Source organism: Chelmon rostratus, chromosome 13, assembly GCF_017976325.1.
Source record: "Chelmon rostratus isolate fCheRos1 chromosome 13, fCheRos1.pri, whole genome shotgun sequence".
NCBI lineage: Eukaryota > Metazoa > Chordata > Actinopteri > Chaetodontiformes > Chaetodontidae > Chelmon > Chelmon rostratus.
Window position 1 is genome coordinate 11,347,157 of NC_055670.1, and position 54,933 is coordinate 11,402,089.

General features: G+C 43.7%; 5 protein-coding genes across 15 annotated transcripts; 2 read left to right on the forward strand and 3 right to left on the reverse strand.

Annotated features, from left to right (window-relative positions):
* Positions 1-770: 770 nt before the first annotated feature.
* On the forward strand, positions 771-29,273 carry gpm6bb (glycoprotein M6Bb). Of its 5 annotated transcripts, none has more exons than XM_041950287.1 (7): positions 771-901; positions 22,158-22,344; positions 23,110-23,266; positions 23,401-23,569; positions 24,356-24,429; positions 24,526-24,591; positions 26,971-27,370. In XM_041950287.1, the coding sequence occupies exons 1-7, from the start codon at positions 898-900 to the stop codon at positions 27,118-27,120; spliced, it is 807 nt and encodes a 268-aa protein (XP_041806221.1). In that variant the 5' UTR covers positions 771-897; the 3' UTR covers positions 27,121-27,370. The 5 variants fall into 5 exon arrangements, with proteins under 5 accessions (XP_041806221.1, XP_041806220.1, XP_041806223.1 ...); XM_041950286.1 differs by lacking the exon at positions 771-901 and adding an exon at positions 13,852-13,974 and having other exon boundaries at positions 26,971-29,273; XM_041950289.1 differs by lacking the exons at positions 771-901; positions 26,971-27,370 and adding exons at positions 13,852-13,974; positions 25,013-25,529.
* A 127-nt stretch (positions 29,274-29,400) lies between these two features.
* Positions 29,401-38,082, reverse strand: ofd1 (OFD1 centriole and centriolar satellite protein). 3 transcript variants are annotated; one of them, XM_041950604.1, is made up of 23 exons: positions 37,943-38,082; positions 37,714-37,835; positions 37,423-37,626; positions 37,248-37,316; positions 37,123-37,144; positions 36,922-37,029; positions 36,699-36,835; positions 36,344-36,517; positions 36,116-36,222; positions 35,881-36,000; positions 35,058-35,131; positions 34,881-34,972; positions 34,474-34,663; positions 33,556-33,686; positions 33,271-33,382; positions 32,065-32,772; positions 31,654-31,810; positions 31,456-31,547; positions 30,621-30,749; positions 30,293-30,456; positions 30,024-30,209; positions 29,870-29,940; positions 29,401-29,566 (listed from the first exon to the last, which is right to left on the reverse strand). In XM_041950604.1, the coding sequence occupies exons 2-23, from the start codon at positions 37,807-37,809 to the stop codon at positions 29,521-29,523; spliced, it is 3,189 nt and encodes a 1,062-aa protein (XP_041806538.1). In that variant the 5' UTR covers positions 37,810-37,835; positions 37,943-38,082; the 3' UTR covers positions 29,401-29,520. The 3 variants fall into 3 exon arrangements, with proteins under 3 accessions (XP_041806538.1, XP_041806539.1, XP_041806537.1); XM_041950605.1 differs by having other exon boundaries at positions 32,065-32,619; positions 36,922-37,032; XM_041950603.1 differs by having other exon boundaries at positions 36,922-37,032.
* A 177-nt stretch (positions 38,083-38,259) lies between these two features.
* Positions 38,260-40,000, forward strand: trappc2 (trafficking protein particle complex subunit 2). 2 transcript variants are annotated; one of them, XM_041951030.1, is made up of 5 exons: positions 38,260-38,333; positions 38,594-38,720; positions 38,817-38,961; positions 39,575-39,660; positions 39,761-40,000. In XM_041951030.1, the coding sequence occupies exons 2-5, from the start codon at positions 38,628-38,630 to the stop codon at positions 39,857-39,859; spliced, it is 423 nt and encodes a 140-aa protein (XP_041806964.1). In that variant the 5' UTR covers positions 38,260-38,333; positions 38,594-38,627; the 3' UTR covers positions 39,860-40,000. The 2 variants fall into 2 exon arrangements, with proteins under 2 accessions (XP_041806964.1, XP_041806965.1); XM_041951031.1 differs by lacking the exon at positions 38,260-38,333 and adding an exon at positions 38,365-38,490.
* A 47-nt stretch (positions 40,001-40,047) lies between these two features.
* Positions 40,048-42,883, reverse strand: rab9a (RAB9A, member RAS oncogene family). Of its 3 annotated transcripts, none has more exons than XM_041951029.1 (3): positions 42,755-42,883; positions 42,122-42,241; positions 40,048-41,992 (listed from the first exon to the last, which is right to left on the reverse strand). In XM_041951029.1, exon 3 carries the CDS (start codon positions 41,955-41,957, stop codon positions 41,349-41,351), a length of 609 nt encoding a protein of 202 aa, XP_041806963.1. In that variant the 5' UTR covers positions 41,958-41,992; positions 42,122-42,241; positions 42,755-42,883; the 3' UTR covers positions 40,048-41,348. The 3 variants fall into 3 exon arrangements, with proteins under 3 accessions (XP_041806963.1, XP_041806961.1, XP_041806962.1); XM_041951027.1 differs by having other exon boundaries at positions 42,631-42,800; XM_041951028.1 differs by having other exon boundaries at positions 42,122-42,281; positions 42,631-42,800.
* Positions 42,884-43,788: 905 nt separating this feature from the next.
* egfl6 (EGF-like-domain, multiple 6) lies at positions 43,789-52,049 on the reverse strand. Of its 2 annotated transcripts, XM_041951223.1 has the most exons (13): positions 51,814-52,049; positions 50,430-50,536; positions 50,018-50,110; positions 49,680-49,799; positions 49,434-49,553; positions 47,965-48,099; positions 47,759-47,881; positions 47,244-47,306; positions 46,607-46,855; positions 45,214-45,288; positions 45,023-45,118; positions 44,671-44,933; positions 43,789-44,393 (listed from the first exon to the last, which is right to left on the reverse strand). In XM_041951223.1, exons 1-13 carry the CDS (start codon positions 51,885-51,887, stop codon positions 44,286-44,288), a joined length of 1,626 nt encoding a protein of 541 aa, XP_041807157.1. In that variant the 5' UTR covers positions 51,888-52,049; the 3' UTR covers positions 43,789-44,285. The 2 variants fall into 2 exon arrangements, with proteins under 2 accessions (XP_041807157.1, XP_041807158.1); XM_041951224.1 differs by lacking the exon at positions 47,244-47,306.
* Between the last annotated feature and the right edge of the window lie 2,884 nt (positions 52,050-54,933).

The window sequence follows — 54,933 nt, forward strand, 5'->3', positions numbered from 1 at the left end:
AAATAAACCCCCTCATCTTTAAAGACCCCCAGAAGGTCATTTAACAATCACCACCTTCCTGGAGGCACATCCAGAACTCTTGAACAATCTTCCAACCGTCCCAATGAAAAGATATTCCAAGATTTTCAACCCATTTCCCAAGATGCAACTGCATATGGCATTTTTTTGTGTTGTGCAAAGCAAGCAAGGACATTATACTGGATTAGAGAATATATTTGCAATTTGACAGACAATTTGTTTTTTTTTTATCATCCAGGTGGTTGAAAGAGTGTTTGAGGGTTCAGAAAAAATACATTCAGCCTACTTACAGCCTCTTTTCACAGATAAGTGGTCATTTATTTTTCTGATAACCAAATGATTAGCTAGACTTGGCGGTGGTCTCTGACCCGTGATAACGCCTCACCTTATCTGTCTGACACTGCTGACCTTATCATATCGCTTTACCCCAAACACTGACAGGCGAACAGCAGCCCAGACAAACCTCGCTGCATCTGCATCTTTTCACTGTATTTGATCCTGATAGTGCTCACGATAATCCAGGCGTATCTCCTCTGCTGACTGCAGGACTTTGTGCGCAGGATTGCAGGAATGCTTCAGGACAGAGCGGCTGATGATGAGCTGAGTGACCAGTGAAACTTCATGATGAGGGCTGAGGAGGTTAGGAAAGAGGAGGAGGAGGAGGAGGAGGGGGGGAGGAGGAGGGGAGCAGAGCTCTGTCCACCCATCAGTAATCCCCTCTGTGGTGACGTCACTCGGGCTGTCTCCAAAGGGACGCGGCGCTGAGTGTTGGAGCAGCCAGGCGGCCAGTGCGCATCCCAGGACGCAACACCAGTGTAGCCGGGGCTCAACTTTCAGCCGATCGCTTCACTTCGGACGCTTTGGAAAAAACTTACAAAAATGGGTAAGTGCTGTTATGTTTTGGTTTTTGCTCCAGCGGCTGATAGCGGGATCCGAGTATCGCTTTCCCTCAACGTGACAGCACGCTTTGTTACTGTCGCTCCAACTTTTGGGGCGCGTCGATTGTTCCAAACTGAAGCGACTCCAGCTCCGGCTGCTTGTGCTGCAGTTTTACCTGACCCGGTTTCACGAGAACCGGTATTAGAGCAGCCTGCTGAAGCAACTTGAGGAAAGCGATTAGAGAGATTAAGTCTATCGGGGCTCCTGCAGTCAACTGTGCGAGTCTGCGGAGGTGTTAAATCCAGATCAGCTCTGCCTCCACTGTCTCTCTTACTCCTGCTTTCAACAGGGCCTGAACTGAACCATTTGATCCAAACCCTCCATTATCAGCCTTTATTGGTCATTATTGGTGATCATGTTGCAATGCTGTCATGCTGGGAGGTTGTTGCAGTGGTATCTGCACAGTGCTTTGCTGGTAAAGAGTGACTAAAAGTGACTGGAAAAAGCTAACAGGCAACATGTTGCATTAGTCAGATGCTCCATCGCTGATCCCACATTCTGCGTGTGCTGTGCCAGAGCTTGTGATTGCAGTCTGAAGGGCTGAGCTGAGAGTGTCCCATCTTTAAATCAGCCCCAAGTGTTGGCCGTCTGTGCTCCTAACCTGCCTGGGAGGAGTGAGGCCCCCTCGTGCTTGTGGATGTTTAACTTCTTGCAAACTTTAAAGCTTTGAAATAGTGATAACCTGTGGAGCAGATGGGATAGTCTGACAGGAACAACACCCATCTTTAACTCCAAACTGCTCTCGCACTGCACTGGATGAGGCATTTGACAGCAAAGCAGCACAGAACAGATCCAGCAGTTGTAATTCTGTCATTCGGCTGCCGGAGTCCCGCGTCGGTTTCGGGGGCAGCATTTATTGGCTTGTGCTGTTTGCCGTGGTGCAGCTGAGGCCAGGGGAGAACACTGTGTGCGAATGTGTATCAATGCTCATTAATTCGCTCTGAAGCTCCTCACAGAGGCGTCTTTGTGCTCCTAATTTGGAGCTGCCCCTTTGTGCAACTTCAGTGGCTCTTAATGTAGAGAGAGAAGGCTGAATCGCAAGTTTCGGCGCGCATACCCTGTGAACTAATTCCCCACAGACCCTCATTCACTGTCTCATAGAGGATATTGCTCTGCGTGGCAGTCGACCTTTGTGCATTGTCCACTTGCAAAAGCTCCCATTTTACATTCAAAGATTCATCCGTGGCCCTTTCAGGAGAAATAGTAGAGCCTGTTGTCGTGAGCATGAGGGGATTCATTTGTAGACTTAGTTGCTGTAAAGGTCACCTTTTGTTGTGACAGGGGAGCGGATATCACACTGCTGTGCTGTGATTTGCTGGGTTTCATGTGAAAAAGCTCTGAAAGCAGAGAAGCGGGCGAACTGTTTCCACGAGGCCCTTCGTCCTAAACTAAACAGGCCGCCTTGACGCTGATTGCGTGCGGAGCTGCGAAGTGAAGATGTCATTCAGAGGTTATATAACAAGAGTCTGATTTGATTTTTACAGCGACCTTCACCTCGCAGAGGGGCCGTGTGTTTTTCAGAGAGGTCCTCCTCTGTCCTTGCGGTGATCAGTTTAACAGCGCGTTGGCCTGTGTGAAGGATGTGGGAGGATAACTTGGCGTCAGTCCGCCGAGCTCAATTCAGAGGAAGAGAGCGAGTCATATTCCACAAACGTCTGTTTAGGTTCTTGGTGTTAGTCCTGTGACAATTACCCACCCAGCAGTATTTGGCTGCCATGAGGCCTCCTTGATGACTACACAGTGCAGAACAATGTGCTTTCAGTTCTACTTCGTTGAGAGTTGTCCTTTCGTGCATGTGATGATCATACTCATTTTAGCAAGAGCAGCCTGACACGGCACTGCGTGGAAAGTTCAACACACCAAAACGAATCAGAAGCAAAGCTCGTCTTCACAGATACAAAGTTTTAAGCCGTCTCATGACAGGAGATTCAACTGCTCAAATATAGCAAATTATGAGCCGGGTGTCTGTTCCTCTTGGATCCTGATCTCAAAAAAAAAATAATAATAATAATAAAAGGATTGTTTTTCCTCATGGAAACTTGTGAACCTTCCAGCCGGAGCGTTCTGTATTCAGCGTGGTGGTCTTGTGGAAAAGGCCACCGAGGCTGGATGCAGACCAGATCCAACTGTTACATCATTGTTTTGAGTGATTCAAGAAGAAGTCGAGAGCTCATCCCAGCCGACAGTGCAGAACGCCTCTGTCACTGAACATCTCACCGTGAACAAGCAGAAGTCTAAACCTGCTTATAGTCAAGACTTGATGATAAAATCCTCACAGGAGCTGGGGCGGCCTCCTTCGTAATGACTTTTGCATGTGTGTCTGTGAGGTGTCGCCCGTCTTGCTCTCTCCAACGTTGTGCATTCCTCCTCCGTCCGAACGCGGATGTCTGGAAAGTGTCCGATTATTTAGCCCGCACATCAGCAGCGGTCACCGCGGCGGGCACATGCGGCGGACTGCGTGCGCTGTGACCCTGCATCCTGAGTCCGAGGAGAGGAAATACCCGTGGCTGCGAATGCTGCGCCAGCGGAGGTGTCGGAATCAACAAGTTGTCAGCTGATGGAGAGCAATAACAGAGAGTCAGATATCCGCCCCCCCCCCCGCTGCTTTTGGGTTGACTCGTGGTGATAGTGTCCTCCTTGGAGGCGAGCTGTAGGTCATGCTGGCTGCGCACGGCTGCAAGAATGAGTCACTGCAGAGGTGGTCAAAGAGCGACACTGAACTTTGCCTTTTTGTGTTTGTTTGTTCGAATCAAAGCATTCTCCTGTTAACTCCAGAAAGATGCCTCCCGTGTGGTTCAGTCTAAATAAAGTACGCGCTAACCCATTTACGACTGAGCCCACATTCTTATGTCGCCATCAATAATTCCCAAATTGCTTTTCGTCTTCGTTCTGCAATCGTTAATTATGCTGAATATCCTCCATAATGAGGTAGCTGCTGTCATAGTTACATGATTTCTGGGCTTCTTTCCATTTGGCAGAAGATATGACAGAGCATCTTTGGTAATTATACAGCAGATGAGGTCCCTGCCGTACTTTTTGCAACTGTGCAGCTCTAAAAAAGAGAGACCCCTTTCACGTAGTTCAATCAAGACTTCATTTATCTTCTGCTGCCCTTCCTGCTCCACTTTGTTTCCTCTGAAATCTCCCTCATCTCCCTCTCTCTGGGTCTCCTTCCCTCCCTCATCTCCACTGCTTTTTGTTTCTCTCCAGTGCTGCAGGTCTGCCAGAGCAGTCATGTTAATTTGTTGAGCTTAATAACTCCTCCGAAAACAAAGCGGGCCATTGAGTATTGTGACATGAAATGACAGGAATAGAAGTTCCTGAGTGGGGATGCTTGTTCAAGCATGTGCCTCGGCCGTCACTTTTACTAAAAGCCTATTCACAGCTGAACAGAAGGGATGCAAGTGGGTGCGTGGGTGACTCTGTGTGTGTGTGTGTGTGCAAGTTCACCCTTGTTACAGAGATGTCACAGTCACACTGCCACATGGTCGAAGCAGGATTGCATTTGCATATCTGAAAATACCCCATATGTGAAAGACCACAGGCTTTCAGATATGCACAGGCAGCTGAAGCCTGGCGTTTTATGAAATATGCCAATGATACAATCTGGCCTTTATCCTATCTGCAAGACTTCAGAAAAACACCCACGATTTTCAAGGTTAAACTGCCAAATACATGCATAATGAGTCCCTCACACCCCAGTTTTACAATATGTTGGCATCCGTGCATGTACATAAAGTGCAGAGGTGATATTTGCCAGCGGAGCAGCAATCTGTATCAGTGTTTTGTTCACAGTCTGATGATTGTTCCAGAAGGCCTCTGGGAAATAAAAGGTTGGTGAAAGCAAAGAGCCCCTGCAGCTGATGAACATGCACTCACTCATTCAACAGGCATTCAGCCCCGCTGCAGGATTTGCTGCTATGTACAGTAAACCACGTCACAGCGCTCTGTGTGTCCACGTTTGCTACGGCACCAGAGACACCGCATACGCCTCGATTCACTCCCTCCAGATCACATGAGCGGGGGACATTGATTAAATCTTCGATTATGTTTGCCCCGCAATGACCTATTTTCTCTCGCCTGTCTTGCGTAAGCAAGTAAATAGATCATAATGCAGTCACTGAACGGTGTGATGACACAGAATCATTCCTGTGGCAGAGGGGCCTATGCTACATGTAGCTGACGCCGCTGCTCTGTGATGGCCAGGATCTGGGCCAGAGGGTTAAGAGCCATGAGGTGACCACTAGGGTGAAACGCTGAAGCCAGCTGTATGAGTTGCACTCTAAAGTCGAGCTCAGCCTCCTCATTGAGGTCAGTCCAACGACATAACTGGGGTACCAATGTAGACGCCTTGCAATCTAAGGAGCCGATCCATTACTCAAACTGGACTTCATGGATCGCACTTCATGTCTCACTGGTACTGGAAGCAACACCTCCACCAGTGCAGCCCATTGCATTGATTTAACATGGAGCTGTTTCCAGTCTGAACCCCTGCTTAAGGCCTCCGTACATGTGGAAGTGCAACTCCTTCAAAAAACCGTTGGATGTAGGTGCCTCAGCTTATTGTGCTCAGAAAGCCAAGTAGTATTTGCTGCTTGCTAGTCCTACCTCAGCTTCAGGCTTCCTCCCCTTTGCTCAAACATGAAATCTTTGGCCTGATTAACTGAAAAGTCATAAATCCGGGCTTCAAAGTCATTCTTCAGAAACCTGTTGGAGCTGTGAAAGATGCCATGTTTATATCCACACTCTGTAATCAGTGACGAGGAGGAGGTGTCCGCTAAGATGTTTGGTTCTTTCAACGTATTCCCTCTTCCTGCTTTTGGAAGAAAGCCCTCAAGTGCAAGTATTGTTTCGAAAGTTTCAAAAATGTTGTCATTTAATGATTCCGGCACTCGACGTGAGCGCAGTAGAGATGTGAGAGTGGTTGGGTGAAAATGAGAGGAAATAATAGGGCCTCCAGCTCATTTCCCCGTAAGATCGTCTGTGAGGAGCGAGAGCAGAATGCATTAGTCTGCTTTTCAACGGTGGGAGCCTGCAGGATTGAGCTGTTGGCTGCGTGCCCGCCGAGTGTATTCAACCCTCCACAGATAGGTCTTTGTCCTCGCGCGCTTTTACGCAGCTGCTAAACAACCGTAAGACAAAAGCATCTGGGGTACCCCTGCACACCAATGAGAAATGTTCACCATATGAAGAGCCGTGCCAGACAGCCTGAGACCATTTGGCCGCGGCCAAATGTTACGCTTGGGATGAATTAGGCAGGAATTTAAATGAACACCCTTGCAACCCCTTATGACTTTTTCTTCGCCTCTGTGTTGAGGATTATGAGTAAAATCCGAGATACTCAGATGTTTTTGTGATAAAATAAATGTTGAAAGACTTTCTTTCTTCGTCTTTCTTCATCTTCTGCTTATCTAAGATGTTGCAGGAAATGCACATGACTGCTCTTCGCTCGTGTTGCTGTGATGTGGCGACGCATGTGACACAGTGAAACCAGAGTGAGAGGCCACTGGACACACACACACACACACACACACTCACTCTCTCATGCCAGGAATCACTTTCCTGCCCAAGAAAAAAAAAGGTTTCCAAGGGAGAGTTTTCATTGTCTGCTTATTATTCTCCAGAGAAAGGCTTGATCGGCAGGAAGAGGCACTTCTGCCAAGCAGATGAAAATCTGCAATAGCTGAGCTTCAATAAAGCGACAGCTGCAGGAAACCCAATAGCTGAGGGAGAGTGTTTGGGGAGGCTGTTTGCTTCACAGACTGAATGTTTGGGGGTTTCAGAGGATGGATTTCAATTTGACGAAATTGTTGAATGCTGTATTTTGAAAGAAATTAAACATTATTCAACTTGGAATACTTTGAACCCACACAACTGAGTCATTCAGTGCAGCGTGATGCTTTTACCATTTGTACACTTTTTTTTAAGGCTTCAGTGTCACTTGCTGTAGGTTCACGTCAGAGTAAAAGTAGAAAAACACCAGCACACGGCAGCTTCAGGGGAGAGAGGAAATCCCAGATGTTTCTGTCTGAAAAACAGCTTGACCCCCATAACCACACGCCGACCAGAGGAGAGATCAGTTCGCAGTGTTAATATTACAGCTACGCCACCGAGAGGCCTCGCAAGTCATCCTAGCTTTTGACCTCTGCTCTATGGGAAAACAGCACTGTAACAGTAGAGCGGCCACAGCTGAAAGTGGAAAAGCGATGTCGCGAAGGAACGGAGCATGTGGAATGTACGGAAAGTGTGTGAAAGCTTGTAGGTGTGTGCATGATGCGTCTTATGTTTGTAAGTTGGCCCATGGCGTGTGAGGTGGAGGGTGTTTACCTTGTGTTTGCTGCTGCTGGGCAGGTTTAGGATATATGCTGTACTTATTTTAATTTCTAGCTGTGAAAATAGAAGCGTTTGACTCCAAGAAAAAGATTTAAAGAAACATAACTCTCTTTTAATGTGTGGTCGTGTGTGCAGTGTGCATCAGGCGTTTCCGTCTACGGAGACACCCACTTCATTTGAACGACGGCGTGTGCACAGAACACATTCCTGAGAGTGTAAATGTTTAGACGCTGATAATGATGTAGCGACTGCATCACATCAGTTGGTGCCATAAATGGGTTCTTCTTTGCAGAGTAGATGCTTTCCTAATGTCCACTATGATGGACAAAATGTCATTAGGGCCTCTGCTGTTGGAAAACTGCCTGCCAGCACTCAGAGCAATAAAGTAATGGATTGGATGGCTCTCGCAGAGGTCAGCCGGGGAGGTTCACTTCCACCATTCTCTTGTGATGAACTGTTTTTTTCCCACTTATTGTTAAGCACTTAGTCCACGTCTACGTCCGAGGACAAGTGCGTCTCTGCAGGGGTGGAAGTGTCAGGTTCAGGCTACGGCGCCGTCCTTCCAGGATCCAGCCGCAGGACGCGGGCCTTTGAGACACGAGAGGAGGGGGGACAATGGCGTTAAAGTGATCTCTGCATCATCTGCTCTGTTGTCATAGTGCTGACGATGAATCCTGACACGGTGGGGTCTGACTGGCTGGTCCGTTCGGGAGTTAAAAGGAGGAGTTTTCTTCTCCTTCTAATGAGGGTTTTGGGGGAGGGGGTTGGAAAGGGTAAAGTCTTGGGTCAGGGGTGAGAGGTTGGCAGCATGAGGCAGGGGACAATAGGACCGGCGGGAGCGACGCAGAGAAAGAAATCCCAGCAGCTGGGCTAGACGCAGAGGAGGGTGAGGCTGTTCATGGGAAGCAACCCCAAGATTAGCTGGAGGGTCTCGTCTGATGTCTCTGAGCTTCATTATGCCTCTTTTGTGTGTGTGTGTGGGTGTGTGTGTGTGTGTGTGTTCGCATGCTTATACCCTGTGCAACAAGTAGGAAAGTGAGAGACTGTCTCCATCTAATTTGCCGTCCCAGCAGCTGAAGTGTGAGAACGTTTGAGCTGTGGAGATCTTCAGTGTAAGAATGAGGCATCAAATTGTTCTCACACAGTTTCACGGTCTCCTGCTTGATTTTCCTGTCTCATGTTTTCATGTCCATGTCAAATACCGACCGCTGTCCGGTCACTCAAAAAGGCATCAAAAAGCAACGCCTATCCTCGCAGTGATAGTTTAAAGGATTAACACCACTAAGGGAAGCCCCCGTGAGATTTATTTGTCCTCCCAGCGCAGCTTAATGGACCATCATACGTTTCAGATATCTTAGGGAGGTGCTCAGGGTCAAACTGACTGCAGGGCGGCTGCAGTTTGCAGTTAATGTGTGCAGATAGAAAGAGAGAGACAGATTAAATCGTATCAAAAGGACATCTGCACCTCAGGGGGCCATGATGACATGAAGGAGCTGGAGAGTCGCTATGATCAATATTTTAAAGTTAAGAGCAGCTTATATGACTGCTCGTACGGGAATGGCAGAAAATTAACACCCGACTTTGCAGTTCTGCTTTATAGCCTTTAGCCCCTAAACAGCCAGATGTTCCCCTCAGCTGTTTGTGGAGTCCAAAGCGGAATGAATGAATGTTTGACTTGCATTCATCAGGTGGCCAGAAACAGGACTATGCTAATATGGCAATGCTAATATTGCTCCGTATTTGCCACATGTGCAAATATGCAACTTTTTGCAAACACGTTCGCCTTGTGATCTCCTGGCGCTCGACTGCTCCAGAGGAACTTCTGAACAATCTGTGTTGTCCCATTTTGAGAAAATTCTTCTTACAGACAGACTCTTCTGGGCTAGCTGGGTATTTGCATGACCCTCCACTTTTTTTGGCAAAGCGTAAATATAATATACATATATTGAAAAGACAAGGGGTTATTATGTAGTATTATTCTAACAGGATAATGGAGAGGTGTTTGCTTGCAGGAGCTCTTGGCTGGCTCATTGGCTCCATAATGTAAGTGTGGTGGACCCAAAAGCCTCTTCCAGACCAGAATCATTAAAGTATGTAATGCACTCTGAAAGGAAAACAAACAATTATGCAAAGACCTTTACTTTTCGGTAAAAATGGCAGATGCTCCTGGCCTGTATGGGGGGTTGTGGGGTTCAGCTACAATAAACGCCTCCTCTCCCTCCCTCTCTCTCTCTGTTACTCTCTCTTTCACGCTCTTCCAGGTTTGTGTTTCTGTTTCCTGGCACTGATTTGCTCTTTTGACTCCAGACTGAAATTATGAAATTCTTCGTCTTAGTCGGTTTTGATATTGCGTTGGTTTTCTGTCCAGGCCAAGCCATGGTGGCAGTTTCCAAGGTACTATAAGCGAGCAAGCCTGGGTAATACGAAGCATCTGTGTCTCTCACTCTCCCTGCAACCACAGTGGCTGAGGAGGTGCCAGAGAGTCAGGGCTGTGAAGTCATTTTTAGAGGAAAGCCACGGCTGCCAGGCATCCCCGAGCGAGCATCGCTCCATTTCCAGACCTGACACGACAGTAACACAAACATGTAATTAGAGAAGTGCTGAGTCAGATACCATGGGCATTGTTTTGGTCAAACACTTGTAATTACACTGGAGAGAAAAACAGCCTGGAAAATGTACAATGGAAGAAACGCCAACACAAAGTATGTCTGTATTAGAAATGGGTGAAGTCGAATAGTTGGATTTCTGCTGTCGTGCTGCAGGAATTTAAGTGTTCTTCACGCTGAAGAATCCAGGAACAATGTGTTGGTCCCTGCGATGGTCTCTTGCACCACAAACGGATGCAGCGGTTGGTCCACCTTGATTAAAACAGAAACATCCAGGCCACTTGGAACAGTATTACGGTTTAAAGGCCTTTATTGTTATTTTAATCTTCAGTGTACTCAAACAATTGAGTGTGTTGGAGTTTCCTCTTGTGATTTTCACAACCATGAACACAATGATGCTGGAAAAAAGGAGTTTTCTTCATTTAAAGCTTTTTGACCAAGCCAAAAAAAAGTACCAGGCTCATTAGAAGTCGGCCCATTGTGGTTTTTCCTCTTTACTGTCCACATATTCTGCTATAATGAATGAAGACAGTTAGCGTATTCATTTTTTCCATTCCAGACAGAGTGCTTTTTTTTTTTTTTTAGCGAATAGGAATGCAGCTCAAAGGCTCATGCTGGTTGGATCAGTTTGCTTGATCATTATATGGAAATAATAACTGTTCTTAAAGGATGAGTTGGAGGCATTTTGACTGTTATGATAAATCATATGATGCATTGTTCAGCAAATGTCATGCAGAATTTGTAGTGCTTTTGTTATTCTGCAGACCCGCGGAGGGAAATGGGTCAGCAACCAAGTGAATGGATCTGTGTAATGGGTTTGTAGTGCGGTGCTTTTGTAAACCAATCAATGACTTGGATTCAGCACGCCAAACATGAAAGCAGACACATAGAGCAGACTGACCTATGAAGATGTCCTGCATTTAAATCTAGGTCGGTGATGCCACCGAAGCACATAGGAATGATTCACTCACTGCAACAAATCCCCAAAACAGAATTTACAGGAATCTCGGCCTCACTGTCAAATACAAATAAGCCAGTGGGTTTTTCCGTGAGTGCAGCAAAATATTCAGGGTTATTTGAACCATCGGTTTGCTTTCTTGTTTTAGCTTTTTTTCTTCTTTTCAACAGACTTTGGCCTTCACAATCAGTCTTACCTCATATGAGCCTCTCCAAACGCCCATTTGGCTTCATCTGTCCTCCCCTGCTCTGGCATGGTGAGCCTTCTCAGGCCGTTGTTATTGCCTCTAAGTGGTTCTCGGGCCTGGGCACAGACCCTCATCCCTGAGAACCCCTTCCTCAGTGTGAATCGAGCAGGGTGCAGGTCTTCACGGGTGACCGAACACTGAGGGGCATTCAGGGCCCCCGGTCTCACAGCGTGAAAGGTTGACCCACAATGAAGCCTCCTCCATTTGTATGGGCTTCATCGTCATTCAGATTGTGTCCTCCTCAAGTATGGGAGTGTCGGTGTCTCAGCGCTGGAGTTTAGCATGCAGCACTCAGGCTTTGCCTCCTACGTTCACATGATTATTCCCACAGCCTCTCAACCTGTTGCAGTATTTCTTTTTTAATCACCCAACTCTGCAGCTTTACACGGCATTTAAGTTTTTTTAGTTCATTGTTGTGTTTTAAGGGCACTGCATTTATTGCATTGTTTAGTTTCTCTGATCAAAATCAGCCCAGCAGTGTTACATTTAATCGATTACCTCATCAACTTAATTGATTTTTGTAAATATCTGCTTATTCTGAATATGATGGCAGCAACTTGTTTCAAACAAGTTGGGACAGGAGCAACAGAAGACTCGGAAAGTTGTGGAACGCTCCAAAAACACCTGTTTGGATCATTCCACAGGTTGATTGGTAACAGGTGATAGTATCGTGATTGGGTATGAAAGGAGCATCTTGGAAAGGCTCAGTCGCTCACAAGCAAGGATGGAGCGAGGTTCACCACTTTGTGAACACATTAGTGTAGCAGTTTTGTGAAACTGTTGTCAGTAAATACAGCTCATTTGCAAATGATTGTGTCCTGAAATATAAAATAACAAATACACAAAGTAGACATAATATATTTGATACCTAGAATTAGTTGTACTTGCATTAGCTGATGGCATTACCACACTTTTTTTTTTTACCCAAGTCAGTCGAAATAGAATACTTCATTAACTTTGTCAGACTCACTAATCAATGGCACCTTCACATGAACTCAGAAGCAGTATATCGATGCCTTCTTGTTCCGTTAAAAAGAAAAAGACATGTTATTGCAACATTTCCTCCAAGCCAGAAGAGCGTTATTTTTAATTGCAGCGAATGTTGTTTGTCATTCTTTCCAATCATCAATCCAATCAAAAGCATATGTTTCTTTAAACCAGAATCAGCTACATTAAAGTTAGTCTGAAAACACAATTTGACGAGGCCTGATCACATGTTTTGAATTTCCTTTCACATGTGTGCAATAAGCTCAAACATTTTGTTGTCCGTGCACATTTAAAGGCCTGCAGATGGATCGCTGGTTTGTTTTGATTTTGGTGCGCTCAGTATCTTTGAACTGCCTCTGCGCGGTCGAGTGGGATACATTTAGCCTTGAAGCTTCGCTCGAGCTCCTTCGCGCGATTAAGGGAGGAATCACGAGCGTTTTCCTCCAAATTGGCTGTATTCTCACATATGAAGCGTTCGAGCAGGCGTCGCTTCTGCACACGGGCTGGAGTGTCTGCTCCCCACTTCACATGGATGTCAGTTCTCCTGGCGTTTTACAGGGCTGACGGTGAAAAAGCTCAAAGATTAGTGCTGCATTTGTTGTTGTGGGATCCCCGCTAAGTTCACTTCCCTGACCCCTGAGGCTCCCCTCCCCTGCTGAACCCCCCCCCCCCTCTCTCTCTCTCTCTCTGAGGTCTGGTATCCGTGAGAAGACCCTACTCCAGCTCCGCTCCAGCAGGGCTCTCCCCCCACCGCTGAAAGGCCTTTCCCTCATTAGCATGCCCCTGGGGCTGCTCGGCCTGCTGTTGCCAAACAAACACAGCCAAGCTCTTCTTCCCGGTCTCCCTCACTGAGTTTCCCCGGTCATCTCTCGCTATCTCCCCTCCTCTATCTGTTATTTTTAAAAAGTTGTTCCTCGCTGTATCATCCTCCTATTCCTCCCTCCTCCACCAGCTCCTTTGACCCTCTTAAAGTCCTCGTGTTTCAGCCCTCTTTCTTCTCCGGTCCTCCCGTTTTCACATGTCGCTTCCTCTGTTGTGCGTATGCGCCCAGAGGACGCCGGTCTCCATGTTTAGGAAATGTAGCTCTGCCTCTCTTTCCTGTGTGCTTTTTGTGCGAGTTCGGAGCCGCCAGATGGAGGGAAGACAGCGGTCAGAGGTTGCTAATGTATGCTGCAGGAGTAGAGGGCATATGGTGCAAATCAGAAGATGAAGGGCTAACCTTCCCCCCAGCCACACCACAGCACACACACACACATGCACACACACACACACACACCCCTTTCCTGAACTGAGGTGATTGTGTCCCTGTACTCTTTCTGTACAGCACAGTTTGAGGTTTTCAGCCGCTCAGTCGAAAAAAGCTTACTCACCCTCTGTGATATAACAAACCTCCTGTCACCAGGTAGCTTGCTCTGAATCTTTTTCAGGGTTCTACTGCGGCTTTAGACCCAGGGGAGTATGTTCGGGGGTATGTGCGAGGACAAATCAATTTGACTCAAACTGAACCCCAAAGCAGCCAGTGCAAACAGAAGACGTGTTCGCCTGATGTGATATATGATTGGGGCCACGCGATAAGCTCAACACCTCTGCGTCTTGGAGGGGTACTGCAATGCACAGAGGAGCGACGCCTTCGTGAGGCAGGATGAAAAGAGCGAACGTGGAGGAGAGGGCAAGAGCGAGTGAGAGAGAGAGAGAGCGAGAGAGAGAGAGAGAGAGAGGAAACATGCATGAAGGAGAGTGAGCAAAAAAAGGAGTGAGAGAGGCGAGAGTAAGGGGGAGAAAGGAAGAGAGAATTTGCTGAAAGGAAGCATTTTTGTTGGAGGGGAGAAAAACAACCATGGAAACTCCATCAGAAGAAAACCAAGACCAGAGGCAGGACAAAAGAGGTACCAATGAGCTCTCACAAAGAGCCAGTTCAGTTCTTTTCACTGCTGTGTTTACTGGGGCTTTAACCTACTCCAGCTTGCTTGGTTTCACTATACACAATAGTTGGGTAGATCCTGCTCAGCAGGGGCTTCAGTTCTTTAAATGTCAGCACAGCATCCTTGTTTCAGTGTTTGCATGCATGTACAGTAACTGTTGATATTCCAGTGGTGGATTGTGCATCGTCGCCTCTGCAACATTGTCATCTCTGTCGTGCTTCCAAAGTGTTTTTTCGTCCTCCCGCGGTGCATTGTTTGTGCTCGTTCTGTGATTGCCTTAGTTTGAGTGTGTGAGATGTTCTCGGCAGCGGGAGAGATGCTGCGTTGCCGCCGGTCATCGTCGTGCCCGTTTCACTTTTAAGGACAATGAGCCTGTTGCAGAATCAACGGTCGATCAATCAAACCCCGGGGTGCATCAGAGTTGTTCTGTCTGGCTTGTGTGTGTGTGTGTGTGTGTGTGTGTGTGTGTGTGTGTGGGGGGGGGGGGGGGGGGGGGGGGGGGATGATTAATGAGGTGGATGAGGGGCTAGCAGAGACTGAGATAAATGAACCGGGCATTTCCAGCCTCACAGACAGAGACAGCTGTGAGGAGCGTGTACACTGAAGACAGACAAAGTCATTAACTTGCTCGCCTCCTCCTTGTAGAAATCCGCGGGAATCATTGATTTTTATGTTGCTCTTTGTTCCGAACATCTATTCCAGGTGAAAACCTGTACATTCAGACACGCACGTTCCCCAAGAAAGGCTGCGGTGTGTCTCTTGTGTGGATGCTTTATAATGTAATCCTAATGTGCCGTTTGAGAAGCCGGAGCCAGCCAATGTTTTCTTTTGCCTGACGGATGACATAAAAGACTGTCAATTCATATTCTGTCGGTGGACTTGACGTTTAGTGACTGCACTGTATCAATCATGAAGATTTTCTGTGTTACTTTAAAATCATAAAACTTTTGTTGGTAAAGTGTTGGCTCCTAGTTTATGGGATCGTTTTTTTTGGGATTCCACTTTCTCACCTTCAGCTCTGATTACTGTACACTGTCAGCCAGACAGCGGTCCCAAGTTTTAAAATGTTTTTACATATGACCTTCCTCTTTTATATATATATATATATATATATGTCTTAATGAAGACAGGAGGGAGCTGACAGAAAATGTGGGGAGAGAGAGAGAGATGGAGAATGAGAATGATAATTTTTAAAGGAGCTGTCCCTTGTATTTGAAAGCTTTGGCTGTGTCAGGAAGCTGTGGGCCTGTAAAGCTCACTGAGACTCCGTATGTGGTGTTGGCCTCTGTGTAGAGCAGACTTGACACCCCCATCATTCAGTCACATAGCTTGTTCTTCGTTTTGCGGCTGCTCCTCGTTAGGGGTTGCAACAGCGGCTCATCTGCTTCCATCTCAGAGTCGGAATCAGAATCGGCTTTATTGGCCAACTATGTGTGCACGAACAAGGACTCTGGTTCAAACACTGCACCCCATGAACTTGCATGGGAAAAAGGGGACATACAGCTCAACAAGGCCAAAAAAAACAACAATAAGTTATGAAAGAATTATATAAAATATACACAAAGAATGATGAGACAATAAACAATATATACAATGGCATTTACATGTGTGGGTATTTAGATTGACAGTGACAGTGAGTGGTGGAAGCATGTGTTAAAAACTGTGCCTTAATGGATTGTGAATGGCCAGTCAGTGGATTGATCTCAGTGAGCAGGCCTCAACTGATCCGGTACAGAAATCAGATTTTCATGATCCACATATTTGATTTGGTTTTTACGTCCCACGCCCCTCAGATGCAACCCTCTCATTTATCTGTGCTTGGGTCCAGCATTTGATGAGGAACGTTTACTCACACAGCTCCTGTTCAGATATTTACTCCTCTGCTGTACCCAAACACACAATTTATGAGCCAATACGGCCATCATTGCCTTTTATTGTCATTTAACACATACGCACTTCTCCCCCAACTCCTTTCACAGGCAGCCATGGGTGAGCTGCAGTCGACAGCTATTAGCAGGCAGAGCGCAATTTTCCATTGTAAGTCAACAGCGAGACTACTTTTGTTGAATTTGCAGCCTCACATCTCCCGCGTCCCCGGAGGATGGCCATTATAGCCATTATGGCATTTTTAAGTATCGCTCCTCTCAAAGTGGAGAGTGTGGAAAATGAGACTGTTTCTCATAAATGGTGCTTTGGCAGCTCGCCCCAATGAAGCAACAAACAACAACACTTAGCATTAGCTGTAAACAGACACATCTGTTTGCAATGAGGCTCGATGCTGGAATTAAAACTGCGCGGCGCTTTGGGAGCCAGCGTGTTGTGCAGCACCCGGGGATGAGATGCAGGAGTTGCAGGGTCTTCATCACGAATTGCGTGTGTGCGTTTATGTGCATGAGCGGGGTTCGTGTTTTATCTGATGTTCATACTTTCGCTGTGCACAAATGATGTGTGATGACGTGGTGCTTGTTTGTGTTTGCCTTGCGTGTGATTCCTCGTTTGCATAGGTGTGGGCGTGTCTGCATCAAAAGAAACAGTGCTTTTCAAAATGTCCTCTGCTCACTTGATCACATCCAGTTGGTATTTCTCTACGCAATCGGGGGCGAATTTAGACATTTTTTCCTCTTTTTCCACTGAGGGTCCCAGCTGTTGGAAGATTTCAGCTTTGTAGTGTTGACACATGATGTCTGTTGTTGAAGGGTGGTGCGTGGTGATGAAGCAGAGCCAGCTGCAGGGGTTACTTTGACGAGTCTGAGCTCAGGCAAACTGTGGTGATGCACGGATGGATTAAGCTGTTTGGAGGCACCGGGGCAAACTGTCGGGCCCCTGTTGCCCTCTGTACCCATCATGTACAGTGCAAACAGCACACTATAGATTTAATAGCATTGTCCTCCTATTAGGGCTGCACCTGGTGACTGTTTTCATTAGCCATGAAACTACCACATTTTTGCAGCATTGAAGGACAATATTAGTCTGAGGTGACTCTGAGGTGATCAGCTAATCGACTAATTGTTTCAGCCCTGACTCTTGGCCCCAGATTTTTTGCACAGAAGTAAGTATGGGGTGATTTAATTAAGTCATATTTAAGAAAAAGGTAACATGAAAACTTAACATCCTCTAATATGATAATAGTAAAATAATGAAGGTTTTAGAAGTAGATTAGTTGTCCTCTTTGAGGGCCACATGATTATGAAACAAGTTGATATTGTCCTTTAATGCTGCAAATTCCTGAACAAAGTTGCATGGAATCAAATTATCACGCAGAATTAAGGCACAGACTATGAGCTGCGATGTCTGACTGAGGGCCTTTGTTGCATATCATTGCCTGTTTGTCTCTTCTCTAATTATCTGTCCGACTCTACTGTTGGATATCAAATCAAATCAAAGATGTAGGATGCTAAAAAAAAACCCTGACAAACAGTAAACTTAGGGGTTTTGGGGAAGTCTGGGGTCCAGCATTGTGGTTTTTAGACACAAGGCTTAAACGCACCCTGTCCAGCTGTGCCTCTGTCTGTCTGCCTGCCTGTCTGTCTGCGGGTGTGTGTGTTCCAGCCAGCCCACCACTCGCGCCGGTCTTAATGAGCCGTCTCATTCACACATGGGACGACTTGAGCCACTTTGACAAACAGGATCCTCCTGGAGTGTGAAGCGGCTGCTGTGGCCCATTGTGGCTGAGCTATGTGCGGTGCTGGAGCGGCACACAGGATGGAGCTCAGCGGTGGGCCTGTCCTGGGCCTCAGGCCTGCGGGCCGGAAGAGCGGGACCGCGGTTCACTGCCATTCTGAATGGCCCCTGAGAGTCCAGCGTGATGGACAGTCTAGCTCTGCACACACTGGCTCTTTGTATCGGGGTTTCTTGGACTCTCCCTCTGTCTCTATTTTTTCTGTCTCGCTCACACAATGTTATACATACAGACACACACTTTTTCTCACACAAGCATCTTTCTCTCTCTCTCTCTCTCTCTCCCCTCGTGATCCCGATGTGGCAAATCTAGCCTTTGCTGTAAGACCTGACATTGTCATTACAAACAGTGGCTAACTTGTCTGTGTTTCTCTCTCTCTCACTCTATTTTTCATTCTATCTGTCCTCCTCTCATTCATGTTCTCCAGCGTGGAGTTGGAGAGTCTTGAAGTGGTTGGAGGTCTAACCAGGAGTATTAGTCAGGGACTTGGGAGCATGTGAAAGTCATCAGAGGGGGAAAAGGGCCCAACGTGATTTTCATTTATGGCGCTCTGCTCAGAACGAGCCAGCAGGATCCATTTAGTACAAGCTTGTTGTTTAAAGAGTCACCAGCTCCTACTGTTGTTCCCTGTGGAGGAGGATGATTTGAGCTAAAGTCTGCCCTGCAATATCCTGTTCCCTATGAAATCCCACACAGTACACTCAGTGCAAACATTGTGCGCTTTGCTGCACGGTAGGTCGACTGATACTGGCCGTCTGTCTTAAAACTCTCAAATTCTCATCAGAGCATCCTCTGTGAAGCTCTGTGTTATGCAGAAGTGCAGAATCCTCTTTAAACTAGAATTTGTCATTTAAACAAATGCATCACAAAGGAATTCGGTTTAACTTTTACCCTTATTTGCTTTCTTGCTTAGAGTTAGATGAAATGATGCTGCCACGCTCACATCCATCTGATGAATACAGTAAGAAGCTCCCGGAGAGCTGTCATCACTGTGAGGTTGCCAGGCGACCAGCGGAGACTCCAGGAAGTCACTGCGCCTGGCTAAGAAATAGTCCCCCACATAAAGGCCATGTTTTTTTTTTGCACATATTAGTGTTAAATGAGGGAGCTCAAGAGGTGCTGCAAACTAGATTTTGATACCTTTACAGAGAGTCACGCTAGCTGTTTCCAGTCTGTTGTCGATCTTCTCATTAGTCCAACAGTACAGCCTAAACTCTCTCAAAAAAGAAGGGAAAAAACAAAGCTGGTGTCAATACCTGATTCTGAAACAACCAGCTGTCTGTAATCTAGACAGATTTCATGATAAGGATGCAGGTAATATCTCACAGACCCTGCGATTACCTCAAAATCCCACCTCTGCACTGAAACCATCAACTGAATGAAACTGGTTTCCCTCTGGCAGCCTGCTGTCCCCGTGGTCCTCAGTGCAGGGCTGCTTAGAAGTGTTGCTGGACTTTGATGTCATTTCGGTCTCCCCTGATGTCTAATACCAGGACTAAAGCTTCCACAGAGGCCCTTTGTGAAGAGAGCAGTAGCACACTGTCCTTGTGCCAGTGTTTTTTCAGTCAGCCAGAACAGAGTTATATTAACCTGCCAATAGGTCAGGTCCAGCTGTGAAAATACCACCTTGGGTTTATTGCATTATTAAGCATAACAACCAGGAAGTGACTCTCCATTGAGAGAGAGAGCGAGAGAGACGTCTAACCAGCAGCCTCAGTCCGGATGCATAGAAACCACCCTTGTGGAACGGACGCTAATCAAACGGATGGCTTATCGATTGGATTGGTGGCTTTCACACATAATGTACGTTTTCTCTCTCCAAGCGCCCCGAGTTAGACGAGCGTGGCAGCCGCGAACATGTCAGCGTGACCTTCTCTGCGACAGGCTCCAGGAGGGCGGTCGCACGCTCAGCGTGACCCTTTAAAGAGCGCCCAGGAACAGGCCCTTCAGCTTTAGACATCCCTACCTGCGCTCAGACGTGTTTGTTCCTCATTTCTGAGATCCAGTGACATTCAGACGATCCGGGCAGACTGGCTGTCATGATGATATCGTGGCATCCAGCGCCGCGCTATCAGCGTTTAGACAGCTGATCTAATGGGAATAGTGACGCACTTCAAGGCAGGGCTGGAAACCAGACACTTGATGGGCTGGGCAGTCATGCTGACTTTAATGCCACATTTGATTTCAATCAAATGAATTCATAATAAACCAGTGTGACTGCTGTTGCCGGCTGCGTCACTCTGTGCACATTTAATGTGAGCGATCTGGTAATGGAGATAAACCCTCACCACACTGTTCATATGGAAACATTTCTCCCCTTCAGGAGGGTGAGCTGTGACAGCCAGTTGATTTATAGCAAAGATATAGTCTGCTGTTGGATCAGAGCTACCTGAAAGCGACATCCACAACGAGAGCGGCTCTTCCTTTTGTATGCGCTGTATTTACTTAGCAGCTGGGCTCAATATCCTGTGGAGCTCCGCGCTCTGACTCCCAGCTGCTCACTCATCCTCGCCGACATGTTCATCAGAGAAACGTGGCCCGCGGTAGAAGTTAGTGACTCCGCTCTGGGCACACTCATTGAGTTGTGGTTAACACGCTGCCATGGCAACTCCTATTCACCCACCATGGGACAAAAATGTTTTTATCTCCCCGTGCTACACAAACAGCAGGATGAGGCATCTGACTGCAGAAGTATTGGCCCGGCAGCAGTTTATCTGTTTTAATTTCCTTTGTCACGGCAAAGAGCACAAACACAGATGAACTTTCATGATTCTTGCCTCACGGAAGAGGCATTTTTGGTCTGTTTTCTTCAAGGAACTAAGATAAGATAAACCTCCCAATTCATTTTCTTCCCATTTCCTTCTATATACAAGAAAAGGCAGAAATAAGAAAAGCCTTTCAATGCGAGAGATTAGAGAAAAAATGTCAACAGTATTTAACTTTTTAGCCTCCGTTAAAATGGACTCTGCTGTTGATATGGAACAGAAAGTGCACAGATTTTTATGGAAACCTGTCTGATAATTTCTACTATAATACACATTACAGATTACATAGCTTGTGCCGTGGTAACGACGAATCCATTTGCATGATTTGTTCTGTGAAGGCTGGTGCAGTTCTTATAAACTAGATAAATGAGCTTAATTAGTCACAGGACATGCAGTAATTGATGACTTGGCCACATGAGAGCAGTGCGGCTAACTATTATGGAGAGCTTGTTACTTTATATCTGCTGGAAATATGAATAAGCAACACAAACTTTCATCTGGAGGTGTGTTTGCGTGCATCTGATGTATATAAGTCAAATATTCACTCTCTATCTAGCTCCGTTTCGGTCTCCACCACCTCCTGAAAGAAATATGTGGCTTTTTAGGTGTTGCTGCTGCTTGATGGGGCATAGGTGGTGCTTTTTTAGCTTCAAACAGCTGCCTGCTGCTTTTGAAAGTTATGCTAATGAGAGCTGTGAGAGAACTGAAACGCTGCAGGCCGGAAAACCGGACGACTGAGCTTAAAGTGGCGAAAATGTTCCGCTGGGGAGCTGCAGAGTTGATGATCCTCTGTAGGTTTGTCACTACGAACAACATCTGTCACATGCACGCTGTCATTCAATCCATTGTTAATGTAAAAACATTGATTCTAGCAGCTTTTAAACCTTTAAGTTTGCAGTGTGACACTGGGCACATGTGAGAGCTTTAAAACATTAACAGGCATTGACCTGAATGTCCTATGACTCTGCAACGCCCTGTCAGCCACATGTGGATCTGATTGGAAGCACACTGTGGTTTGTTTGCATGCGTCCACAGGCAGCGCATTGTGGCTCCATTTCACAAAGCAGAAGAACACACTGCATGAGGCAGATCCATGTGGGTCACCTCATTCCCCTGGTTGCGAGTCGCCATTGATTTCCATTCCGGTTTGTCAGACGGCCATCGCTCTGACCTGCCGGATGGTCATTAGTGCCATTTAAGCGGGGTCATGAATTGTCAGATAAAAGGGAGCGAGGACTGTAAAACCTCAGCCTCGCAGAGCAAACCGAGTTGTTTCCGCTGGTTTTCTGCTTTACATCACAGAGAGGAAGCGCGGCGCGTCAAGCGCGGCAGCAGGTAAATGATCTGAAACCTGTTTTGAACCATCTCGCCTGTGTGACTTCCTTTTTTCAGCTTTGGGGATGAGTTCCTTTAAATCTCAGAGTGAAAAGTCAGTCCGGCGCTCTTCAGTGAGTCCTGATGACTAGCAAAACGCCAAAAACACAGTTCATACGTCCCTGTGATAAACTGTGTTCTGGGATAGACTCGATGGATGATTCATATGAATATCCATCTCATACTTCACTGCCATGAGATCACTTCCTGTCCTGCAAGTAAAAAAAACAATACCTTACATGGAAGTGGGGGATGATGTTGATGTGGAATTTACTTTCAAAATAAAAGATTTAATATACTTTTTTTTCCCCTGTTTTTGTTTTCTACAGGTTGCTTCGAGTGCTGCATCAAATGTTTAGGCGGGGTGCCATACGCGTCGCTGGTGGCTACAATCCTCTGCTTCTCTGGCATTGCCCTGTTCTGTGGATGTGGCCACGTGGCTCTCACCGGCACCGTGACCATCCTGGAAACCCACTTCTCCAAGGTCACCAGTGATCACGCCATGCTGACTGATGTGTAAGTGTCCTCGTACATGGCTGCCTCTGAGCGTCTGAGAAGCAAAGCTAACAGTTACGACATCCTGGTGATTGTTTTGAAACACTGCGTCTTCACTGTCACAGTTTGATCCATTACACAAAACGCTCACCATAAAAATGTGTTGTTACATAACCATCACAACAAACAGAGGCCCAAACGTAAGATAGATAACATCTGTAATGCTGACTCTATGTAGGCTATTTTTAACTGATAACGTCTCCCACGTTCACTTTATCCTGGAGAACAGTCCTAATATGGACCTCTTTTTTTTCCACAGTGCATCCATTAGTCCAGGCAATAAAAGAGGAATGACAGAGACAGGTCTGCACATATGTTTTATGTTGCCGCAGGTTTGGAGTGCACTGTTTAATTTAAGATGTCTACAGAGGCTGTCTGTCTCTTGGCGGATGATTCCCAGAGACGTGCATCACCTGTTATCGCCACATTTGGGCTTAGCGTCTTTCTTCATCTGCGTCTTCGGGAAGCTGGGCCACTATCTTAATCAGAACCATCTGCTCACGATTACTCATGTTTTACAGACTGTGTGCAAAACAAAAAAAAAAAAGAAAAAATTGTGAATGATCATAAGTAGTTATTTTCCACCCCGGACAGCGGTACGTCACGCTCTCACTTCAGCTGACATTTTGAGCGGGTCTCTCCAGGTGTCTGTGCTGACGCTGTTTTTAACCTGCTGCAGCTTCACTGGCACGCCGAAAGCTTACGTGTGACGTTGCTCTTTAACAGAATACAGCTGATGCAGTATGTCATCTATGGCATTGCTTCGTTCTTCTTCCTGTATGGGATCATCCTGCTGGCCGAGGGCTTCTACACGACCAGTGCGGTCAAGGAACTGCACAGCGAGTTCAAGACCACCATCTGTGGACGCTGCATCAGTGGAATGGTATGCTGATACAACCACGCTGCACACACAGGAGCGATAAAAAAAAAAGGTGTAATGCCATGTGATTGCAATATAAAATACACACAGATGAGTGTGATCGAGCAGCTAACGCGGTGCCGCCCGTGTGTCCTCAGTTCGTGTTCCTCACGTACATCCTGGGTGTGGCCTGGCTCGGCGTGTTTGGCTTCTCCGCTGTGCCAGTCTTCCTCTTCTACAACATGTGGTCCACCTGTGCCACCCTGAGGTCTCCCATGGCCAACCTCACCAACATCGACTCCATCTGTGTGGACGTTCGTCAGTATGGTAAGAGAGCAGCACTTTGTGCAGGAACACGTGCAACCCCTTAAAACCAACTAATGTGTGCTTGTGAGCCCAGATCTGTTCTGAGCATGACCAGTTCAACCAAACAGTAACCCCCTCCCTTTTTTTATGTTAATAAATGAATAAAAAGTAGTAATTCACAAGAAAATAGGAAATTTAAGAGGACAGTCTGTAAAAGTCAGCATAATTTTTGACCCCTGCAGTTTATCCTGTGACCTCTAGCAGGGGCCCCGACCTACAGGTTGAGGACCACTCTTGTAAATAATAAATTAAATGAAAACCAGATCCACCTTTAGTTACAGTGGGATTTTCTTTATTGTTCCAGTATGTCATTTCTGCCACTAAGGGTCTCTCAGTCAAAATAATGAAGACAAAAGAGTAGTAGTTAGTTTGGTGACGTCATGTCACGTTTGCTGACTTCCTTCCTCACTCTCTGACGCATCATCTGCTGTCTCCTGTGTCTCGTTTTTCTTAGACATGTTAATGTGGAAAGGTTAGATATAGTGCATTTAAAGCAGATCTCCAACATCTCACTATTGCACCTTCATGAAGTCGAGGGACTTGAAATTTATCTTGACTTCAGTCTCTACAGACCAGACTCTTGCATCTCCCACAATGCGAAGAGATTTGAATCCTTCATTAGACCCTCCCTGACTGACATGCCAAGGACTTTCCACACGCCTCGTAGCAGTAGGCAGGTTTGGTCATTATTCACATAGTACACAGAATTTGAGTGTGTATGAAAACCTTTGAAATTCATTGCTACAGGAATTATCCCCTGGAACGCCACACCAGGAAAGGCCTGTGGATCCACGCTAGGTGACATCTGCAACACCAGTGAGGTAAGAGCCTCCTGTCCACACACACTCACATCTGCAGAAGGGGAGCAGAGGAGCACGGCGTGAAAGAATAATCACTGCCGCTTGTCTTTTTTCCAGTTCTACCTGTCTTATCACCTGTACATCGTAGCGTGCGCCGGGGCCGGAGCCACCGTGATCGCTCTGGTAAGCTTCCCTCCAGTCTCTCCATCCTCTCCCTTTAGCCCATCTTTGCACGGTTTGTATCCGCAGATCATGTGTCAAGCGCTCCTCTTCTCATTCCCATGTGGTTTACGTAAGCGCACCGAGGAAGACTGCATAGGCTTTTCCTCAGCTCCAACTCCATTTGCTGTTTACCATCTGCTTTGATGCACATGGCCCTGTTTTTTTAGTTTAGGATGGATGGAGGAGAGTGCACTTTGCTTTTCTTGTGTCATTTCTAAAAAACGAGTATGAACCACAAAAAGTAGGATATTGTAAAATGATGCTCTTTCCGTTGTTTAACTTCTTGAAGAATGATTGGTCACTTTACTTGCTTGTCACAGCACTAGTGACGAGGTGGTCACCGGCATGTTCTCTTACGACCTTTTCTGTTCTCTTCCACCAGCTGATCTACATGATGGCTACCACTTATAACTTTGCAGTGTTGAAGTTTAAGAGTCGAGAAGACTGCTGCACTAAGTTTTAAACTGGTTTTGAGAGCAACGGTACAGCATTCGAGGCTGTGCTGAGTAGAGACAGTTGCCACTGACAACAAATGAACTAAAAGAAAAAAAAAAAAACCAACAACCTGAGAATAGAAAAATCAACATCTCTCGATTAGTGTAAATAGCTGATTGTATGCTTCCTTTAGCATTTGGTATCCAGGGATATTGCTTGTTTGAGGACACCTGATGGAAGTTGTCTTCGGACTGGGGTGGTGTTTAGTTGACTGGTTTGTTCTGCTTTCCTCGGCACTCACTTACACAAATTTGTCACCATCCGATTTTGTAGAAATGCGCACAGCTAGAAAATCCACAGCAGTGTTATTTATATTCGTAATGTGTGAAGCTGATTTTGACCTGCACAAAAGCATCAACTGCATGAGTATTTCATTCAGAAAAAAAGAAAAAAAAAACCCTACAGTATTTAGCATGCAGTTCCTCATCACTTGATCTGCAGTCAAGAGCTGAATTGCGAATTTGTCCTGAGGCACTTGTGAGACATAAATGTTAAGACAGCTGTGCAGGCTGTAAAGCACAATTTAAAAAAATGATCTGAATTATAATTGAGACCATCCTGAGGTCAGATTAACACACACGCTGCACCGATCGCACGTAGATGTACAGTTTAAAGCTGCAAAATGAGTCCGCGTGGACATCTGACGACAAACGTTAAAGGTGTTCTCAGGCTTTATGATTTTGATTGGCAGATTAGCAGTTTCCGTGAGGACAAATTCTTGCGATCCATTTGTAAAAAGGACCAGCTACAGTGGCAAAGCAGCAGTGGCCGAGTGCCTTGTCCTTTTTTATGCTTCTTTGGTTTCTCTCTCCTTAAAATTTGGGTGCAAACCCATTAAAGTGTTCCACAGAAACTATTCAGTATTATTTCTTCTTGTCACGAGCTAGATTCTAAACTGAACTAAAAACCTTTCATCGACCGTATAATGCTGATGAGTGTTATGGTGACCGGTGGTGTTTATCATAGATTTCAAAGTAACTGCACATACCTAGCACAGCATGCTATGAAGGTTTTAGGCCAGTACCAGGGGTATACTTCTGCATGAGGCCCTACGCCTCACTTTAATTTCATGTATTTTATAAAAAAAAAAGAAGAAATTCTCAGATTTTAGAGTAAATGTTTTTTTTCTATGAGGGCTGACGCTGGTATAGCCTCAGCTATGAAGTTGATGTTTTGTTTCATACATTTTCCTTTATCTTTTCTCAAAGTGCCATTAAAGAGCCATTTGTTTTTATCTTAACACTGAGCCTGCATGCTTACATTTTCCAGATGCTCTGATCTGTTTATAGTTACTTATACTCCATATTTCATATATTTAATTTTCTCCTAAGTTTTTCAAGACTGTAGCTTTTACTTTCTATATAAAATAAACAATCTTTGTTTACAAAAGTATCCCTACTTGGTCTATTTCTTATAAATCCTACAGAAATACAATACAGAGCTGCACATGGAACAGGGTCAGATTCACCAAATGCTAAATCTCATGCTTTGCACTAACCTCAAGCTTTTACAGCTGCATGAAACTCACACGCACAACCTCTGTCTCGCTTTCTCCTCTCACTCTCACGCCTTTCACAGTGTCTCTTCTGTAGTATCGTGCATAGCAGGATAGTAGCGTAACTCTAGTGTTGGTAATAATTGTAACAGTGATGTTACAATAACTGCAACAGTTCAGTCTTTTTCAGTAATCTTTCGTCACCCTCGTTTGTTAAGTCTTTCAAAAACAACAACAAAAAAAAGCTTAACTTTTCGTTTGTGTATGTCTGTGATGTAGCTCTGACTCCTGTAGCTTGCTTTGCATCTTTGACATGCTCACCGGCCATCCACCTCACCCTTCTCTTCCAGATCCACTTCCTCATGATTCTCTCAGCAAACTGGGCCTACCTTAAGGATGCCAGTCAAATGCATGCCTACCAAGACATCAAAATGAAGGAAGAGCGGGAGCTGCAGGACATCACCTCACGCTCAAAGGAATGCCTCAATTCCTACACATAAGGATACGGCCCGCTCGCGCTCACAGTCCACACACACACACACACACACACACACACGTAAAGACACATTGACACTGTGGCCGACCACTGTGGCCCCTCTGGACCAAGACAACGCTCAGCTAAAATAACCTGCCAACTGCTGTGACGCTGTGCAGTACTAACCAGGCTCCTAACAAACTAATGCATCAGTGCTGCTTCCTGCACTAACTCACCAAGAAGCGTTTTGGAACTGCCACTCCAAATTTCATTTATGCTGTTTTTTTTTTTGTTTTTTTTTTCAATTTTTTTGCAGGAAAATTCAGATGTCTTGTTTGATTTTCACTTGCCCTTTTTATAGCTGGTTTTTGCTGCAAAGCTTGAGACATTGCACTATTCTTATGCAACGCATAACGGTGACAGTTTTACAGCCTTGCTCTGTCTTTCTTTTTGAGCTGTGGGGGCCAGTTTTCAACAGGGGAATATAACTTTTTATTTGTTTGCTCTTTTTCAATCAAAAATGCAGATGAATTACACACATGATGCAAGGCCTTACATCCAATCTGAGTTGGTACTGACACAAGTGAAGCATGTCCCAACACGTTTTGCTTTGACTTTGCAGTAAGGAAACAGGTCAAATATATAATGTGGATCCAGTTCTAATGTAACAGTGGTGGTAAAAGCATCCGCATTTTAAGCCTGTTAATAATTGGTTCTAGATTCTAATTTTCAATATACAGCTTCTTAAAGGTCCCTCAGAAAGTCCATGGCCTACATTAACACTACCTCAGATGTGCACTAGAGCCTATAGAACAATTTAACTGGAACAAACAACAACGTCTCCCTCGTAAAACGGTTTGAAAATCCTATTTTAAATGTAAAACCAAGCCTCAGTATGAACAGTATTTGGTAGCTGGTAAGCACACACACGCACACACATCAGGAGCTCCTCTACGTCACAGTATCATAGGATTTGATTTGTATGCGTAATGCCATAAGAATAACTTGCTAAATGCTAAAAGCAAACTGCTGCCAATATTGACACAGGATTTTCACTGCATTTGATATCTTAAAAGTTTGGTTCATGTGTATTGCAAATGCAAATGGAAAAGGCTTGCCAACAAAGAGAGCTCTCTGATCCCTCATAAATGCTTTTAGCCCATTATTTGTTGTAATATCTGATCATATATTGTAATTTATGATCAAAATTGACTTAATTTTGCTAAATCTTTTTTTTTATAAAACAAGTGTAGCTATGTCCCATATGCGATGGCGCTATGGAAAAACCTACAAATTTAAAGAACTTAACATGTGAACAATGTAAACTTGTTACGAGGATTTTTTTTAGTGTTTTGTTATTTTTGAAAATAAAACCACTTAAATTTTTTTTCTTGATTTTCTATAATTGCACCCGTTTTTGACGTGCAATTGTCAGAATGCTGACATAATTACTCATGTAATCTTTTTATTTCTATTAGTTGAGTTACACGGATAACTTGATGTTTCTTTGTTGCATGAAGAAAACTGTTTCTGCAGTGACGAACGTGATGTACAGTCATGTATGCTGACATCAGTAGTAGGCAGTGTTTGCCTGTTTCCTTTTTTTCTAACTGAATACAGATTAATCCATTTTATGTAGCTGATTAGTTATAGCTGTTTTTTTAGGTTATTTTATTCAAGTCAAAAGTATATGAGTCTTCTATTATTTGGTTGCTTGATAGTATACTTGTATTTTCTATGAATGTCAAGGGCTTCCTCATGAATTACTGATGCTTAACTTTTAATTCAGCTTTCAAATTAACAATTAGTTGACACACCAGTCATTTATAAAGTTGTATGGCAATCTAAATGGTAAATCTAGCCAAAGTATGAATGCCATTGTGACTCTCTGCCCAGTGTTTTACACAGTATCTGAGGTATTGTAGTAGAAAACCTGCATAGATCTCTGCAGGACTAACAGCCACAGGTGAACAGTGGAAAGATGACAGATGTACATGAAGCTTGTGTACGTCTAATCTCGTCTTTGTATGCTGTTTCCTGCTGAATGAACCAAAAACTAAAGAATAAAGGCTACCTATCAATCACCAGGAGGACAACAATCCAGCATCCTGTCTGACTGGAAACCCCTTTATGACATTACTCTACTGGCCTGTTGACTGTTTTTATGAAAATAAAAAATAAAATAAGACAAACTTCTCTATGTTGTGGTGTTTTGTTTTCTTTTGTATGATGGGAATGTCATGTGGTTGTGCACAGTCAATCCAAAAGACATAAAATCCAATATGATTTATTCATACATACGCAGTTGATGTAAACAACGGTGTCAAAAAACAAATCGGAAAATCTATACAATAAATGCTTCACACTTGAAACCAAAGCGGCTTGTATAATTCATCAGTTGATGATAGCACTCCAGGACGCCAGCTCACCAGAAATCATCGTCTTCATCCTTGTGTGAATATGCTGCGATGCTGGGAAAACAAAATCAAGTTAATTAGCGAAGGCCTGAAGGGACAGAAAAAGCAAAACCAGAAACAGGAAAGTATTTCTCAATGGACTCATCCATAAGACAAGATGATTTTAGAACAAGCAACAACATTCAAAAGAGCAGCAGATGAGAAAGGACGGACAAAATGAAATGTTTTGGGAAGGGGATTATGTGGGCTTATACATTTATTAAACTTCCCTACTGTAACAGCATAGCTTTTAAATTAGAAAACTTAAGTTGTTTTTTTCGATATTCTGTGTATGGCCTAGTCAACAGTCATCGTTACCTGTCGTCTTTCTCCTCAGACAAACTCCTTGCCTCTGGGCTTGTTTGCCCTGCTTCTTCTCTTGCAGGGCTCTGAAAATAAAAATAAACATAAACAAACACACTCAGGCTACAGCTGCTACAGCTGGTCTCAGGCAAATGTGCAGCCAACTCACCTGTGCATGCTGCTTCTCTCTTGCTTCCAGGACCATCTTCATGTATTTCTCTAATGGATTTTCACTTTTAGACTTCTCCTCGCCATTATCTGCCTCTTGCTTCTGGTCTTCATCTCCTCCTTTATTTCTTCCAGTTTCTTCTTCTTCCTCTTTTTCTTGTCCTGGTTGCTCCACGTCTTGCAAAAGCTGGTTAGACAGACATCGTCAATATTCATTTCATCAGGAAGCTCAGAAAGAGGGAGTTTCAGAAGGACTTGGTGCATCATTACCATCTCTTTCTCCAGTCTTTCAAGTTCTTGCAGCTCCCTCTCTCTGGCTTCCTCTTGCTCCCTTTGCCTTCGTTCCTGTCTTTCCGTTCGCTCTCTCTCCCACCTCTGCTCCTCATCCTCTTCATCTTCTCCCCCTGCAGATTCACTCGAGGTTTGAGGGACATCTATAAAACATATGGATTGACATGAGTCAAATCAGTTGTCTGTTCGAGGCTACACCATAAGCGAAACATGAGCTCAGTCAGACTGATGGTGTACAGTAGAAGATGGCCATTCTTGTCCTCTGGGGTCAACTGAGTCAGTGATGGGGGGGGGGCTAACGACTCACCCGCTTGGCCCTGCAAGTCTACCGGGTCTTCTGGGAGGTCCTGTGGGCGGGGGACAGCAGGGCCGTCAGGGGCCTCCTCAGAGAGAGGGATGGCAGTGTCCAGGAGAAGCTCTGGAATGTGGCCGGGCTCTGGAGGGAGACATGCACAAAGAGATCTTTTATGCTCCACCATAATGCAACAGGGCCAGAGGACCGGCACAGAATACATAATCAGTTGCCCTTCATCTTCACCATTGTGCGGGGCCACTGAAAGGACACTTTGGAGGCCAGTCACACACTCATTAAAAAACAGCCTTTCCAATATCCAAAACCTCCACACCGGATATACTTCATTTTATTCCCGGGATTTCGTTTAAATAAATGATGATTAAAAACAGAAAAAGCAAATTGCACACACTAAAGAATCACTAAGAAAATTGTGAGAAAATGCCTTCTGGATAGCTGAAGCACATAAACAGATCACTGTGACACTGTTGCACTAAGACCATAATGCATACAGTGATTTTCAATGTAAAACAAACAATCTGATGTGTGGCTGTTCATCCCAGGATACAGTGAACGCTTTAGGCACAACAGGATGACCTCCAAATTGAGCTTTTGGATAACTACATGAAACAGAATGTTCAAAAAGTACTTTATGTGTCGGCAGATTAAAAAGTCCCCTGTTGATCACAATTCTGCTCGTTAATGTCAAGCCCAATGACCCCGCCAAACAGCAACTCTCATTTTGTATCTGCAAACTGGAGAAGATCTCCAACTGGGTCTCACATCACGAGAAGAAGACTGCAACGTATTAAAGAAAAAAAAAACACCCACAAATATGAGTTTAGAGTACCTGACAAAATCCCTGTGAGATCCTCGAGGCTGATTTTCTCGGGCTGTGGGGAAGACTCCGAGCTGGAGAGCACAGGCTGAAGCTTTGGTGGGCTGACAGAAATAGAGACAAACATGAGGACATTAGTATTCATTATCTCTGTGTGAAAGTGGATAAAAAATGATGTCATGTCCTTGCCAAAGCGATGCCAGATGGTACCTGGACTGATCTCGTGCTGTGCTCTTGAGCTGAGGACTCCGAGGTGGACTGAGCTCAGAGGAGAAGTCACCTGAGGTCGCCACCTCGTCGTGGGGGGCGCGAGGGAGCTGTCTGTCAGGCAGCAGCTCAGGGAACGCCATCGGAGACGCGGTCGCTTCTATCAGGGGGCAAAGACTTCACATTAGACAATACTAGAGAGATTATAATTCAAAGACTGACGTGAAAAGGTGCGGGCTGACTGTCATTGACAATGACATTGTGGAGCATTAATAAAATAAGTGTTTAACGTGCAGCATATGAGCGCTGGGAACATGAAACTATTTTATTATTTAATTCTTGACACTTAAAAAGGTTGGTGCATCTAAATCCTTTTGAAGTGTTTTCACATGATAAAACAGTTTTTGAAGGTACCTTCTGAAATCTCTCTTTGAAGCTTTTTCTTGGAAGAAGAGCGAGGTGTGGAGGACAGACGTCTGGGTGGAGGGCTGCTTCCATCCTGAGGGCCTCCATCTCTTAGAAACAGGGGTTCAGTCAATGAGTGGAGACTGTGGTCAGTGAAAACTGTGGACTGGGGTTGGTTATGGTCCTCTAAGAAGGTCACTTTTGGCTGGGCAGGTGTTGCTGTGTTTCTGGTGTCATAGGGTGCCGAGGAGGGGGTTCTTTTAGTCTGTGGGGACAGTGGTCTGTGTGAGACCTTTGATCTGTGGGCTGAGTGGGTGTGTGGTTGGTAAGAGACTTGTTTTCTTAGAGGAGAGTCAGGGCGATGTGAAGGATGTGTCCCTTGTGGGGGAAGCATGTGTGAGATGGTGGAGCGCACTGCCCTCTGCTGGTAATTCCTGTAAGCTTCCTCCAGGGTCTCCGCCTCCCTCTGCAGCTCCTGGATCCGAGCCTTGGCTTCGGCCACCAGCTCCATGTCGGAGTCTGGAGAGTCATTCCAAGGCGACTTGTATCCTCGCAAGGGACCACCTGCTTCACAAACATCATCATAACCCACCCTGGCCCTCAGCAGAGCTCTGTCCACATAGATGTCAGGGGGAACCAGCTTGTCAGCGCTGAGCTCCAGTACTGAGCGATCAACAAGAGAGGGCTTGGGGTTACGCAGCACTTCATTCTCAAGAGCTGCCATCATCGCATGGATGACACAAAAGACAGGGAGAGAGGACAGAAAAGAAAAGGAAAAGAAAACGAGAGGAGAGTTGAACACTAATAGAGAAGACCAACCACCATTTAATAGCACACATCAGAAAAAAAGGGTTGCTACAACTAATTTCCAAGAACGCTTTTCATGCATTTACACCTAGGATCTGGTAGCTACTACTGAGGCTTCCTTTCTTGTTTTTGATCAAATTTTATTATAGTAATTGAAAAAAAAAAACGTGTTTGAGTTCTTTCAAATTTGCCAACCACTTTCCCTTTTTTAAGATTTAATGGTTGATAGTATTACATGATCCAAGAAAGGGAGCCAGTTTATGAAAAGCAGAAATAAAGCGAACTACATAAGTCAAGTCAACTACATCACTGATTGCACCAAACATAACCGCATAGAGAAACATACACGATTTGAAGTGACTAATCGCACTGAGATGTGGCGGACACGCGTGCCCAGTCGTGGGGTACCTTGTTGAGTTTGGCGAAGCTGCATCTTAATGTCCTCCATGTGGTTAGTCATCCACTGCGATTTCTCCTCAAACTCAATCAACTGAGCGTTGAGCTGAGCGCAGCGCTCCACCTGCAGGAAACAGCAGACAACAGGACACCACGCGGCAGTTACTGTATGTGTCACCGGAAAAACCACTATCCCCAAAGTGAGACAAACTCTAATGAGGGGGGAAAAAAAAAATAAAGAAAAACAGCTGACCACATAGTTTCCCACGCTCAGCGAGAGGCTGTGATGAGACTGACCTCACTCTGGAGCTGTGCCTGCAGCACCTGTTTCTGGTTGTCAAACTCTTCCTCATCCAGCCTGCGAGCGCTCTGCAGCCTCCGGAGCTCCGTCTGCAAGGCCAGCTGCTCTTTGGACGGCTTGCCCAAATCTGAGAGTGGGGTTATCAGAGTCAAAACATCACCTAAAAGTGTTTCAGTGGGAAAGCTATCTGATGAAAAAGCACCCGCTGATATGCAGAAGTTGCTCTGATTTAGGGGTCATTTTGATGTGGTCCAGTTCATGATTTTTGGCTGGATGGATCTGACAAGCATGAGAGTACAGCACACAGGGCTTTGTGCCATGTTGCTGCCTTTTGTTAGCGATGAGAAGAGAGGCCCAGCGCTCCCCTGCCTTATCCTCAAACAGGAAGAGTACTGTATCCCTCAGAGAGGTAAAATTTTGGCTGTCTGCTGTGGGTAAAGAGAGCTGTCTGTCTCTGCTCACTGTGCTCTCTGCTCCTCTTCACTCCACGTCTCATTCCCATTCCCTCACTGGTTCCTTTTTAGAGAGCTGTCTGCAGAGCTACAAACACAGCACAGAGGCTCCACATTGGCAGGCAAGACACATTCAAAAAGACTCAGTGGAGCCAGAAGCAGTGGGACAGACTAACATGAATGCTTCACAGTACACTGCATCTCCCACAGCTCACAACGAGCCCAGAGTAAAGCCCTCTGAATGCAATGTAGGAACTGGATTTATCATAGTTATGACTACAAATATTCTATACAGCTACTGGTTTTCTAGGATTACATATTATAAGCAATAACAAGTAATACTAAGAACTTACTTGTACATCATTACCCTGACTGTATTTGTCTCTTGTGGGAAACTTGAGAGGAAAATTGCAGCATGCTTAGACTCCTGGGAGGTACTTAGGGACAGCAGCTGATCCTCACCTGCATGGAGAAGCCGGTTCTCCTCTTGGGCCTCCTCCAGCTGTTTCTTTAGCAGCCGCTGCTGCCCCTGCAGCTCTGCTTTCTCTCTTTTCAAGCTGGGGTAGTCACTCACGCTCTCCAGTCTTTCTTTTAACAGCTCCTTCTGCTGAGTCAGCAGAGAAATCTGCTGCTGTGCTGTCTCTAGCTCAACCTGCAAGACAACAGACGAGACATGGAGAAAGAGCAGGCAAAATACAGCTGGAGGCATAATCAGATACTGCACAACTTAAAAATATACCAGAATCACATCACAGTGACTGATGGAAAGCTTTGTTTGAATACAGTTATTTAGTAGGAGAGAAACACTGTGCCGTTTTTCCTATTGCAGAGGGTGAACGTAACACTGCTGGATGACTGCTGTTGTTTACCTGCAGCCGTCTCAGCTCTGAACATGCTCTACTGTGCTCCTCTAATTTGCCATCAATGACAGCCGACTCCTTTTGGATACGAGCAGTTTCCACTGAAACATAAAATGAATGTGAAAATGATCAACACATGGGAAAAAGCAAACCAGTCCGTAGCTTTGTCTCAATCTAAATACTCACTTTTATTTCTGTTCTCATTCTCGGTTAGTTTTTCTGTTCTCTTGATAAACTCCTCTTTCAGCTCAAGCTGATACCTGATTTTATGAAGACATGAGAACAACAATCAAAAAGATATGTGAAACTTAATCAACGCAAAATATCTTTAAATACCTTTTAGTAATAAACTGAACCAGGTGCCATCTATCGGTACACTATGAAGGATTTTCCTTATAAAAAAAAAAAAACAAAAAAACAATGTATACACTCATACAAAAGTAATCGCATCCAGGAGGAAGCTATGGCGGACACACACCGAAAACTGTTTCTTTACAAACAGTAACAGACAATTCCTGCATAGTCTACCTTTAATGCACTTTGCCACTTGATCAAGTGGATGATCAGGTCCCCTACTGCATGTTATTCCATTCTCATTGCTGCTGACAGCACAAGTCTAGTTCTGATGTAATAAGAAATAACAAGTATATTAACAGAATTCACCTCTCAGAGGTTGCAGTCTAAATATGTGTAAAATACCCAATTTCTCACTGACAGCATTCAGTTAAATCTATGACTGAGATTTCATGTTTTCAATGTACAGTGTACATACAGGATTCAGGTTTTACTACAGGATACTGGTGTTACTATAGTTACAAAACAATGACATCCTCTGGTCACACAATGACAATATCCTTAGGGAGGATAAAAACTCTAAACTTGAGAGGTAAAGTGAACTAACAGGATGGAGAGAATATATTATATGAGACTTATATGTTGGATACATCTAACTAGTGGTGACAGTGTGAGCCGAAAACAAACTGTGCAAATGAGACATCTGTTAAAATACCTCGAAAGTTCATTCTTCAGCCTTTGGTCGTGTGTGTCCTCCATAGTCCTCACTGCCAACTCCCTCCTCCTCAGCAGCTCTTCAGTTGTCTTGACCTTCTCCTCTTGAATTTGACAAGTCCTACCATCAAACAAACACAGTGACTTTCTCTATGAAGCGGTGGTCACACAATGAGAGAGCACAACACCCACTTACTAACATGAAAGTTTTGAAAAAAAAAAAAAGAAAATTTTACTGTTCAAAAGCCTCCATTCTCATCCTCAGCTCATTTTCTCTGTTCCGTAGTGTTTCAATCTCTTTCAGGACCGATTGCCGCTGCATATACACGTTTTTTTCTTCAATCTAAAGAAAAGAGAAATACAAAAAACAGTATCAATTACACTCTTATATTTAAGCAACTGGAAATTTCGCCAGTAAATACTGCGATGTTGAGAGCCCACAGAGAACACTGGGAGTAATCTACCTCTTGTTGTTTTTGTAACCGATCGATGGCATTTTTCTCCCGGTCCATCAGCGCCTTTGCCTTCATTTCATAAGTCCTCTCCAGCTCTTGCTTCAACTTATCAAACTCTTTATGAAAGTTTGCTTTTTCTTCCATCCTCACCTTGGCAATTTCAACATCTTTAAAATGTTGCATCTTCAGAAACAAAAAGACACAATGTTGAGGACAGATAGCTAGCAGAAATACTACATGATCATGTAACAGCCACTCATAAAACATAAAGAATTTATGCCTTTTAAAATGTTTATTGGAGATAAAAAAAATGCTGCTGTGCTTAATACAATTTTTGATCCACTTTGTAGAAAAATACAAGTACCTTAGTGCTCATTTCTGCTTGCGTCTGTGTGTCAATTTCTTTTCTATATGCAGCCAGTTTTGACTGGAACGAAAACCATCTGTCCCCACTGTAAGTGAAGCCCTCATATTCCTTATCAATCATCTTCATCTTCTCAACTGTGTATGGAAGAAAGAAAACATCTGAAGCTGGGCGCTGAAAGGCATGTGTGTGGAATACAATTTGAGACCTTATTTCATCATACCCAGAGACTCTCCGTAACTTGCTATGCTGGTTGTCTGAGTGTCGGCATCATGGCACAGGCCGGCTGTATAATGGTGTGTGAGCTGTGTTAGAAGGCTGATCAGGAACCCTGCTGGACAAAGAGAAGATATATTAAATATATCAAGCACTGGCCTCAGGTGTATAAGCAGTTCTATAGAAGGGAGCAGAATGCTGCACGTACCTTTATCCTCTTTATTTGACAACTGTAAAAAAATAAAAAATAATATTATTACTAACAGTATCTATTTCTCATTTTTCCTTCTGTCAAGAACAATATTCTGCAAGCTTAATCATATTATTAATTACCAGGGATCTATAAAGGGCTGATTCAGGACTAATTTTAAGAAGCTGAAGAAGGTCCGCCTTCATGGAAATCTGCCAAAATGGATCAGAGACCAAAATCTTTAGGGATCTGCAAATCTGCAATGATGTCCTTTACTCTTTAAGCTGCAGTCAGTTAGACAAATGCAGTATATCTCACCTTGTCTTTGCACAGGCCACTTTCAGGGTAGAAAACAGAAAGGGTGTACTCATACCCAGAGGTGCGGAGATGATCGGCCACTATGCTGTTACAGGCTGAGACCAATAGGGGTTCAGATTTCACAGCTACCGGTCGGGGAACTGGTTCTCCTGCAGTCAACGGTGGGTGTTTTAACTCCTGGATGAGCTGATTCCGCAGCTGTGTCTGAAGCAGATCAGAAGAGCGACAGGGAACAAGCATGAAGGGTTGAGTTGACACGGGCTACAAGAGACAACAGCAACTTCAACTCACTTTGAGTGTGTCGAGCACTCCTTTATTTTTAAACGTTTGATAGAGTCTTTTCCTCAGCTCGTCTGGGGATAAAGTGTCTTCCTTGGTCGAGGACATGACTATCGAGAGTCGTTTTGTGGGTCCTGACAGAAGAGAAACAAAAGCACAGTCATCAACAGCACGGCAACGCGAACATGGCGAACTAGAGAACACAATGCTGAGTTTTCAGCAACTTTCTAAGTATTCTTACCTGGTGTTAGACTGTTACCACTCTGTCTTCTTTACACTTTCTACCACAACCATCTCAAAAAAGAGAATAACTCCTCTAGTTACCAACCTAACAACCAAAAAGCGTCTCGGCGTCTCTTTCGAGGAGGTGTGCCTGTAACATTTAAATCTGTCAACGGAAATTCTTCTTCCGGGCAGTCCCACAGTTATGACGCAAACAATTTGTTAATTCTTATTATTATCATTACATGATTTTTTATATTTTAATGTGACACTTACCATAAAGCGACGCAAAAAACATCTGCAGCTAAAACATTTTATAGAAGATAACCGATAAATGTATTTGGCTACTTGGCCATGTCGTCATCTTCTTGCGACTGATCTCGCTCCTCTCCAGGAAGTAAAATTAACAGGTAAACAAACGTCGGATATATCAAATTAATACGCGTTTCGTCTTTCATGTGTATGTTGCATTCATCTGTTCTTTCTAGTTGTAATATTTTTACTTTAGTCACAGAATAGCTTAAAGACGTAAACGCCGCCAAGCGTGTATGGAGCACAGCGGCTAAGGTTAGCTTGCTAGCTTGAGGGTTCTCATTTGCGTGATATTGACACCAGTATTTGGGACGATAAAATTGTTCAACCTATTTCGTGTGGTTTGAATTGTTTTCAGGACAGTTTGGCTTTGCTAAGAAAAAGGGGAAACGATGTCTGGAAGTTTTTACTTTGTCATGGTTGGTCATCATGACAATCCAGTATTTGAGATGGAGTTCTTGCCAGCTGGGAAGCCTGAATCAAAGGTAACGTGGATTTATTGATAACACCAGCAGTCTGTTTTGTTTTTGTTTGTTTTTTTTTTAAATCTTGTTTGATACGACTTATTTCATTTTCCACAGGATGACCATCGTCACCTGAACCAGTTTATTGCACACGCGGCCCTGGATTTGGTGGATGAAAACATGTGGCTGTCCAACAATATGTACTTGAAAACTGTTGACAAGTTCAACGAGTGGTTTGTGTCTGCCTTTGTCACCGCAGGACATATCCTTTTTTCCTACTTCATTTAATTCTTCCCTTTTTATCCCCTCACACAATACTCTGTTGCAGGTAATCAAAATCTCCAAACTAATAACATATTACAACACTGACAGAATAGACCGACACAAAACTAGTTTAAGAGGTGTGCATCTGTAATTGGGATATAGAAATGCAATAATTAAGGATAACTGAAAGAAGCAGTCAATTCACAGACCGAAATTTAAATTATAATTTAACAATCAATTAAGCATTTATTCGTGTATCAAGCCAAAGATTCTCAAACGTGAAGGCTTGCTGCTTTTCTGTTATATATCATTGTATATTCAGTATTTTTGTTGGTTGAACAAAACAAGAAATTTGAAGATGTCACTTCAGGCTGTGGGGAATTGTGATGGGCATTTGTGATTTATTTTCTACCATTTTATAGATTATACAATTAGAAATAGAAAAAAAATAATCAACAGATTGATCATGAAAATAACTGTTAGCTATATTATTTATCATAGTTTGCAATATAATGTATTTCTGGAAAAATCGCCACATCGTTGTCATTCTGTGTTGTCACATTCAATGAATTTATTACTATGGCCTTATTTTCCTTAATTATTTGCTGTACATATAAGATTCATTATGCTGCATGATGTGCGACAAGAAGATGGAATCAAAAACTTTTTTAATGATGTATATGACTTATACATTAAGGTAAGTTGTCCATATAATTAGAGTAACTTGGCCAGGTGGTAACATTTGGTCTATTTTTTTTCCTTTAGCGTTTGATTTAATTATTTATTTTGTCTTCCAGTTTGCAATGAATCCATTCTATGAAATCAATGCACCAATCCGGTCTACAGCCTTTGAGAGGAAAGTACAGTTTCTTGGAAAGAAGCATCTCCTGAATTAATCACTTCACATGGACAAGGATTTGAATGCATCTTCTCTATTTGTTGTGTATATATACCAAACACACTTTAATGTTTATATGTTTATCTTTTCCTGTTTAACACATGTAAAATGTATTCAACACAGATTTTCTATAAACCATTTTCTTATGTGATGTAGTTTACGAGGAGAGTTTTTTTTTTCTTAATTTCTTTTATTGGGTGAGCTGTGGATATGGCTACTGTACGTTGATTATCAACATTAGACTTTACGACGTAAGAACTTCAGGCTACCTACCGGTGTAGGCTTTATATGATTGCAGTGGTTAGAAAGGACAGCAGCAACATTCAGTTTAGTTCACACCTTTGAATAATAAACAGAGTTTTCAGGCTACAAAACATACTTGAAGAGACAATTCTCAGGGGTTTTATTTATCGTTTGGCATACCAGTAGTATAACTTTGAATATAAATGAAATCTGACTGGGAGACAGTTACGGTAAATAGTTCACCATTTTAAATATTAAGCTGTGGGGAAAGACTTTCATATATATTTAAAAAAAAAACTTAGAGTGCTGTAAAGATCAAAACCATTATTGATAACAATAAACCAAACAATAAGGAAAAAGGTTCACTCAATCATTACACTGTCTTCAAGGAAATAATGATTCAGTGATTTTTAAGATAAAAACAGTTTAAAAAATACAAAAGTTTCCAGAAACTTAAGTACACCATATGCCATGCATGTTATCTTTGCTTTAATATGCATCTTCTGTTAGGATTCATGTCCCTCAGTGCTTCCAGCACATAGCCATAATCTATTCATGATGTAGAATGTGCACGAACAAGAACTAAAGGTGCAATAATCACAACAAGCCTCAATTTGTTAGTCACACAAAGTAGTGCCTTAGCTACTTCATTATTCTCAGAAATAAGGTTATTGGGCTGTATAAATTAATTATGCAGTTATTTACTGAATATAAACATACAGGTCATCACTCCATCTGCATTCTTACATTTGGGAGTGAAGTTCACAAACCCTATGATGAATCGCACTCCCACGGTGGTATGGTAGTACACATATACACACCTATTTTAAGAGTCACAGAATGGGACATTCAGCTGTTTGAGAGGGAAGTGAAACTTTTCAAAGAATTTGCCTCTGTTCCATCATGACTTATTTTTTGTTCCACATGGGTAGTCTTCGCCCAATGCAAAACATATTGTTTTTCTGTTACTCCATTCAAAGCCTAACTAACGGTGGCAGACTGAGTGAGTGATTAAGTGGTTTCATGTTTATTTGTAATTAGACAGGGGTCAATTTAGTGTTTCCCCTCTTTCTCTTCAAGCAGGAGTCCAACTGTTAGCACTATCAAACCATCAACAGTATGACAGATAATAAAGCGAGTAGCGTCATTTGTTTAAATAAGATGTCACTACAGCATTGTGCACCTACAGCCTCATCACATAACAGGCAGAACAGCAAATTGATATTAGTGATAACTCCTATATGTTATGAACAGCAAGTGGCAGCAGAGCGAGGCTTTCTGTGGAGCTTAACAGTGTCTGTGGGGATGAGGTGGTCCGTTCTTTCATCCAGTGCCAACACTCTGCGTACTGCCTCCTCAAAGGCCACCGCGACATTGGTAGAATCCTTGGCACTGGTCTCATAATAGGGGTAGCCGCCGTTCTCCTGGCACCATTGCTGGGCCTCCTCGGTGGACACCTGCCGCTCTGTCACATCCAGTTTGTTGCCCAAGACTACGAACGGGAACTTCTCTGGATCCTTGACGTCTGCATAATAGATGAACTCCTTCTTCCAGTTGCACAAGTTGACAAAACTCTGGTTGTCATCTACACTGAAGGTGAGCAAGCAGCAGTCAGAGCCACGATAGAAAGGAGTCCTCAGGCTGCGGAAGCGCTCCTGGCCAGCAGTGTCCCAGATCTGCAGGGTAACCTGGTGGCCATCTACCTCCAGTTCCTTGTTGAGAAACTCAACGCCAATGGTGTGGAAAAGGTGTGCATCAAACTTGTTGGTAACATAACGATTCATGAGGGAGCTTTTTCCTACACCACCATCACCGAGCAGAATCACTTTCAGCAGGGATGTCTTTGTTGTCATGGCTATTCACTCCTGATCTCTTTGAAAAAAATTACCTAATTGAGAGATGCAATGTGCAAATGGGTTTATGATCAAGACAATATCAGTTTGAAACAAAATATTGCAATTAAGAACCATTTTACAGCAGAAACATTTTTTTGATAGATGTTTTGTGTTTGTCTCACCCCTGGTTGATATCAGCCTCCTCCAGGTTTCCAGATCATGTGCTGTAGACCCTGGTCCTCGGTCACATGCTCATTTGTTTAATGTTGATGGGAGCAGCCATGTAGGTATCGTTCAACCAGCTGTAACACATTGACAAGTCTGTCACTGTTAATCAGTTTCCTGATTAACAGATGGTCCAGCACAGCAATTATTGCTAAGAAGCCATATTGCAATAAAACACAATATGCGACCAAACGTTCAATACACTATTTGTAAGCGCTCTGGCAAAGTAACTCATACAAATGTAGTCTATAATATATAACGTACACAATATTAAACGAATGTAACACAAATGCCTTAACATGCTAGCGGAGAGCGTTTAAAGTATGGGTTTTCAGCTAGCCAAATGTTAGCTATGCTAGGCTAACACGAAAAAGGAAAACAAGGAACACAGCCGGAGTTAGGTTAATGAAATCTGCTAAATTCGCTAGCTCACGTTTACTGGCAGGCAAGTTTGCTGGTAGCGTACCTTAAGTGTCGGCCAGACCTCTGCAGAGTGAACGAGAAATAAACGACGAAATAACTAAAATGATTAATTAATATATTTGACAGCTCCTCGCCTTAGCATGGATCGAGATAACGTCAGGTCGTACCGTTTCCTGGTGAACTCCAAAGGCTCGGTGCTAACGCAGCTAGCCGCCAACAAGCTAACGATACATGGACAGACTCGGATCATGTGATCATGCCAGACAGAAACAACCGACGACCGCTGGGGTAACTTTTCAAGCCCTTTCAACTTACACAGGCAGGACTATTCACAAAGTGCACATCATTCTGTCCTTATTTATAAAAAAAATGCTTTAACGCCGAGACTTTTGTCGAGTACTATCTAGCCCCACCGCTTGCTAGCTCCAGTGTCTCTGCATCGGCAATACATCGATTAACTTCTCATCATTAGCATCTTCTCTGTATGACTGATGCACAGCCACCAGAGAGCGACACTTAGCCGTTAGCTGCCAGCATCCCAGCTGCAAAACTGTGACAGCAACCACACTACATCACCGAAGAAACACTTGGGTACACCAATGATAGGCAAGCACCTAGCTAGCTACTTGTTGCAATTAACCAGGTTTGTACTGAGATGTCCAATGAAGCTATGCAATGAATTTTACACCACAAAACACCATACCGTAAAAAATACTCATGTTGTTAAAAAGTCATTCCGCTTTCTTCTTTCTTCCGTCATACTCTGACTCATAGTTTTACATACAAAACAATTCTTTCCCCCTTTTTGTTGTGGATATCTACAAAGCATGAAAGCATACTTTTCTATTTCAAGCTGTGTGTTGCTGACTACCACAAATATTTTCTGTGATAAACTACCAGCTCTGGCATCCATAAATTTAAGGTTCATCTGTGGTGTCATTTTCTCAGCTAGCAGACTAAATTTCCTAAAATGACCCCATACTTTGTCATACTACCTCAGAGTTTGTGCTGCAATGCATTCACTTCCATTGCCAGATTAGTCTGGTGATGATATATTTCTGTTTGCACAACCCTACAGATATAAAATCATATAATATTTGGGGAATAAAGATTGGTAGAGATAGAAAAAAAAACCAAATTTATTGCAATAGTACAGTATAATATGAAAGCAAAATTTACAGCAGATATGCACTGATCCTTTTTATCATTTTAAACTAACCAGCCTTCAAAAAAAGTTATTCATCTAAGATTGGATTTCAGATATAATTCACCTAAGAATTCACATTACATGTCAAGGCTATTTTCAGTTAACTTCAGCAATGCACTATCACATACACAACAATGGACTACGCACAATACTGTTCAACCTATCTAACAGACGAAGTAGGCATTTCCATGTATTCCTGAGATCTGAGTTATGTGTCATAAGAGTCTGTTTTGACAATCACGACAGAGAACGTAGCAGGGTGTATTTATTGTAGCAGCACGGTGGTAGAGTAAACATGCATGCACCGATTGTACACAACCTTCCCTTGACACCATGTGTCTGTATGTTTGTGGGGACGCCCTGTGGCTAAGCCGTGAGAAAACTTCCAGGAACTCCACAGGAAAGAGACCATAATATGAACAGGAAACAGGGATTTTTGACATGTGTCAGTTAGAGCAGATGTTCAAAGTGTAAATCCGGGGCGGAGATTCTTAAAAGTCAGGGCCGACGTCCTCTTCACAGGGCCCCGAGGTCAGCACAACATTGTCCAGCCCGATCTCTCCTCCAACACCTTTCCCACGCTGAGCTTCAAAGACAATCTGGAAGACATTCATGCATCTTTAGGTTGTGGACTGCAGTAGCGCATGAAGAATATGAGGGTTGTATTTGAAACATACCAGGTACCAGATACAGTTTAACATTTTTGAGAAAGATCAATTATAGCTAGACACATCATTGCTGCATAGACTTATGATACAACATTTACGCCATTCAGCCTCCTTTGGTATTACAGATTTTATTCTTATTAGCAGTAACTGCACTGGTTTGACAACCATCTATTGATAATATGTCTTATAAAGCGAGATAGTGACTCACAGATTCTGGTGCCTCCTCTTTCCAGGCCACCGTGAGGAGCTCCGTCTGCCAGCCCTGGTCTCTGCTCTGGCTCTGCTCCCATACTGCGTAAGCATTGTTATCCAGCAGCACCCTGAGCGTTCCCACTTTATGGCCCACCACACGGTAGTCAAAGTTGAGGCAGAAACTGCCCTGCTGGGCCCGGTCGCTGAGGAGCAACTTCAGCTTGGCTACATCCTCCTGCTCCCCAATGAACCCACTCATGGCCATGTAGTACTCAGCACCTGATTGAGTTTGTAGAACTTATAGGTGAACACATGACACTAGATGAATCTTAAATAACTTGTGAGAAACGTATGAGTAGCTCTGTTACCATCATCATGGTAGGCGACACTCCAGTCTATGTCATCACCCTTGTCTTGGACCCACTCACATGCTCCCTGATCAAAGTTGCAATCCATGATAAACTCTAGAAGGTAAAACAATAGGAGCAAATTAGCAAAGTAGTCACATAATGTAAACAGTCATTATATAACAATGGGACATAAACACATTTTTAATTACCTTCCTGAACTGGTGTTATTTGGATTTTTTTGACTTCTGTGGCCGGGCCGAACACCGATTCAAAGTCCTCTGATACTGCGTTTAGAGATTAAAGGAAAAAAAATCTGTGTGAATTCATGAGATTTCAGTTAAATATACATCCACTTCCCAGTTTATCAGATGCATCTAGCTTCAACTATTGCAACAGTCCTGCAATAAATCCTACTATCATGAAAATTATAATGTTCAGTTTCAACAAAAACTGAAGCTGGGCTTTATTGCAGGACTATTGTATTAGATTGCACTACAGTTACACTCTTACAAAATCTTTTTAAATCTCTTAGATGTTGCTAAATGTTGTTGATAAAAATGACAAAGAACATTTTGTCTATGAATTCCTCTAAAAGTATGTGATCTTAAAAAAATCCAAATTATGCCGCAAAGAGATTTTCCAAGATGAAACATAAGCCAGAAAGGGCTTTTTAACCAACAGGTGTAGACCTGCCCTGCTGTCAATCATGTCTTCAGATGGATCTACAACTTTAGGATACATCCCCCTGAGTGGGCTAGTGTTAGAGAGGTCTCCAGTGTTGATGACAGACTTCCTTACTAGGAGTCAAGTCTGTTTGCACAACAGCTGTTTTGGGGAAAACATAATAAAAGGCTTGGAGGCTTCTTAACCCCCCCCTCCCCTCCTGCCCTCCTTCCAGGAGATGGGAAGCGGGCCCGGGATGAGTTGTATCCCTGGGCTCTCACATGCCGACAGAGTAAAATTCCTCCCCGGAGGTGATGGATGTCTTGGGGCCTGTCTCCTCTTGCTATCTGAGTTTTGACACAGACTCGGGTGTTTCCATAAAGATCGAGATTAGTGGTGAAAGGCAACTTCATTTATGATGACATGTTCCAGAAGCCACATATCTCATAATCATTAGATTGATCTTTTTAATTTTTTTATTTGATTTAGACAATGGTTTAATATTATGAAAGAGCTTTTATAAATGTCATAATGCTTGGAGTTCTCGCTTCGTGGAAATAATCATCATCACTGGGACATCTCTGATCGGATTCACTGTGTCTCAACATGTTGTTTGCTTGAAAGAGTCACATTTAAGTGTAAGGAAAACCTTTCAAGAAAAGTGCAGGCCTTTGTGCAGCCTGAGGTCGACACAGGACAAGAAGCAACAGGCCCCTTTTTTCTTTGATCAAGGTCTTAGATCTGACCTCCTAATTTTTTCTTATTTCAGCAGTCTGCTGAGAAATCGATAATTGTATTCAGATGCTGTGTACACACAAGAGCGAAATCGCTGTAAAAAAAATACTGTTTGTTTAGTCTGTGTATGGTTAATACATTGCAGACCACCCAGACTGCCAGAAACAGATTTTCTGCAAAGGAGCCAAAGGAAAGGACGCTTACTGAAAACATCTCCTCTTGGATTGAGCTGGTTGTCTTCCTCTTCCTCCTCCTCCTCCTCTTCTTTAGGAAATTCATCCTCCCGTCTCTCCTCAGTCTGGGTGCCAATGTAGACCTCTCCTTCATAGTCAAACGGTTGCTGGCGGATCTTAGGGGGCGGCGTCGCGACTGGTTCAGGAATAGCATTTTTGATGTCCTCGCCGTCCAGCTTACCTCCCAGAATCCCGGGCCTCACTTGGGAGTCTGGGATGGCTGCAGGCAGGAAGAGGAATCAGATCAGACATGTGGAACCGTAATCATGAGCGGGAGATGCAGTGTTTTACCAGGTTTCGGATGCGTTTGCTGACATGTATTTCGCAGCTGTTGTTCTTGCACTACTCCATGCAGACGAAGCACGACGGCGACATTCATTGCATGTCATCTAAGCGTCTTTATCACATACATTCTGTATAGAAAGGGCCATGCTGAGGATTCCAGGTCTCAAGCTGTGTGTGCTGTGGACGTACAACATTTCCAGCCATGAGCGAGGGAAAGAGTTCAAGGAGGTGTTCTTAAAAGTAGGCAAGAGGAGGGAACGAATGGGGTTGCAGGGCAGGGAGTGAACAGCGGAAGCAGGGTCTTGGATTCCACACAGTCTCACCATTGAGGAAATCATCTGCACTGCCTTTGTCTCCATCCCACGACCTCTGATAAAACGGCTTGACTAAAAAAAAATAAAGGCATCTTCATTTACTCTGAAACCCCTGGCCCCTACTCTCTTGATGTCATTTGGCTGCATGAGGCTTCACCTGCTATTATCTGGACCTGATTCAAAGAGAACAACACAACCTGTCTTTCTCCTTCTTCTTCTTCAGATGGCTGGCTACCATACAATGTCATATATTTACACAGGTGTGTTTTCAATCTGTGGCTCTCTCTTGCTAACATCTGTAAAGAGGAGTGGAGTCTGAAAGCAGGAAACTAGCTTTGGCAGGACTGTTGTTTGCTGACGTTTGAAGCGTCCAAAAGAAATACGTGGCCGTCGAACTGCTCCTGTCCTGTCTGACCGACTACTCTCGATTTGAAATCTATTATTTGACAAGTTTTATTGCATATCAAAAGGCACCCCTGAAGCTAATTAATTTAGAATTCTGTGTAGCAGTACTTGGATCTCACCAGAGCATTCAAAGCCATTGCCCCTGAAGCCAGACTTGCACCTGCACTTGTAGGATCCTCGAGTGTTCAGACAGTCAGCATGGTGGCTGCACTTGTGGGTGCCAGTTGCACACTCATCATGGTCTGGAATTGGAAGAAGCCTATTTGTACCTTTGAGAGCAGAAATGATCACAAATGTGTCCCTGTGATGAACTCGTATACCTTACCTACACAGTCATATTTGCCGTCTACATATTTCAGGTCGTAGCCCTCCTGGCACTTGCAGTAGTAGCTGCCAAAGGTGTTCACACACTGTCTGTTGTATGGGCAGAGATTCTTCCCGGTCACACATTCATCAATATCTGAAGGGAAAGAAAATGGGAACATTAACCTTAAACTCATTAAAACCTTGTTGGTGGGGCACTTCCCTATAAAAGTAAAATATGCACCTCAAGTAAACATTGAGAACCTGAACACGTCACATTGGGAAATAGTGAGAAAATCAGTCCACTATTTTTATTTTTCAGCATGTCTCTTATTCTCACTACCCTGCAGACCATTTTCCTGGTTCGAGTACAACCGTGTGCTTCCTCTCATTCACACGGAGTCGTCAGCAGCTCTTTTTCTTCTGCCAGCAGGGAGCCTCACCAGCTTTGGTGTGCTGAGTGCATTAAGCCGTCCTGGTGATCACAATCCCTCACTGGCTTCCTGCGAGCCATCACTGCTAATTTGTGTTTGATGTAGCAGGAACAGTGCTTCCACTGAGTGGTAACTGAGCGCTTCATATTGTTGTGGATGTAATGAAGTACTCAACACAGGAGGAAATGTGTACAAGAAGGTTTTAAAGCAAGTAAACATCACCATTAGTAATGCTTTTAAACATGATACAGTAAACAGTCCATAGTCTAGTCTCATTTTCATTCAGACATATTCTGTTATTTTGCTTATATTTAGCTACTGATATGCAAGTTTTCACATGTTCCTATTTGTGGTCAGCAACTTCAAGTCTGGGCCTGCAGCCAGAAACTTAGAGGTCTATTGTATCTTGAGCAGACTGAAATATTGCTACTCTATGTTTAGCTCAGGTTCAAGTTTGTACTTGGATTTCTTAAAAGCTACTTTATACTTAAGATGGATACAGTAGATATGCATCTGGCTCATGAGGGTTTGTTATTTGTCTGTTACAATACAGTACATCTGGGAAAAATGTAATTTTTGGTTCATTTTCACAGTGAAAGTGTGCTTCTGCTGTACCTCTGTTGTTGAGTGCATTGGAGACATTTTAATTCTGCTCTAGAACTATTATACTATACTTTCCCCATGTGATCAGTATGTCAGACTGGCTCTGTCAAAGCTCAAGCACTTCTGTGGGAAGAAATATAACTTAATTGCATCCATCTGATCTACAAACCAAGCATGGCAAAGCCACATAATATAATCATTACAGAACTGTTCCACTGCGCAAAAATTCCCTATCCATGAGACGGAGGAAAGCCAAAGTCAATAGTTTTTCACTCTGTGTTCCTTATTTAGATAAGAGCTATTGCTCCATCTGATTTTTCACTCTCCTTGCTGAGGCTTGTCTCTATTCTTTATCATATTTGGCATAGGTTTTCCATGCGTGACACTATAGGCTAAAAGGCATTAAATTATTGTCTACTATATCATCTATTATTGTGCGAGTGCGGTCGCTCACCTACACAAGTCCTCTCATCTTGCCCAAGCTGCAGCCCTGCAGATGGGCAGAGGCAGCGGATCTCCCCCTGAACTTCCTCACAACCATACTGACAGTGAGCAAGAGAGCATGTCCTGGAATCTACATGCATGGACACGAACACACACAAAACACACATTTAGCATATAAATATGCAAACTTGGCAACTTAGATTTTCTTCATGTTTCCACTTAGGACGTGCACAGACAGTAGCGTGACATTACTCACTGGCGCAAGATCCATCGGGCATTACGGTGTAACCGTTGAGGCAGTAGCACTTGTAACTTCCATAGCTGTTCATGCAGCGATGCTCACAGGGACGAGGTTTCAGGCCGCACTCATTCAGATCTAGAAACAAGAGTCACCCTCACTGTTTTACCCGCAACACCATCTTTTCTAAAAGTTTTAGCTGAAATGCTTTTAATTGTAGCACAAGAAAGATTTTCTTGTGGTAAAACCTACCTAAAATTATCTTATAAAGGGAGTTATCAGCTAGTAATTAGATTATCCTGTGTCCAGTCTGACCCATGTTCTCCAGACCCTCTTCACCGACCGCAAACACCCACCTTGATTACACGTCTTGCCGGTGTATCCAGGGAAACACTTGCATTTGTTGGGGCCAACACACTCTCCGTGCTTGCAGCCGTGCTCACACTGAGCTGGTAAAACATTTAACATAGAGAAAATACCACCAGAAATATCAGTGGTTTGAGAATGATGGATTATTTTCAAACCACACATTTTTGGTTACGCAGGGGAGGTTTTTTAATCTGGACTGTCATTTCCTCCACATTTTTCGGTTTAGGAAAATACCTTTCATGAAAAGAATAACAGTTGTTAGGACATTGTGCATTGTGGCAGTGAATTTAGCCTCTCTCTCTCAAAATGTATATTTTGCTCATTCAAAAAGCATTATGTTTAAATTGAAGCTGTCACCTTACAATACATATTATAAACCAGTCTTTGAATCAATCTTACCCTCACACTGTCCTTTGCTGTTTTTCTTCCAGCCATAGCAACACTCCAGTCTCCTGCCATAGCGACACACACCTGCTTGGTTTCCAGTAAGGACTTGTCGGTAGTGCCTTTGTAGAAGAGGAGAGGAGTAAAGGTAAGATGTGTAATTTCCCTGTCTTCGCAAAATTTATAGCCTGCCCTCGTTCATCATGCATCAGATGGCAAATTTGGCCTTGAAGCAAAATCTTATCACAGTAATGACAATAAAACACTAATGACAAGTCACAAATTCAGATTTTCAGTCATCCTTTTCTTCTAATTTTGGTCCCAATGGTAGTTGTGTGGAAAAACCTAAATAAAGTGTCCCCTCTCAGGCTCGCTGAGTGATAAAAGAGGGGCTCCCTGTGGAGCAGCAGCCAGCTGACAGGATGTGGGCTACAGATGGGGAAAAACACACTAATCAGACACTTCCTGCGCTGCACATTGATACCTTATGCACAACCATATGTCCTCCTTCTCTTTACCTTGATCTTCACCTAACTCCAATTTCCGGAGTCAGATTAGAGTCTGCTGTAAAAGTTATTCTCAGTTGCGGGCAGTGGGTCGGCATTGCATTCAAAATAACCTGCAGCACATATAGATTATATTGCACGTGTGTATTTTTAACCTGTAAATTCAATTAAGATGTTAAGGTGCTCTTTGCCATTGACTCAGTGAATGAGGAAATTCCTGTCGGACTGTCAGCCAAATCTGCCTTAAAGCTTTCAGCATCATTATCTCCACTTTTAAACTCTAATATCCCAGATGTTTAGGCATCATAGGGGTAGCATCCTATAAGCAGCCTCGGCTCCAGAGGGACTGGAGGAATCTGAGACTTGATAGAAATCAACCAGAATAGCCCACAGGAGAGGGGCTCCTAAGTGTGACAGGTGCTCTTCATTTACTAACAGTTGCTGTGCCACATTTAGCTGTCACAGTCCTGTGCTGGCAGGGGCAGCAGTCTGCACATACCATCTAAAAACAACAGTTTTCCCAGCAAAGATTATCCAGTGCAAAATAAAGGAGGTTCATGTTACTCATTAAGCTCCTCTTGAAGTAAAAGCATGTGGAGGAACTAGCATATGAAATGGCAGTAATTCCTTTTTTTGGCCACAGGAAGTGGGCCAAATTGTATATTAGCCAATACTGGTTGTGACACTTTTGGTTTATTATTGGAGCCAGCACATTTCAGAGTCACTGCAATGTGATAAAAACTTTATAATCCATAGAAATCTGTCCAACATGATCCTGGAAGGTCTTTTTTAATTCTTGACTGAGTAAATATCTAAGTAAAGTTTACACCTGCTGCAGCTCTCAGGGTAGACACGCACCACATGACATCAAACGCTGCAGTTCATTGACTTACCTATGAGCCTCTGCACTCCCGGAGGAGACGTGGAGCAGGAGAAAAAGAGCAGCGGCAAAGGTGAACGGCTGCATGTCTGGGACCGCGAGCAGCCGGAGAGCTTTGTTTCCCACGGGGCTGACTTTGGTTGAGTTCCGACTACTCCTCCCGGGGGCTTACGCTCATTAAAATGCTTAGACAGGAACGGGTCTTAGTTGCACAAGGCACGCCGGATTTCATGTATTTCCAGAGCACGAAGTCAAGGTTTCCTCCAGGGGGGCAAAAAAAAAAAATCTCTCTTTCACTCTCCTCAATGCTGCACCTCTACTCCTTCAATTTGCTTCCTCTTCTTCCTCTCTGAAATTCCAGTGGTGGGTTGACACTGAAATGACACTGCACGGTGAGGGATAGGTTGTGACTTTTGGAGGTAGGAGTGGGTTTGTAAGAGGGGTGGGGATTATGTTTAGGGGTGCTCCTCTCCTCTCTGAAACCCTATACAAGACCACACGGAAGTCTTCCTGAGGATCACCAGTAGGAAATATCATACTGTTGTACACATATCAAATGCAGTGTAGCCTACTGATCTTATTTTGTGTCTTTTCTGGGATAACTTTAGATGCATTTGTTGCTTGATGGCCTGCCCGCGCTGTCTTTTTTCTAGGCGATAATTGGCTGTATCAGCTAATTGTAGAAGTCAGACATGCGTGGGCCTGTCATTAGCAGCTCCGCTGCTCTTTGATGTCTTTCTCACGGGTAGCACATAAAGCTTTGCTCTGTCACACATGCTAACTCCAAGTTCAGCCATTAAAACTTTAATGAGTTTTCACGCTTTCAAAGTCAGCGCCAACATCTGGTCCTGATCTCCTGTGCCCTTACGTGGACAGGTGATGTTTCTCTGGGAGCTTTAGCATTTAGTTCACTACTTGCTGTTAAAATCCCACGTTTTTGTATGGCAAGAGGTTGTTTTTTGCACTAAATTTCCTTATGGCTTGCCTGTCCTTATTTGGTTTGTCCAAAGACGATCAAAATGATGATTTGAAAACTGCAATGGAAAGAAGCTTTCAGACGAGAAGGAAGTCTGCAGTTAAACACTGTAGTTGAGCTCACCAGTACAAGTCTGTGATTATTTCACCAGGCATGCAGGACTATGTCAGGAAGCAGAAATGTTTCGGCTTGTTAAATGTTTGTAATATCTCATTTTGTTTACACAGCGTGAGATTAAAACAAAATCAGTCTGGGGTCTCCCCATTGTTGCACCCATTTATTGCAGAAATAATACATCTTTGAGTTTGGTGTGGCTCATCAAACACTCCCTAACAGAGCGGGGGGGATACACAACAGCAATTAAGGTAATCTTAAACTCAAATTGGTGAATCCACATGCAGAAATTCCTAAATGCTTTTCCCAAAGGATGCTTGGGGGGTGGACGTTTGGTCGCTGGGAGGCAAGTAGTGGTTGCTACCAATATGCAGCAGTGAGTGGTGGTGTTGGCAGAAAGATGGGGGGGGGGGGGGGGGGGGGCAAATATTCCAGCGGACCCCATGGACAGAGAAAATTAGCATGATGTTTTCAAACATCGACCTCATGTCCTTTTTTGGATGTCATGAGCAAAATTCAAGTAGTTTTACTTTCTTAGGCATCACAACACACGACCTCTGAAGAGCTCAGCTGTCCATGTGGACCACCTAGTTGTTTGAGTTACACTGTAGTTATGTATATTCACTATAATTGAAAGGTGTTTGGAACAAATTGAAAGGTCTGACCAAATCAATTTTGTGTTTAACTCCAAGTGTGGTGGATAAACTTGGTGGATATGATGAATGTGAATATCATGTCAGTGCTTTGAAATGAGTGCACGGGTTCCAAAGAAGGGGGTCCTGACCCCCATTAGGGGTCGCCAAAGCCTCACAGGGGGTCACAAGGCCTTCTTTCGTTTAAGGGATGGATGAAAGCCTTTTTTCTTTTTCTTTTTTTTTAATACAGTAGGCCTATATCTCAGCACTTCATTATTTAATTAATTTCTGTCATGAAACCTAAATTAGATTGTTATTATTTATAATTGCACATTATTTTTTGAGATTTAATCTTTAAAAAAACATCTCTCAGGTTAAGGGCTCAGTGAAGGCTTGAAAACAATTTACATTCATACAGCTTAAACAAGCAAACAGCTAATAGATCAATGGCCAATCTTGCAGCATCCGGGAGAAGAAAACAATGAATAAAAAAGAAAAAAAAAGAAGAGAACAACAAACAGACAGAGAACTGCACAAAAAGCAAACTCTTCTCACAGGAAATAGTCTTCTCAACATTCATCCAAATCACTTGTTTTACACAGAATTCCTGCTTTTTTGTGTTTGCTATTTGGGTTAAGGGGTCATCAGTTCACTCAGTGATAGAAAACTTTCCCTCATGGAAAAAGTTTGGGAACCACTGTTTCAGGGAACAGAAGCCGTGGGAGAACCAACCAACCTTTTCAGGCCTTTTTGACTGCAGACATTTTGACTTGTGATTGCAGGAGAAACACAGGTGTTACTAATAACATCAACAATGGCTCTGTTGTATTCAAGTGTCCCAGTAAGCCCTGAAGTAACAGTGTGACAGCAAAAGTTATGGAATGAGCGATAATCTTGGGAATGAAATAAGAGCTGCATTCTCAGAAAACAATGACTTGTTGTGCTGTTTGCTTTACAGTGTTGGGCTCTGGTCTGTGGATTCAGCAAGAAAGTAATTTGTGCACAGTACAGTACATGACTTTATGTACAGCAACTGCTTTCCAGCATCATATATAGTACAGTCTATAATCATCAGTCCTTTCATTTGATGCTTTCATAGGAAGAGCTCCCGTGCTACAGAATAACACACATACATACACACACAGATTCACTGTGTCCCATTTCTAGTCTGCAACCTGACTCTATATGACCGACATCTCAAGAATCCGGGCCATGCATACTGTCAGAGCTGGGCTCGTGCTTGGGTAGGTGTCCGGTAAACCTGGTAAACTACTCTCACAACAACAGCACCATCTTCTGTCCAGGAGAAACCCTGGCATTCAGAGAGCTCAGCTCCAACTTTATGAAACTTTGCCATTTCTGGGCAGCTTTTTGACTTTTGGACCATTTTTGTGCAGCTTAGTGACCT

Excerpts from the sequence above, each read along its gene's own strand:
- rab9a (XM_041951029.1), bottom strand. The coding sequence starts at position 41,957 with ATGACAACAAAGACATCCCTGCTGAAAGTGATTCTGCTCGGTGATGGT.
- ofd1 (XM_041950603.1), bottom strand. The coding sequence starts at position 37,809 with ATGTCCTCGACCAAGGAAGACACTTTATCCCCAGACGAGCTGAGGAAA. Across the intron at positions 35,132-35,880 it reads CTGAAGAATGAACTTTCGAG|GTATCAGCTTGAGCTGAAAG; the intron begins GTATTTTAACAG and ends TCATAAAATCAG. Across the intron at positions 33,687-34,473 it reads GAACCGGCTTCTCCATGCAG|ATTTGGGCAAGCCGTCCAAA; the intron begins GTGAGGATCAGC and ends CCCCACTCTCAG.
- gpm6bb (XM_041950285.1), top strand. The coding sequence starts at position 21,986 with ATGATTCATATGAATATCCATCTCATACTTCACTGCCATGAGATCACT. Across the intron at positions 23,267-23,400 it reads GACGCTGCATCAGTGGAATG|TTCGTGTTCCTCACGTACAT; the intron begins GTATGCTGATAC and ends GTGTGTCCTCAG. Across the intron at positions 24,430-24,525 it reads ACATCTGCAACACCAGTGAG|TTCTACCTGTCTTATCACCT; the intron begins GTAAGAGCCTCC and ends TCTTTTTTCCAG.
- egfl6 (XM_041951223.1), bottom strand. The coding sequence starts at position 51,887 with ATGCAGCCGTTCACCTTTGCCGCTGCTCTTTTTCTCCTGCTCCACGTC. Across the intron at positions 49,800-50,017 it reads CGGCAAGACGTGTAATCAAG|ATCTGAATGAGTGCGGCCTG; the intron begins GTGGGTGTTTGC and ends TCTTGTTTCTAG. Across the intron at positions 47,882-47,964 it reads CGGCAAATATGACTGTGTAG|ACCATGATGAGTGTGCAACT; the intron begins GTAAGGTATACG and ends TTCCAATTCCAG.
- trappc2 (XM_041951030.1), top strand. The coding sequence starts at position 38,628 with ATGTCTGGAAGTTTTTACTTTGTCATGGTTGGTCATCATGACAATCCA. Across the intron at positions 38,721-38,816 it reads CTGGGAAGCCTGAATCAAAG|GATGACCATCGTCACCTGAA; the intron begins GTAACGTGGATT and ends CATTTTCCACAG. Across the intron at positions 38,962-39,574 it reads TGCCTTTGTCACCGCAGGAC|ATATAAGATTCATTATGCTG; the intron begins ATATCCTTTTTT and ends TATTTGCTGTAC.